The sequence below is a fragment of the Phyllobates terribilis genome, unplaced genomic scaffold (assembly GCF_046119375.1).
Source record: "Phyllobates terribilis strain yellow unplaced genomic scaffold, ASM4611937v1 Scaffold_11__3_contigs__length_659146591, whole genome shotgun sequence".
Taxonomy (NCBI): domain Eukaryota; kingdom Metazoa; phylum Chordata; class Amphibia; order Anura; family Dendrobatidae; genus Phyllobates; species Phyllobates terribilis.
In genome coordinates this window covers 525251386-525323474 of record NW_027362771.1, presented here as the reverse complement: position 1 = coordinate 525323474, position 72089 = coordinate 525251386, and the positions used below count along the sequence as shown (strand labels likewise).

The 72089-nt window shown below is 46.0% G+C and overlaps 1 protein-coding gene across 2 annotated transcripts; it reads left to right on the top strand.

The window, feature by feature from the left end:
• The first annotated feature begins 14987 nt into the window (after positions 1 to 14987).
• Positions 14988 to 50888, top strand: STARD7 (StAR related lipid transfer domain containing 7). 2 transcript variants are annotated; one of them, XR_012251342.1, is made up of 9 exons: positions 14988 to 15325; positions 16388 to 16551; positions 20235 to 20284; positions 20368 to 20478; positions 21741 to 21823; positions 27263 to 27362; positions 30367 to 30451; positions 31385 to 31983; positions 47120 to 47258. XR_012251342.1 is itself a non-coding variant. In XM_073653676.1 (8 exons), the coding sequence occupies exons 1-8, from the start codon at positions 15087 to 15089 to the stop codon at positions 47293 to 47295; spliced, it is 1008 nt and encodes a 335-aa protein (XP_073509777.1). In that variant the 5' UTR covers positions 14988 to 15086; the 3' UTR covers positions 47296 to 50888. The 2 variants fall into 2 exon arrangements, 1 of the variants encoding a protein (XP_073509777.1); XM_073653676.1 differs by lacking the exon at positions 31385 to 31983 and having other exon boundaries at positions 47120 to 50888.
• The last annotated feature ends 21201 nt before the right edge of the window (positions 50889 to 72089 follow it).

Genomic DNA, 72089 nt, shown 5'->3' with positions numbered 1-72089 from the left:
GCATCCAAACTACTGACCACCAGAGACAAAGACAATAAACCACAGGATTCGTCACTAAACCTATGGGTAACAGGAACTAGGAAATACTGGCTTTAGGGCCAGAATCACCAAACCAATGAGAGAGCAAGGGGTTAGAAACAGAAATGGCAGGCACTAGGGAAGGGACAACCAAACCAAAGAGAGAGCAAGGGGTCAGAAACAAGAACAGGAACAGCAGGCACTAGGCAAGGGACAACCAAACCAAAGAGAGAGCAAGGGGTCAGAAACAAGAACAGGAACAGCAGGCACTAGGCAAGGGACAACCAAACCAATGAGAGAGCAAGGGGTCAGAAACAGAAATGGCAGGCACTAGGCAAGGGACAACCAAACCAATGAGAGAGCAAGGGGTCAGAGACAAGAACAGGAACAGCAGGCAGTAGGCAAGGGACAACCAAACCAATGAGAGAGCAAGGGGTCAGAAACAAGAATAGGAACGTCCGGCACTAGGCAAGGGACAACCAAACCAATGAGAGAGCAAGGGGTCAGAAACAGAAATGGCAGGCACTAGGGAAGGGACAACCAAACCAAAGAGAGAGCAAGGGGTCAGAAAGAAGAACAGGAACAGCAGGCACTAGGGAAGTGACAACCAAACCAAAGAGAGAGCAAGGGGTCAGAAACAAGAACAGGAACAGCAGGCACTAGGCAAGGGACAACCAAACCAATGAGAGAGCAAGGGGTCAGAAACAAGAACAGGAACAGCAGGCACTAGGCAAGGGACAACCAAACCAATGAGAGAGCAAGGGGTCAGAAACAAGAACAGGAACAGCAGGCACTAGGCAAGGGACAACCAAACCAATGAGAGAGCAAGGGGTCAGAAACAAGAACAGTAACAGCAGGCACTAGGGAAGGGACAACCAAACCAATGAGAGAGCAAGGGGTCAGAAACAAGAACAGGAGCAGCAGGCACTAGGGAAGGGACAACCAAACCAATGAGAGAGCAAGGGGTCAGAAACAAGAACAGGAACAGCAGGCACTAGGCAAGGGACAACCAAACCAATGAGAGAGCAAGGGGTCAGAAACAGAAATGACAGGCACTAGGGAAGGGACAACCAAACCAAAGAGAGAGCAAGGGGTCAGAAAGAAGAACAGGAACAGCAGGCACTAGGGAAGTGACAACCAAACCAATGAGAGAGCAAGGGGTCAGAAACAAAAACAGGAACAGCAGGCACTAGGGAAGGGACAACCAAACCAATGAGAGAGCAAGGGGTCAGAAACAGAAATGGCAGGCACTAGAGATGTGACAACCAACCAGTGGTCACTGGATACTATGCTTCAAAATCAATGGTATCAATCCAAAAACAGAAAGAATGAACCTGTCTCTTCTTAAAGAGCAACAAAATCTTCTGAGGTTCTCAGTAACACTCAGAAGATCCCTGAATGCGCACAGGTTTCCATGAGCGCGCATACACAGCAGAGTATGGACGCAGTTGAAAGTCTATAGTTCTGATTTATCAAAGCCAATGTTTTGGTGTAAAGAGCTTTCAAAAGATGAAAGTCTTGGCGCAACTAACATTTTGCAACTCTTGGCCTTCTCACTCCATTTTTACCCAGCTCCAACAAATGGACGGAGCTGTGGCGTGGTGACCGCCGCTCGTCAAATTCATAATGAGCAGTGGCATTCACTACGCCACAAATCTTACTCCAGCAGGGACTGGAATGAGATTTGTGGTGAGGCACATACAGAGGTGTATGCCATTCGCCTGACACTCTTGACTCCTGAAGATGCATTTGCCTGTTTATGAATCAGGAGTGACTGACTCCTCATCAAGACCAGTGTGAACAACGGTCTTGGTGAATAGGGCGTTATGACTTTCTATTGCATCCATACGGTCTCCTGAGATCAGCATGTTTCAGTGATCTTTTGAGCGATTGGTGAAGTTCTCTGGACACACTCTCCCTGATATTCATGCAACTAAAGTGGCTGAAAAATATTTTTAAAAAAATGTGTGAAATGTTTACTTACTCTTTTAAAATATTCTTTTATCAGTCATATACAAAGTAAACATAATCGGTACAAGGAAAACCACCACTGGAAACACTATTTGCCTATAGATTGGAAGTACATAAAGACTTGTGCAAATATAATGACAGAGTTAAAAAAAACACATTTATATGTGAGCTAGAAATAGTAACAATACCGGCTATTCACATGGCTAATAATAGTGGAAAAGAGTATTAACAGCATAATACCAGTGAATGAGTCAGAGTTTACCTTGGCACTGAAGAGTCCCTGTGCCCCAACATGCGTTTCTCCCTGCCCTGCTACATATAAATGTATAACCCAAAATTATATGTAGGGAATAAAAAACTATGAACACCTAGTTAAGTGTGATAAGCTTCCTCTGTTTGCAGCATGACAGAGTGCACAGTTCAGGTCGGTGGCTCCACCATGCTGCTAGTCCAAACTGTCAGTCTTCAGGAGAACACCGCCCCCAGTAAGCGGCTGGCAGGGGAATGGTGCGCTCCTGAAGACTGATCTTCAGAAAAACTCCTTTAATAGCTGTGGATAAAAGTATAGCATATATATTTAAAGGGTTATTCTCAACATAGCACTTCACCGCTCCCCTGACTCCCAGGTTAATGGCTTGCTGAGAGGGTGGTGTGATCCGGAAGCGCTATCTTAAAGAAGCACTTCATCAAAGTTTTTATCCTCTTAATATATTGCAGTCATCATATTATATAGCACTGTGCACTTACAATTGCTCATTTTGTCTTTCTACCCAGTTAATTCTTCTGTCTGCTCTATGTAGAAAAAGGAAGTCTCTTCTCCCTGCATTTATCATCCCCCTCTTCAACTCTTGACCCAGCTGCTCCCTCCTCCCCTGCCATTGACTTTTGCAGTGACTCATGACTGGTGCAGGGAAAATTGACCTCCTGTTTCTGCATAGAGCTTAGAAGGATTCAGCTAGTCAGTTTTTAATCACGTGATGTTATAGCCCTAGTGAAAAAGAGAAGAATTAGCTGGGTAGAAAGGCAAAATGAGCAATTGTAAGTACACAGTGCTATATAATATGATGACTGCAATATATTAATAGGATAACAATTTTGATAGGTGGGCTTCTTTAAGAATAACCCTTTAGTGTATTATGCATATCCTAGGTACAATCATGGCCAGAAGGTTCATACATTTGGTCCATAATTGACTTACCCATAAACATACTTTAAATATACAAAATGATACAGGAAAAATATATTTTTGTATCATGCTAGTCATGTCTGATGGAGAGACCTGAGTAGTCTCGAAAGTTTGCTAATTGTTATCATCTTTTCAGTTAGGTTAGTCATTAAAAGGTAAGAACAACTGAGGACTCTCACTTCTTAATATTATTCTATATACGAAAATGGAAACCCATTTAAAATACCATTCAATACTTGAAAAAAACTACTGGACAACTATGAGGCCTAAGAGTCAAACCCAAAAAGTAAAAGGGTACAACTACCACTAACTAACACTAGTCAATACTCACGGATAAGCCATGAGGCTGGGTAGTCAAGAGGTCCGAGGTCAAAAGCCAAGAGAGTACGTCATAGACAAAGGAGCGAGACTAAGTCGTAGTCAGGAAACAGTCCGAGGTCAATATTCCAAGAAGGTAGAGGATCACGACAAAAGGGCTAGGCAAAAGGGTGGTCAAGACAAATCCTAGGTCGGGCAGCAAAGATCAGAATACAAGACAAGGAGCAAAGAGCAAGCACACACCTCATGAGCAAGGCTACAATTGTCAGCAAAGGCAGAGAGCTGACTAAATATCCAGGTAATTACTCTGGACAAGAGACACATGGATGGAGCCACGGCACACGCTAGTCCTGATTGGACTGCTAATCTGTCATTCCAGACACTGACAGTTCAGCATGCCCCACCATCCTATTGGACGGCTGAGCTGTCCATCACAATACTGACAGCTCAGCATGCCCCAGAATCCTATTGGACGGCCGAGCTGTCCATCACCATACTGGCAACTCAGCACGCCCCATTCCTAGATTGGACCGCAGAACTCTCATTCACTGTGTCCAGACACTCAGATAGGAGGAATCGTGACACCAGATACTATTTGAGGAAAAATCTGTGAGCATCCACATGGTATTATCGTCCAGGATGAAAAAAACAGAGAAGTCCAGAGGCATGTTGGTAAGTAGGGACTCCCTGGATGACAAATCCGGTGTTGCGTGTATTAGAAGTAGCCAAGACATTGGATGGACAGACTTCATAAAGCCAATAATTATATCTTCATAGGAAGAAACCCTAACCGCATGAGCAGCAGTTGATATATTTCTTCTGATCCCACTACAAGGGAAAAGATTAGTATGAAAGTATGACAAGTGAATAGTGTGACAAGCCGGGAGACTGGGTAATCAAAAGATCCAAGGTCAGAAGCCAGAAGGGTAAGTCAAAGACAGAGGCGTGATACAAAAGAATAGTTAGGTCATGGTCCAGGAGTCAAAATACCAGGAAGACAGCGTATCAAGCAAAGGGTTAAAGGAAACGGATGGTCAGAAAGAGGTCCAAGGTCAGGCAGCAGTAGATCAGAGCACAGAGCAAAAAGGCTAACATACACCAGGGAGCAAGAAGCTAGAATTGGCACTAATCTGAGGCAGAGAGCTGGCTAAATAACCAAGTAATTATCTGAACAGGAGACACATGAATGAAGCTCAAGCAATACCCTAACTCCGATTGGACGGCTAAACTGTCAATCAAGACACTGACAGCTCAGCACGCCCCAGCATCTGAATGGGCAGCTGAGCTGTTCATCAAATACTGACAACTCAGCATGCCCCTGCTCTTGATTTAACGGCAGACAGTAATTTACTGTATCCAGACACACAGAAAGGTGGATTTGTGATAGTACAGAAGAGGGGGCCACCGGACCCCCAGGTTTCCCAGGAAACCTAAGATGGAAGCCTTGACCAGACGATCAGCCTTTACAGCTCGAGCTGGAACCCAGGATCTCTCCTTCGGTCTGTATCCCTTCCAATGGATGAGATACTGGAGGGAGTTACGGACTTTCCAAGAATCAACAATTTTTTGCACCTCGTACTCTAAATTGTCATTGACAGAAACCGCAGGAGTCGGGGATGAGGGAGACAAAACCGATGGTACAAACTTCTTTAACAGTGATCTATGGAACACATTCGAGATGCGAAAAGATGGAGGGAGATTTAATCTAAAAGCCACCGGATTAACTACCACCAAAATTTCATATGGACCAATAAACTTAGGACCCAACTTTGCTGAAGGCATTTTCAATTTAATATTTTTGGATGACAACCAAACCTTATCACCTATTTTGAATATGGAGCCCGTCGAACGTTTCCTATCGGTCTTCCGTTTTTGGCGAAGCTGAACCACCTCAATATTTTTCTGAACTTCACTCCAGACATCTCCAAGTTTCTGTAAGGCAACCTCTTCTCCAGGACACCCTGAACGCATCCTAGAGAATTCACAAAAATGGGGATGAAAACCATAATTACAAAAAAAAGGGGAGATTCCAGTAGACTGGTTAACTCAACTGTTAAACACAAACTCAGCAAGGGGTAAGAATAAGGACCTGTCCTCCTGCTGAGCCGCAATAAAACACCTAAGAATTTGTTCCAACGATTAATTTGTCTTCTCTGTCTGACCGTTGGTCTCAGGGTGGTAACCAGAGGAAAATGACAAATCTATCCCCAGTTTCTTACAAAAAATCTCTCCAGAATTTGGAGATAAATTGCACCCCCTATCAGATACAACGTTTAAAGGAATTCCATGCAACCTTACCACATGATTGATAAACAACCTGGAAAGTGTTTCAGATTTGGGTAACCCTGATAAAGGAACAAAATGTGCCTGTTTACTGAATCGGTCAACTACCACCCAAATAGCAGTCCCTCCCGACAAAGGCAAATCTGTGATGAAATCCATGGACAAATAAGTACATGGTCTTTCTGGAATTGGCAATGGAACCAATTCACCAGACAGCCGGCTATGACAGACTTTAGCGCGTGCACAAACCTCACAAGCAGATGCAAAATCTGTAATATTATTAAACATGGATGACCGCCAAGAGTCTAGCAATTGCTTTCTGCATAGTAGTGACCCTGGGGTGACCACTCAAGACGGAATCATAAAACTTCTGCAACAGACGTAATCTTAGATATATAGGCACAAATAATATAGATCCTGGAGTAGCAGAATGAGCTAACGACTGGATCTCACGGATCTCTGCTTCCAACTCTGAGGAAACCATAGAAATCACAATACCCTGAGGAAGAATGGAGGATGGAGGTTCTGGAGTAGAAACTGAATCAAGGCTGCGTGACAAAGCGTCAGCCTTAACATTCTTGGACCCCAGCCTGAATGTGATGGAAAGATTGAATCTAAAAAAAAATAAGGACCATCTGGCCTGTCTTGGGGTTAAACGTTTAGCAGATTCAATATAAGCTAAATTTTTATGATCCGTCACAACAGTGACCCGATGAATAGCTCCCTCCAAAAAATGCCTCCATTCTTCAAAAGCTAACTTTACAGCAAGCAGCTCACGATTCCCAACATTATAATTTCTCTCAGCAGACAAAAATTTCCTAGAAAAAAATACAAATGGCTGTAAATTGGTCAGAGTTTTAGGTCCTTGATGTTATGTTCTGCTACCAGAGCTAAGGAAAGAGAGGAAATCTGTCCCTACGATAGAACTCAGCTGAATCCCTACGATGTAACAGGGAACCTGATCCTGCGATCAGACCTGCTAAAGTCCTAAGCTAGTCTGTACGGAGACCTATAGATGTGGGGAAGGAATCCCTACAAGTACTAAGGACTGGGAGGAAAATGGGACACCTTCTAACAGAAATAGTAGCAGACAGACAAACAAACAAAATATATAGAACACTGAGGTCCGTAGACCAAGCAAACTAACAGAGTTAGATACAGAGCACAGGCTAGCTAGAAAGTAGTTATACAATGAAGTCCAGCAAAGCCAGAAGGGCGGAGCAGGATTAAATAGGCCAACGAGGTCATGTGACCAGCAAAGGAAAAAACCTAAGAGCAAGGTTCTAACAGTACCCCCCCTTCTAAGAGGATCCTCCGGATCCCCTAGGACCAGGCTTATCAGGAAATCTCCTGTGAAACGCTCTGATAAGTCTGGACGCGGAAACATCATCTGACCTCACCCAAGAGTTATCCTCGGGTCCGAAACCTTTCAAGGCCACCAGATACTGCAAACTACCTCTATACCGTCTAGAGTTAAGGATGCGAGAAATTTCATATTCCCCGTCCTCCACCACCGGAGGAACAGAGGCAGAGGCGTCACCATCCGACACAACAGCTTTTTTTAACAGAGAGACATGAAATACCGGATTAATTCTCCAGGAGGTAGGAACCTCCAACCTAACAGCAGATTGGTTGACAACCTGAAGCACCTTAAAGGGCCCTACAAACTTGGGACCCAATTTCTTAGAAGGAATCCTCAACCGCAGATTCCTAGAGGACAACCAAACCATGTCACCAACAGCGAACAAAACCTCCTGTCGTTTCCTATCAAAGTAGTCTTTAGATTTTCTGTTGGCCTCCTGAAGATTACCACGCACATCCGTCCAAACTCTCTCCAAATCACCGGAAAAATTCTCCTCCTCAGGCACGGCAGATCCCAACTTGGAGAACGACCCAAACGACGGATGTCTCCCAGAACAACAAAAAAAAGGCGAACAACCAGCAGAAGAAGATGTATGATTGTTCAGAGCAAATTCAGCAAGTGGCAGAAACTCAGACCACCCCTCTTGATTGTCTGCCACAAAACAACGCAAGAACTGCTCAACATCCTGGTTTTTCCTTTCTGTCTGGCCATTAGATTCAGGATAATATCCGGACGAGAACGACAGATGAACTCCCAAACTGTCACAAAAGGCACGCCAAAAACGAGCCACGAACTGAGGACCCCTATCAGAAACAATGTCAGTAGGAACGCCATGAAGTCTGACAATTTCCTTGACAAAGGCCTTAGCGAGAGTTTTAGCGCAGGGCAGTTTGACGAAGGGAACCAAGTGACACATCTTGCTAAAACGGTCCACGACCACCCAGATGACAGTAAAACCCTCAGAGGGGGGAAGGTCAGTTATAAAGTCCATAGCCAAATGTGTCCAAGGAGCATTAGGAACCTCCAAAGGACAAAGCAACCCCGCAGCAGGAGTATGTGAGGACTTAGATCTAGCACATATAGTACATTGACGCACCCACTTAATGACTTCCTTCTGCCATCCAGGCCACCAAAAACTGCGACCCACCAGTCTCTTGGTCTCAGAGATTCCGGGATGACCTGCCAACCGAGATTCGTGACACTCAATAAACAAATCTCTCCTAAAGGTCCCAGGCACAAACAACCTCCCATGAGGAGTGTTAGATGGGGCATTCTCCTGTGCTTTAAGAATCTCGTCTTCCAAAACGGAGTCCAAAGCAGCTATCACAACACCTTCTTGTAAAATGTTCTCCTCTTTCTCAGCACCGACTATGGGAGAAAAACTGCGAGACAAGGCATCCGCCTTAACATTCTTAGTACCAGGGATGTAAGTAACGGAGAAATTAAACCGCGAGAAAAACAGTGCCCACCTAGCCTGACGGGCATTCAGGCGCTTGGCAGCATCAAGATATATCAGATTTTTATGATTCGTAAGAACCTGAACGGGAAATTCCGCACCTTCCAAGAAGTGGCGCCAGTGTTCAAATGCGAGTTTAATAGCCAATAATTCCCGATTACCAATATCGTAATTCAGTTCAGTCTCCGAAAATTTTTTTGAAAAAAAGGCACAGGGATGTAATCCATCCCCGTTATCCTGAGACAATACTGCGCCAACCCCCACCGAAGAAGCATCAACCTCAACCAAAAACGGCTTAGTCACATCAGGCTGCATAAGGATGGGAGCAGAGGTGAACCTCTCCTTGAGATACACAAAAGCTTCAATGGCCTCAGAAGACCACTGAACCGCATCAGCACCTTTCCTGGTGAGATCGGTCAGAGGTTTGACAATACTAGAAAAATTTTTTATGAATTTTCTGTAATAATTGGCGAAACCTAAAAACCTCTGTATCGATTTCAAACCAATAGGCCTAGGCCATTCCTGTACAGCTTGAACTTTAACCGGGTCCATCTCAAAACCTTCGCTGGAGATAATGTAACCCAAAAAACTAATTCTCTGTACAGCGAACTCACATTTCTCCAGCTTAGCAAAAAGCGAATTGTCCATTAACAATTGTAATACCTCACGTACGCTCCGCCAATGAGACTCCAGATCCGGCGAATAAATCAAAATGTCATCCAAATACACAACCACATTTTTGCCGATCAAAGGTCTAAGGATGTCATTAATAAGATTCTGAAAAAATGCAGGAGCATTAGTAAGACCAAAAGGCATAACCAGATTCTCAAAATGACCCACAGGAGTGTTAAAAGCAGTCTTCCATTCGTCACCCTCCTTCATGCGCAACAGATTGTATGCCCCCTTAAGGTCAATTTTAGAGAACCACTTGGCCCCCACTAACTGGTTAAACAGATCAGGAATCAATGGCAGTGGGTAAGGATTGCGTACAGTAATTTTGTTAATCTCACGAAAATCCAGACAAGGACGTAAACCGCCGTCCTTTTTTTTTACAAAAAAAAATCCAACCGCCACAGGAGACTTAGAGGGCCTAATGTGACCGGCGGCCAAACTTGTCTGTATGTATTCCTCCAAAGCCTTCCTCTCAGGAATAGTAAGGTTAAATAAACGACTTTTAGGAAGAGTCGCTCCAGGGACAAATTCAATAGAACAATCATAGTCTCTATGGGGAGGCAAAACCTGCGATTCCTTCTCAGAAAAAACTCTCCAAAAATCCTGAATAGGAACAGGCAATTCTCCCCTATCCAAAGCTGCAATACGCCCGTTACAACACTTGTCATAACATTTATGGCTCCAGGATTTAATTTCATTGGTAGACCAATCCAGTACAGGATTGTGAAATTTTAACCAGGGCAATCCCAATATTACTGGAGAAGGCAAGTTATTCAAAACTACCAAATCCAATTTCTCATGGTGAACACCATTAATAGTGAGAGGAAATTCACAGACCTTGAGAGTAACATTCTTCAAAGGGGAACCATCCACAGAAACCACAGCAATGGGGGATGATAAAGGTTCGGGTTTTAAATTGAGTCTTTCCAAGAATCCCCCATCAATTACATTCAGAGTAGACCCACAATCAACAAACACCCGAAATTCCATTAATTTTTCCTGAGCAATCGTGGAAGCAGCTAAAAATACACCCTTGGAATTTAAACAGGCAATACGGGCATGACTGACCATTTTTTTTTCTTTCTTCATACGAAGCTCACAGCCTTTAATCAAATGACCAGATTTTCCGCAATAGAAACACAAGCCTTCAGAAAATCGACGGTCTTTTCTTGAGAGCGAGGTGCCACCGATCCAATCTCCATCGATTCACCACTGTTAGTACACACATTCTCATAACCAGAAACTGACATAGCAGAGGATTTGCTCTCATTAACCCTTGCACGCAGTCTCCTATCCACCCGTATAGCTAATTGCATAGCCTGTTGCAAATCTTCAGGTGTAGGATAAGCAATTAGCAGGTCTTTAACCCTTTCATTGAGCCCAGCAAGAAATAGACTTTTCAGAGCAGAATCGTTCCACCCTGTTTGAGTAGACCAACGACGGAAATGAGTACAATATTTTTCCACATTACCTGATCCCTGTCTCAAACGTCTTAACTCAGTCTCAGCTGATGCGACACGGTCAGGATCATCATATAATAGTCCCAAAGCAGAAAAAAAACTATCCACTGATCTGAAGCATGTATCACTAGGTTGCAAAGAAAAGGCCCACTCCTGAGGCTCTTTGCGCAAAAGTGACATTATGAACCCTATGCGCTGGGATTCATCCCCAGAGGACTTGGGTCTCAAACGAAAATACAATAAGCAAGCATTTTTAAATGAAAAAAATTCTCGGTGTTCACCAAAAAATAAATCCGGCAAACATACCTTAGGCTCCAAGAAATGTGCTCCAGGACAGTTACTCACGTGCTGACGGAGCTCGGCCACCTCCAGAGAGAGTCCCTGCAGGCGATGAACCAAATCCTGAACCGACACCATGATGGAACAGAAAAATCTTTCCTTAGAGAATTTGCAGGCTGGACTTACTGTTATGTTCTGCTACCAGAGCTAAGGAAAGAGAGGAAATCTGTCCCTACGATAGAACTCAGCTGAATCCCTACGATGTAACAGGGAACCTGATCCTGCGATCAGACCTGCTAAAGTCCTAAGCTAGTCTGTACGGAGACCTATAGATGTGGGGAAGGAATCCCTACAAGTACTAAGGACTGGGAGGAAAATGGGACACCTTCTAACAGAAATAGTAGCAGACAGACAAACAAACAAAATATATAGAACACTGAGGTCCGTAGACCAAGCAAACTAACAGAGTTAGATACAGAGCACAGGCTAGCTAGAAAGTAGTTATACAATGAAGTCCAGCAAAGCCAGAAGGGCGGAGCAGGATTAAATAGGCCAACGAGGTCATGTGACCAGCAAAGGAAAAAACCTAAGAGCAAGGTTCTAACACTTGAGACAAGACTGTCCCCACCCCAATCTCTGAAACATCCACCTCTACGATGAATGGTTTCTGAGATTGGTTTGGATCAAAACTGGAGCAGACATGCTACACTCTTTAAATTTAATAAAGGCCCCCATAGCATCCAGCGACCAAACCTTAAGATCCGCCCCCTTATGTGTGAGGTCAGTAAGGGGTTTAACGATCTGAGAAAAAACCCTTATAAATTTCCTATAGAAATCGGAGAATCCTAGAAAACGTTGCAAAGCTTTAAGGTCCCAAGGTTGAACTCAATCAATAATAGCCTGCACCTTCCCAGGATCCATCTTAAACCCTTTAGCAGATACAATGAACCCCAGGAACAATATTTCTTGAACAGAAAAAGTACATTTTTCCAGTTTCGCAAACAAAGAATTTTCCCTGAGTTTTTGTAAAACAAAGCGAACATGTTCATAGTGCGAATCCAGATCAGGTGAAAAATTAGAATGTCATCAAGGTATACCACAATAAACCTTCCAATAATATCGAAAAAATGTAATTCTTAAAATTTTGAAAGCCTGCGGGTGCATTGGTTAAACCAAAAGGCATAACTAGATCCTCAAATAGACCTTCAGACGGTAAAAGTGTCATCTTCCACCGTTGCCAGCTGGACAAAGTTCTGGAGCCACTTTGTCCTGTCAATGGCGACAATTTGAATGGGTCTTTCTAATCTAACTGTCCCTAATCCTAATTTAAGGACCAGTCCTGAATGAATGAAGTTGGCAGCAGACCCACAGTCAATGACAGCTTGTGTAGATAACCACAGGTTCTGAAAACATAGTTCTACGTGAAGCAGTACTTTATCAGAGGAGTAAAAAGGTACCTGGGTGACCTCCTCTACAATCACCCAGGCTTAGGCGTTTCCCGCCAGCTTGCTTGCTTGAGAGTGTATTATGCAGCGCGGACCACAGTAAAAAAGGTCCGAGATTGCGCCGACGTCTCATTTCAACTGCCCGAGAGCTGGCAGCTCCAACCTCCATCGTTTCCTCCTTAGAGAAGTGGACAGGTTCGGAGGGAATGACCGAATCCCCCAGTCACTCATCATGCCTCTCCCGAATTTGGCGATCCAAACGAATAGCCTGGGTCATGGCCTCCTCCAAGGAACAAGGGGGAGTATGGAGAGGCAGAGGGTCCTTCAGTGTATCTGAAAGGACTCTGCAGAATTGGCACCTGAGGGCTGCATCATTCCACAGCACCTCCATGGACCATTGCCGGAACTCGGTACAGAAATCCTCAGCGGTGCGGCCCCGTGTCAGCGTCATGATCTAAGCCTCTGCGACCTGGACCTTCTCTGGTCCCTCATAAATTAACCCTAACACGTCAAAAAGGGCGTTAACCGTTTTGGAGCTAGTGGGGGCAAAGAGAATGCCCAAGTCTGAGGGCCTCCTCGTAGTTGGAACATCACTATTCCTACCCGCTGGGACTCATCCCCTGAAGACTAGGGTCATAGTGTAAAAAATAACCTACAACTCTCCCTAAACACCCTGAAGTGATCTTTCTACCCAGAAAATGTATCAGGGAGAGCTACTACTGGTTTGAGAGAGACCAACTGTACATCGGAAGGTACAGCCATCATAGTTACTGCTGGCAATGGAGGGTTCTGGATAGCATCCCTCACGCTAGTAAACTGACACTGCAGCTGAGACTATGACGCTTCTAATCTCTGGTGCTCCCTGGCCAGATCCTGAACCACCTGAGTCCTGGGTTCAAATCCCACCGAGGACACCATCTGCAAGGAGTTTGTATGTTCTTCCCGTGTTTGCATGGGTTTCCTCTGGGTTCTCCCATTTCCTCCCACACTCCAAAGACATACTGATAGGGAATGTAGATTGTGAGCCCCAATGGGGACTGCGATGATAATGTATGTAAAGCACTGTGGAATTAATGGCGATATATAAGTGAGTAAAATAAATAATTAAACAGGAGACACATGGGTGAAGCTCAAGCTTCAATTGGACGGCTAAACTGTCAATCAAGACACTGACAGCTCAGCACGCCCCAGCATCTGATTGGGCACCTGATCAGTCCATAAAATACTGACAACTCAGTATGCCCCTGCTCTAGATTCAGCAGCAGACAGTAATTTACTGCATCCAGACACACAGAAAGGTGGAATTGTGACAAATAGCTTATATAATAGAGCTGGTATTCCTGAAAAGAGACAGAATTAATCCTATACAAAATATTATTACATTTCATCGTTCATATAACCTCACGGAAATTGACCTTCCCATGGTTAAAGCGAAAAACTCACATTTTACAGAAAAGGAATAAAGCCACAAAATCACATTACGTCCCCGTAGAACTAATGTCCCTGTAGGACTAATGTCCCCAACTCAAAGATCCATTTGCTCATCATCCATGCGAGTTACTTATCATCATTCCCTCCAAGTCCACTAAATAGATGCTATTGATCCCTTTGATTCGTAGAAGATTGGGACCTCATAGAGATACGTAAAACTGTCACACTTGGTTTGGAAGAGCCGCAGCCAGTCCCTGCATTGCGGGCCGATCTCGGACGTGTGAATGCGCCCTTAGACTTCTTGCAGTCTCCTATGTGACATTATATATGGATGAGCCCGCTGCATGTCCCTCTAGTCACTAGAGTCTAGCCGATAGTGTTGGCTGTGTTCACACCACGCCTTTTGGACTCCAGTACCTGCTGTTTGTTATTTTGGCTATTTACACACATTGGGGTCCTCTTTCCTAATAGGTGAAAACCCATTTTCCAACTTTCCAGAAGTTTATCCAAGATTTGTTTATAAGTGGCTGGAAAGATAAGTCTGCGGCGTTCCCAAGACAAGTACTACTAGTGCCAGCAAGTGCGGCATGTTACCGCCAAGACCACGGATTGGACCGGAGGGTCCGCACCGGATCGCTGTGGGAAGACGTGACGTAGGTTTTTTTTTACCATTTACAGATTAAAAAATGTAAAACGATGAAACATTTTTGTAGTTTTTGTGCATAAAATCTCAGGTCGCGCTATGATTTTTAGACAAATATTGGTGTTTGTCGGGCACCTGTTTTGCCGCCATAGTTCTTTGGGGTGACTCGGGCAGGTGTAGGGGCCCATTGGGGTTCCCTATAGTCGGCCCTGAGCCCACACTGTGTGCAGACACTGGGGAGGACTGTAGGATATATGAAGGGCACATTGGGCAGCACTGCCAGTCTCCAGCACATGTAGGGCTGCCGGCTCCGGCACAGGACAGCAGTAATGGGCGGTGTGCTCCAGCAGGAGGCCGGTACACCAGAACAGATCTGCTCCTCTCATTGCCCTTGAGGCCGGCTGTGCTCTGTGCCAGGGGAAGTCAGCTCATGAGTGACAGAAGTTCTGTCCAATCAGATAACAAGCCTGAAAGCCAGCGACCAGTAGCAGGTGCGGTAGGCGTGGCCCGGCCTCCCGTGTCTGGCGTGCTGCAGGCCGGCGCTGGCCGCTCTGTCCCGGGATGTGGCAGCAGGTCGTGCGCGGTGTGTCGGCGGGGATCGTGGGCTGGCTCCGCACCCGCCTGCCTCCACTCTGCCACTACGGGAGGGCACAGCAGCGCCATGGAGAGCGGAGTGCCAGGGCTCTCATCCGGGGCCTGCGCTACAGGAACAGGCCGGGGAGGACGGGCAGGCTGCTGGCGGCGCTCACCGGGGCCTTTCTATGGGAAGAGGAGCGTGTGCGGGAGGAAGAGATCCTCAGGTGAGGGCAGGCTTCTCTGACAGCCACTGGCACTATAAGTCCCAGCATGCTCTGACAGCTGGAGAGTGACAGGCCGTGCTGGGAGTTGTAGTCCGCTCACTGTTCACATTCAGGATTCAGATCTCATGTCACCAAAATCCAATGAATGGAAACCAGATCTCATGTGTTGACAAAGTATCCCAGAGCTGCATTCACAATCCTGCAGGTGTCAGAGCTGGAATCTCCCAGCATTCATTGCAGGCTCCGCTCTGGCTCTGGGGATGACTTATGTTCTGGGATGTGTGGCCCTATATTGGCCCCAGGGAGACATGGGCCGGCCTGCTGGATTTATACTTGTTCGGTGTGGACCCAGAGCCCGGGGGGCATCAATTTTTCTTGGGAGATCCCAGTGGCGCCAAATGTTCTTGTGTGTAGGGAATTGGGAGACTCTGCTGTATATGGGGGGCCTTAAAGGGGTTGTCCACTTTAAGAAAAGTGTATATGAACACTGTTCTACAGCAGATACTCGCCGGCTTTTCACCTGTGCTCTGGTCTTGGTGTTTGGGCTGCAGCAATGACATCACATCACCACTGCAGTCAATCACTGAGATTAGCGGCGCTGTTGAAAATCAGTGATTGGCTGCAGCGGTGATTGTGCACTCTGGATGTGACGTCATCACTGCAGCCATAAACACTGTGACCGGAGATTAATTGTCCTACAGCATAATAGGACCTTGGCCCCACTGATGCCGTGCTCTTGTAGCCATCAATACCTGTGTCAGCCAGAAGAATTGTGAGTGCAGCTCCGGAGTATTGTGCAGTATTAATGACACATCGTAGTCACTGCCCGCACCCCTTTTATGGAGTTTGTACCCAGCTGTGAAGTTGCCCTCTGATGGGTCTGTTGGCCGATCCCGTTTGTACGGAGACACGTGGAGGGCGGCAGCTGCAGGGTATCTTGTCGCCCAATAGTCACCATGATCAGATGAGGGGGTGATCACTCACCCAGTGTTACTCCATAGATGCCCATGTGTGACTGTAATCTCACCTCTCCGGCTCCTCACTTGTATTGATTGTCCGCAGGCCGGCGGAGGAGATGACGCGGATGCAGCTGGCGTGTCGTGTATCTGCGGACCAGACCCCGGGATCTGACGACAGTGACGAAGGCTGGGAGCTGGTGATGGATAAGAAGGACTTCCGTCTCTGGAGGCGGCCGATCGAGGGCACTCACCTGTACCAGTACAGAGGTGCGGAGCGCCGCTGATCCCTGCTGCTTCATAGTGGTGGAGCGCTGCCACCTGTCTGCAGCAACACAATGAACACCGAATTGTAGGACCGGTTTTAGAAAATCTATAAATAATGGAGCTGCCCCACTTTTATTTATAGGCAGGTGCTCGGTACATCTGTGGCTGAGTGCATAATAATCCCAGTGTCTATGCCAGGGCCGTACTTAATATAAGGCACCTGAGGGCATGTGCCTGGGGCGGCACTCTATTAGAAAATGTCTTAATTTGCTTATTTCCTAGTGCAGATGCTGCAGTCACCGGATAATGTATTGTAAAATCTTGCTACCTCGGGGGGGGGGGAGAGGAGGAGGAGGAGAGGGTGGGGCTCCTTGGCTGGGACTGAGCTTGTAGCTCACAGGTGGATGTTTGAGTTAATCACAGAGCAGGACTATGTCAAACATCAGCAGTCGATGGTCCGCAGAAGTAACAGCCGCCATCTTGAAGCCTTTAAAGGGAACCTGTCAGCAGAAAAAAAGAATAATATGGGAATAATCTGAAGGTTAATAGTGTTGTGAACCTGCCCGGCGCCTGCACTTAGCCAAATGCTGCTTGGAGAAAATTACCTTTATTCCCCTCGGCAGCATCCCAGGTTCAGTCACTGCTCTGAGTATACAGAGCGCCGGCTGTAACAGCACCCCCGGCCCTGACTGACACTGGCTCTGCATTGGGGTCGGCTGTTAAGTCAGTATGGGGGGCATGATTACAGCCGCCGCTTTGTATGAAGGGTTACACTAAAAAAGCAAGTTGTCCCCTTTCCATGCAGTAGGGGAGAATGCGCCGATTGCTGAGGATCCGTCCACTGGGGCTCTAAGGAATCCTCTCCTGTATAGAGCTGAACTCTGAATTCATCGTCTATGGGACTGGCAAGTGCAGTGTTCGCTGTCCGTCCCATAGACAGTGAATGGAGCGGAGGCAGAGGAAACACTGCAGCATGGCTGAGAATAACAGTTCCAAGTGCAGCCGGGGATGAGGTGACAGGTGCCCGCTGGCTTCTCCCTGGCCGCTTGGCTAGCTGGCCGGGCTCTTCTCATCTGTCTGTGTCAGTCTAGCTGACCGCCAGCATTCCTAGTTTTCCATTGAGGAATTCCATTAGTTCAAAAGACAAGAATAGCCCAGTCTATAAATCTACCTGGTGATAATATCACCGGACCGCCGACAGGAGTAAACACAAAGCCTCTAAAAACAAGTTTATTAATATACTATTAAAAAACACCAAATAATCCCACGTGATAAGGAAAATCCAATTCTGTCACAAATTGTGACTAGACAAGATAGAAAGATATTATAAAAAACCAGCAACTCAACGGGATTCAAATTTGCCCAAATGGGGCAAGTTATGGACAATATACTTAGAATTGCCCTAATTATAGCCTAAATAAATCCTGGCTGGTGTGAGGGTTGGCACCATAGATATGATTTTGGCGCCCCCTCATCGGCGGCGGTCCCTCACTTGCCCTGTTATGCCCTATGGAGTGAGCTATACACAGGAAATGAGTGACTGTTCTAATACATTGTACAAACTATTTATAATGGAAGAACAGAGAAGTAAGACATGATGAGCAAGCTGCCTCAACGCGTTTCCCTGTCCTGCCGGTTCATCAGGAGGCAAGATGTTGGGAGTGTCCAGAAAGGATCAAAGATGCTGTGGATGGTGGCAGGCTGCCAGATATATATATATGATGCTTAATAAAGCGATATATGAGCTTGGTGCTGGGGTCGCAGCCGGGGAGATGACAGCTCTTGTATTTATAAGGGGTGTCATCCATGGTGAATCTGCAGCAACATGTGGATTTTGCCTGCTATCACCATGCATCTGTAGTAAGTTCGATGACGGAAATATTCCACTGCAGCTGGACTTACCGTAAGGTCTCATTCAGACTTCCCATTTTTAAATTTTTATTGTATATGAAATAAAAAGGACAGATTTCCATGAGTGCATCCATTTTTGTTACCTGCTGGCGTTGGGAATAATGATTTGCTCTGCTCTGTTTCATCGCCCAGATCCCCGTGGACCTGGGTGGTCTTCACTCCTGTTGCCGGCATCCTTGGGCAGGAACGTGAGCACATTTGGTGTTGGGCCTAGAAAGCACCAGAGGTGTCATGGATTCCGGGCACAGGAATGAGACCGTGGTCCGGCTGCCATCAGACTGGATGTCTGACAAGGGCAGAACAAATATTTTTTCTCAGCTCTACAATCAGTGTTTCATCCATTTTTTTCAGCAGTTTGGACCCTGGACACCCAGCATTGGCAGAGGGCTGCCGTACAACACAGTCCTAATATTAATTGTTACCATCTCCTTTTATTCGTACCCGTCTCTCCTTATTATATGCGGCTACCCGGCCAACATTCACAGCACAGATTAGGCCGGAGACATAATGCTACTTATAGTGACATAAGCGAGGTAATCCGATGTTAATCACCATGATTGTAATCCAGGGCTCATCTCAAGAATCAGAAAGCCAGTGTGAGTAAGGCTGCATTCACACATGCCTGTGACGCGTGTGTGTGCCGTCCTTTTTCCTTTCGGGCGGCACTCGGACTCATTCAGTGTCATTGATCCATACACACATCATTTTTAAAAAACGGTTTGTGTCTTCGGTCCGCATGAGTCTCTGCCATTAAAGTCTCTGGAGATCCTTGGTTTGATCGGTTGATGGTCATTTCTATTATTACCCAGTATAAAAGGCTAAAAGGGATTGTCCATGTGGAATAAAAACCCCTTATACTTCCAATCGAGCAATGTCTGCATTGGAGCTTGCGTGATGTTATGTCACACCTGCTCTGCAGCCAGTTGGACGGACGTAGTTCTTGCTTCTTCCTGATGACAGCTTTGTGTGAAGGAAGTGAGAGGGAAGCGGGCTCATTGGCAGCATCTGATTGGCTGCAGCGTTCACATAACATCACCAGAGATCCAACGCCAACGTCGCTGGAACGGCAATTGCTACTTTTAGTGCCAACACTATCCTCAGCATGGTGTCACGGCTCCAGCTGACTAAGACTAATGTTACACAGCACGGTTGTGGTGGGCAACTTACCGTAGAGGTCACTGACGGCCCCATTTCTTGTGCGATGGCGCCGAGCACCGTAGTCGGTATCACAAGGTCATGTAACTCCGACCTGATCGGAGCGGGTTTGGCAGTGGTCTGGATTGTTGGATTGACATAGAATAGTGTATGCCTGTAGGACGCCATCCGATCTGTACTCCGCCGCCTCCCTGACACTACTGCATACCAGGCTTCTCTTGTGCTTCCCCTCTCTTCTGGATCGTCTACACTCATTACATCCAATGCCCAGTGAAAAATAACAAATACATCGCCTGGGTCACACGTCTGTGTCTTGGTCCACAATGCATGGACTGACTGCCGGTATGACCCAAAGTCCACAGGCTCATTTATGCCTATAAGGCCATCAAATTTTGGGTCAGACGATCCAGGGTCGTTCCGTGCATCATGGTCCGCGCTCAGACCGCGAAACCTGGGTGTGAGTCCATGCGGCTTTTATGTGGCAGATCTAATGCTGTTTTCTTCGCCCGCATGGGCAGGGCGCCTACTTAATATTTTTAATGAACAATGATCCAGAATACTTGCAGTTTGTGGTTTTCTTGTTTTATTAATTACCTCTGTATTTTTATTTTTGCCCGCAGTGTTTGGCTCGTACCGGGATGTGACGCCTCGTCAGTTCTTTAATGTACAGGTAGGACTTCCTTCCTTCTTACGTGTCGTGTTCCTGAACACTTTCTATGGTCCACAGCTCAGTGTTGTGTGTTTTTTCCACAGCTGGACACGGAGTATCGCAAGAAGTGGGACGCGCTGGTCATCAAACTGGAAGTGGTTGAGAGAGATGTGCTCTCTGGATCTGAAGTCATTCACTGGGTCACTCATTTTCCTGTAAGTCCAATTAGTCTTTTATTTAAAGGGAATCTGTTATCAGGTTTTTGCTATAAGATCTGAGAGCAGCATGATGTAGGGGCAGAGACCCTGATTCCAACAATGTGTTACTGGTCTACTTGCTGTCATTTTGACACAATCCCTATTTTCCTTGCTGAAGATCTAGCTAAGCTCAAATGCTGAGCCCTGTATAATCCCGCCCACACCACTGATTGTCAGCTTTCTGTGTACACTGTGCATAGGCAGAAAGATGCTGATCTGTGATGGGGTCGGGGTTACACAGAGAAGTTGACTGTGACATCTAGTCCTGTAGTGATGATCTCCTGCTGATAAAACACTGATTATTTTTTTTTAAACTACATTACGCAGCCTATTAACTAGCACATTCCTGTAATCAGGGTCTCTGCCCCTACATCATGCTGTTCTCAGATTACATTGCAAAAAATCTGCTGATAGATTCCCTTTAATGTCTGGGGATTGGTTGTTCCCTGGACCTTCAGTGATTAGCACTACAAAGGTTCTAATTTCTCTGCAGCACCCCCAGAGGGGAAATGAAGTATTACATGATGCCCATTGAAATGAATAAACAACCTGTGTAATGGATACATGTGAGAGTATTTGAGATGCTCTTTTTGCTCTGGTTATTTCATCTAGTTCCTAGAGAAGTATAAAATTCTTTAAAAAAAAAAGCAAAAAACTTTTGTGTTTTCTAAAAAAAATTGAGACAATAGACTTCAGTATTCTTCTCTACCCAGCTTTTCTGAGACCCCTACATTAGGGGGGAGTACAGTGGTCCTTTGCCTTGGTGAAGAAGCAGAGAAGAGTGGCGCGTACATGCTGTTCGAGCACCGATAGGAGACACGGGGTTCTTGTTCTTCCAGCAGTGGGACCCCCACATTTATGCTGTGCATCACAAAAACATATTATAAGACTAAACGTCAGAACAATCATTGCTAATTAAGAAAAATATTCCTGTGTAGTCCCTAAAAAAAACTAAACACAAAGCTGTAGATTGGATTAAGCTTTTGGTAATCTTGTTACGGTGCTCGGGGGGAAATGTCTACACTGTAATGAAAGCTCCTCTCGCCATCTGGTGCTAAGACCTGACAGCTGAAGACACCCAGGGCACTATACATAGGTACATGGAGGGATGCCAGCAGTGGAGCCACATTAAGCCATGCCACTACACCAGGCACAGCTTTCTTTTTTCCCCCTGCCACCTCTACCATTTTTTACAGGTTTGCTCTCCTATGTCTTTACAGTATCCAATGTATTCCCGGGATTATGTCTACGTCAGGAAGTATCATGTTGACCTGGAGAACAACATCATGGTTTTGGTTTCTCGGTAATTATGTCACTATTGCATTTGCCATCATTAATACTGAGAATGCATTTAAAGGGTAGTCCTGCAATAAACATGTTCATTCCTTTTTCTGCACAATTTTTCACACCAGGGGGTTGTGGCGTGTCTGTGCACCGGGAGGGGGCTTGTGGCGTGTCTGTGCACCGGGAGGGGGCTTGTGGCGTGTCTGTGCACCGGGAGGGGGCTTGTGGCGTGTCTGTGCACCGGGAGGGGGCTTGTGGCGTGTCTGTGCACCGGGAGGAGGCTTGTGGCGTGTCTGTGCTCCTGGAGGGCGCTTGTGGCGTGTCTGTGCTCCTGGAGGGCGCTTGTGGCGTGTCTGTGCACCGGGAGGGGGCTTGTGGCGTGTCTGTGCTCCGGGAGGGGGCTTGTGGCGTGTCTGTGCTCCTGGAGGGGGCTTGTGGCGTGTCTGTGCACCGGGAGAGAGCTTGTGGCATGTCTGTGCACCGGAAGGGGGCGTGAGCTGCTAAGTGGTGTGAACACTCCTGTATCCAGCTTTTTGGCAGTCTCAATCCGCCCAAGAACAATCAAAGAACCACATGTGGGCCGCACTTTGCCCATGTCTGTTTAAACCCATACAACCCAATATAATAATCTTTTTTAATAATAATCTTTTTATTTATAGAGCACCAACATATTCCGCAGCGCTTTACAATTCAGACAATTTACAGACATTATCATCGCTGTCCCCATTGGGGCTCACAATCTAAATTCCCTATAAGTATGTCTTTGGAGTGTGGGAGGAAAAAGTAGAACCCAGAGGAAACCCACGCAAACACGGGGAGAACAAACAAACTCCTTGCAGATGCTGTCCTTGGTGGGATTTGTACCCAGGACCCCAGTGCAGCAAGGCTACAGTGCTAACCACTGAGCCAACGTGCTGTCAATATAATTCTGATGGTGAATAGTTTTTTGGTGATGTTTCTGGGTTATGTACTTTGTTAGAGAAAGCAAAGAAAGGTTTCCAGCCATTTGGATATAAAACTTCACCAATATATTAGAACAGCTTAAAAGGTTGCAGGTACATTTAAAAATATTACGTTGAGGCAAAAACTGTGTACTTTGTTACCTTGTCAGATTGCTTGTTATCTGATGCAGGAGATAAGACCTCTGGAGGAGACTTTTCCCACTTTACAAACTCTTTAACCCATTTTACACCTGCAGTAGATATATTCTCTTGGACTTTACTTTCTTCATTCTTTGATCTTTTTTATTTGTTCTCCTGTTTCAGCTGTTCAGTCACAAAGTGTGCCAGACTCGGTGGGGTGGATTTGATAAAACTAGTTTGTAGACTGAAGGCCCCGTCACACATAACGAGATCGCTAGCGAGATCGTTGATACGTCACGGGTTTTGTGATTCAATAGCGATCTTGCTAGCGATCTCGTTATGTCTGACAGGTAGCAACGATCAGGCCCCTGCTGTGAGATCGCTGATCGTTACAAAGCTTCCTGGACCATTCCTGGGTCGTTGCGCTCCCTCTGGGCAGTGTGCATCGCTGTATTTGACACCTTATCAACGACCTCGTCAGCGATTCAGAACTGAGACACGTAGGCGTGCATAAATTGGACTTTTCCGCGCCCCTCGTCCCCGATTGGTGGTCGCTACAGCGCTCTCATTTTCCGCCGTGCATAAAGAAGGCAACAGAATAGCGATTCCATCCTTTGTTTCTGACCTCGTGCTGGATTGCAGATCCTAGCAGAATTCTCCGGGCTGTTGATATCCGTTCATTCGACTGAGTCCTGATTTTGCGTAATTTTATGCACGCCTTTGTGACACAGTACAGTCCCTATCAAGGTGTGGATCGTTGAAATAGCTGCTGTGTGAAAGCTTCCCAACAACCGCCGAGATCGTTAGTTAGATCGCTGGGGCGGCCGAAATCGTTGGGAAGTTCTGCATGTTTGACAGCTCCCCAGCGATCACGAAACGACTCTCCAGCGATTCCAAAACCGTGACGTAATAACGAACTCGCTAGCGATCTCGTTATGTGTGACGGGGCCTTTAGACCCATTTTTTACAAAATGCCAAATTTCTCAGTTGGTGCTGTGTGATACATGTGGTTCACTTTCAAACTGTCTAGTTGGACTTTACACCTCTTATTATTCGGCTCGCTTTTCTCCAGAATTTTGCACCGTAGGGAGAGAGTGGTCACTCAGTGAAGGGATCAGCCTCGGACTAGTCACCTGAGACACATGGTTCCCAGCCTGCTTTTCAAAGTTGTTTTTTCTGAAACGCAGCAGCATTTCGGAGTAAAACTGATCTGGCTGCAGTCGCACAGTGGGCGTCTGTTTTGTGCTGTCTGTGGCTCAGGCAACATGAATCTGATCACAGGTTCTCCTTAAAGCGGTATTCCCATCTCCAAGATCCTATCCCAATATGTAGTAGGTGTAATAATAATAATATTAGCAAATATCTTCAATTAGAAATGTAGTATAGTTCTCCTGATAACCTATGTCGCTTACCCCATGTGCAGGGCATTGCACTAGCTTAGGTATCCATGGTTACAACCACTCATACAGTGACAGTTAGTTAGTTGCTAGTGGTCATAACCATGGATACCTAAGCTGCTGCAATGCCCTGCACATGAGGTAAGCAACATAGGTTATCAGAAGAACTATACTACATTTCTAATCGTAGGTATTTGCTAATATTATTATTATTATTATTACACCTACTACATATTGGGATAGGATCTTGGAGATGGCAATACCCCTTAAAGCTCTTTCTGATACAGGCTCCCTTTGGCTTATGCTGGTGCTCCTCAGTTATATTATCAAGGCCATCGCAGGCCTGGAGAGGACTATGGCTAATCTGCTGGGCAAGCATGTATTTGTATTTTTGCCTTATGTGACAATTGGACCATGCTTGTGGTGGCCACATTGGCTCATACGCATATACAATTTATGTATAAGGAAATGAAGGGTCGGAAAACAGCAGCAGAGCGAGATCGCACCCTCCTGACCCTACTGCGAGCACTAAGCCGCTTTTGGCATGGAGACCAGGTTACATTAGGTAACCTAAAGCTTCATCAGCCTCCTGTCGGATTTGCTATAAAAAGCGGCTATCAGTCAGATTTTCCAGAGAGCTCTGCCCATAGCAGATCTTAGGGAAACAAAAAATCGCAACACATCTGATATGCGCAAGAATCATATGTCGTTATGGCAGTGAGGCTGCCATTTTTGTAATTTTTTGGTAGAGCAACCCCCCTATACCCAATTACTCACTTGCTGCTTCTGTGCTGCCTGCCGGTCTCTGTTTTCTTCCCTGCAGCTGATCACCTGCTGTCCATCTGGATGACTCTGCAGTAGTGCCAGTATGTTTGGCACCAGACGCTGACACCAGTGATTGGGTAGATGGCACAAGTTCAGCTCTTCGGAAATGAATGGAGTCTTGAATCGCCGTTCTTATCTTAAATGAGACTTAAAGGGGTATTCCCATCTCCAAGATCCCATCCCAATGTGTAGTAGGTGTAATAATAATAATATTAGCAAATACCTCCAATTAGAAATCTAGTATAGATCTTCTGATTAGCTATGTTGTTTACCCCATGTGCAGAGCATTGCAGTAGCTTAGATATTCATGGTTACGACCACCAACAGCTAACTGTCACTAAATAAATGGTGATAACATCGATACCTAAGCTACTGCTATGCCCTGCCCATGGGGTAAGCGACATAGCGAATCAGAAGAACTGTACTACATTTCTAATTGGAGGTATTTACTAATATTATTATTATTATTATTGGGATAGGATCTTGGGAATACTCCTCAATAGCAGGCACAGGCCATGGTCAAAAGGGGCCCAATTTTCAGGTCAAATATACAGGTGCTTCTCAAAAAATAAGAATATCATCAAAAAGTTAATTTATTTCAGTTCTTCAATACAAAAAGTGAAACTCCTATATTATATAGAGTCATTACAAACAGAGTGATCTATTTCAAGTGTTTATTTCTGTTAATGTTGATGATTATGGCTTACAGCCTATGAAAACACAAAAGTCATTATCTCAGTAAATTAGAATACTTTATAACAGCTTGAAAAATTATTTTAAAATCCAAAATGTACTACTGAAATGTATGTTCAGTAAATGCCCTCAATACTTGGTCGGGGCTCCTGTTGTATCAATTGCTGCATCAATGCGGCAATGTGGCATGGAGGCGATCAGCCTGTGGCACTGCTGAGGTGTTATGGAAGCCCAGGTTGCTTTGATAGCAGCCTTCAGCTCGTCTGCATTGTTGGGTCTGGTGTCTCTCATCTTCCTCTTGACAATACCCCATAGATTCTCTATAATAGATTCTCTATGGGGTTCTGGCCAATCAAGCACAGTGATACTGTTGTGTGTAAACCAGGTATTGGTACTTTTGGCAGTGTGGACAGGGGCCAAGTCCTGCTGGAGAATGAAATTTCCATCTCCACAAAGCTTGTCGGCAGAGGGAAGCATGAAGTGCTCTAAAATGTCCTGGTAGACGGCTGCGCTGACTTTGGTGTTGATAAAACACAGTGGACCTACACCAGCAGATGACATGACTCCCCAAACCATCCCTGATTGTGGAAACTTCACACTAGACCTCCAGCAGCTTGGATTGTGGCCTCTCCACTCTTCCTCCAGACTCTGGGACTTTGATTTCCAAATGAAATGCAAAATTTACTTTCATCTGAAAACAACACCTTGGACCACTGAGCAACAGTCCAGGTCTTTTCTCCTTGGCCCAGGTAAGACGCTTCTGGCGTTGTCTATTGGTGATGAGTGGCTTGACACAAGGAATGTGACACTTGTAGCCCATGTCCTGGATATATTTGTGTGGGGTGGCTCTTGAAGCAATGACTCCAGCAGCAGTCCACTCCTTGTGAATCTCCCCCAAATGTTTGAATGGCCTTTTCTTAACAATCCTTTCAAGGCTGCGGTTATCCCGGTTGCTTGTGCACCTTTTTCTACCACACTTTTTCCTTCCACTCAACTTTCCATTAATATGCTTGGATACAGCACTCTGAACAGCCAGCTTCTTTAGCAATGACCTTTTGTGGCTTACCCTCCTTGTGGAGTGTGTCAATGACTGCCTTCTGGACATCTGTCAAGTCAGCAGTCTTCCCCATGATTGTGGAGCCTACTGAAACAGACTAAGGGACCTTTTTTAATGCTTAGGAAGCCTTTGCAGGTGTTTTTTGTTAAATATTCTAATTTACTGAGATAATGACTTTTGTGTTTTCATAATCATCAACATTAACAGAAATAAACACTTGAAATAGATAACTCTGTTTGTAATGACTCTATATAATATAGGAGTTTCACTTTTTGGACTGAAGAACTGTAATAAATTAACTTTTTGATGATATTCTAATTTAGTGAGAAGCACCTGTATATAAATACACATTTTTCTACTTTAATACAACATCTTTTAAAATATTTTTTCATTTAATCCCATAGGGCGGTGGAACATCCCGAGGTGCCAGAATCTCCTAACTATGTACGAGTCCGTAATTATCAGTCACAGATGGTGATCAAGCCGCACACCACGTTTGATGAGGTTCGTCTACCATGTTTCCTCTGTAGATCAGCCACGTTCCTATGGATTGGTCACTTGTAATACAGTTGGTCGCTTTTCCCATCCCACAAATAGAGGGGTTTTGTTTTTCAGTAGTCGTGAGTCTGATGACACATGCTACAGTTTTTTATTTTTTTGCTGTCATATGTCAGAAGCCAACACCGAAATGAAGACCCCCATATGTCTCTGCAGGACACTGGGGGCATTCAGAGGCACAGGAGGGCCTCATAGACGTATGCATGCTATACTGCACCTCTACAAAGTGGGATATGGATGTTGTAGGGAGCTATAATATACTCCTCTTAAAGGATATGGACACTTGTAGCATTTTTTGTATCCGTATTGCATGTAATTTTTGGATAAAAAGCATTTTTGCAACAGGGTTTCATAAAAAATAGACTGGTTTGACCTCTGCAGCCTCTATTTGTTCCTGTACATTGCAGAATGAGTTAACCGGGAATATATCAGTAAGCTCCTCTGATGGCCGAGTCTGTAATCCTTATCTCTCTTCTCCTGAATTGTCTTTTGGAGCTGATTTATGACCAAAAGAATGGTGAACGTTGAAAGATAAGGATGACCGACCCTGGAATCAGACCGGCTCGTTCTGCAGGTTGCTGTGTACTGTTATACATAGAGGCTGTAGAAGGCAAACATTTTTTAAAGGTGTTGTTCACTCTATATGACTACAGGCAGATCATGACAGTGCGTGCTGTGCGCCAGCTGTATTACCCGTGCAGGTGGGTGGTTACGTGACTGTATATATGTGATTTACATTCAAATGCCGACTAGATTAAGCTAATTAACTTGTATTGAGAGATGTAAAATGCATCCAGTCAGCACGGGACCCCAAATTATGCAAATTACATACGCGTGGTCTCGTGACTGCCTGATCACATGAGGAATACTGCAAAATTGAGACGGCATACACATTGGACACTGTCACGATTTAGCAGTCTAGTCATACTGAATGACAGCAGACTTCTGTCCCAAGCCTGGACAATCTCTTTAATGAATCCCTATTGCCAAAAATACACGCATTAACGCTATAAAAATAAAAAAAATCCATACCCCTTTTAAAGGTTATCCACACGTGTATGTTCATTAATTTAAAGGGAATTAGTCAGCCCAAATCCACCCCTCAAATTACTTGTATGGTCATGTTGCTCGCTGATAGATATATTTCATACTTTTATTTATTCCGTGTGTTGCTCCCTAATTGATAAGTTACTGTTTAAATTCCTATGCAAATGAGAAGTGCTCTGGGTGCAATCGAAGCACTTCCAAAGCATCTCCTTTTCTGGCAATATTGCCTGCCCAGCTCTACCTTCCTCTGGGTGACTGATGGCTCCCTGGCGCGACTGATGGCTCCCTGGCGCGACTGATGGCTCCCTGGCGCGACTGATGGCTCCCTGGCGCGACTGATGGCTCCCTGGCGCGACTGATGGCTCCCTGGCGCGACTGATGGCTCCCTGGCGCGACTGATGGCTCCCTGGCGCGACTGATGGCTCCCTGGCGCGACTGATGGCTCCCTGGCGCGACTGAAGGCTCCCTGGCGTGACTGATGGCTCACTGGCTTGACTGTGCTGCTACCGAGCTGTCAGTCAAGAAGAGGATGGTGGTGGTAGGCGAAGAATAGAGAGAGAGAGGCTTGGGAAGTGCTGCCCTCACACCCAGAGCACTTAAGCCTTATATGCATATGAATTAAAACATAGATTTTTTTTTTAAGTCAGGGAGCAACAGATGGTTTCAGTAACTGTATGGATGGCCTCGTCTTTCAGAGAGCCACACTACCATTTGAACAGTTTGTAGGGGCGTAATGCTGAGATTCTCTTTAAGGAACTCGATGTAATTGGACTAAAGTAGAGTAATTTTGGCCAATGTTGTATCCATGACTTGCAGCAATGCACAATGCAGTCCATTATTGGTGTCAGTGACGGATGGGACACACAAGTGCAGCATGCTCTGGTATCGTGTTTTGAAGATGTGACGATGCAAGTGCACGGAGCTGCTCATGGGCGCAGTCACGTCCATAATTCACCCCACAATACACTTGGAGCAGCCTATTCGGCATGTTGCACCCGTTTCATTAGAGAGGGATTCTCTTTACTCCCTATGCAGTCTACATGTGGTGGCCAAAATTGCAGAAACCACTAAGCGGACGCAGCCTATAGCAGTGATCCTGTAATTTCCAATGCAGTGGGTGTAGTGCCGCCCCCTTGGCTGTTTCCATAATCCTTGGTCACGAATGTAGACTGCAAGTCTTCTCTCGGCCATTAATGGGGAGATGGGAATACCTTTATATAGTATTCTGCATGTGCTCAGGTTACATGGAAAACCATAAGTTTGTGCATTCTAGGTAAACGGTGTAGAATAACTTGGAAGGGTGTAGTTAAAGGGAATCAGTCACCAGATTTTTTCACCTAATCTGAGAGCAGCATAATACAGAGACCCTAATTCCAGCTATGTGTCACTTACTGGGCTGCTTGCTGTAGTTTTGATAAAATTGCAACAGGAGATTATCACTAGAGAACTAGTAAACCTGCTGCCATGTAGTCCTCTTTATTTATGAGCACTCACTCCCACCACTGATTAGCAGCTTTCTGTGTACACTGTGCATAGGCAGAAAGCTGCCAATCAGTGGTGTGGGTGGGGTTATACAGAGTTCAGCATTCAGAGAACTGCTAGATTTGCAGCAGATAAGATAGTGATTTTATCAAAATTGCATCCAGAAGCCCAGTAAGTGACTTATCGCTGGAGTCGGGGTCTCTCTTATGGGGTAGCAAAATCCTGTTTTTTAGATTAGGATACTTTGCTGTTTGTAGTTTGCTCTGCACACAGCTATTACAGATCTGGGGCCCATATTGTATCCTGTGTGCGTCTCATTTTATCCTAACACATGGAGGCGTTTCCTTCACTGTGTGTGAATGAGCCCTTATACACAGTATGAAAAGCAGTCTTTCCGCTAACAGTGTCCTCTCCTCTATAGAACGGCTTTGATTACCTGCTGGTCTACAGCGACAACCCGCAGACCGTGTTTCCTCGCTACTGTGTGAATTGGATGGTTTCCAGCGGTAAGTTTATTACAGGTTAATATCTCGGCGGGTGCAGAAGTGGCACCGTATGATCACCTCTAATCACAATGAGATCTGAGTGCCAATCTCTGCCACTGCAATAATGAGTGGGGCACAGTGTTCTCCTGCAGGGATGCGTTTTTTATTAAGTTTATTGAAGGTAAATTTTTTAAGCTTTCAAAATAGAGTTGTGACCTCCTGACATAAAAGTGCGACCATCCAAGCTGCCATACCTGACACGGCCACTGAAAAGAAGTGGTGCTGCTGTTTCTAGGGGTTAAAAGACTTTTTTTTTTTTTTATTATTATTATTATAATTTTTTTAAACTACAGTATTTTTAGGACTATAGGACACACCCCAAGTGTAGAGAGCTAAAAAAAAAATAGGAAAATATATTTCATACTGGTTAAAACTTCACTGGCGGTGTCAAGAAGTGGAGGTGTCAATACCACCTATATTTAATGCAGTAGGGTAGAATAGAGAGGCAATAATTCTATTGCTAGTATTTCTCTGCAGCAATATCTGTGTATACATGTTCGTGTGTGTGTGTGTATATATATATATATATATATATTAGCATAATATATATTAATTATACATATACACACACCCTTTTACATGCTTTTTATGTACACTCTCTGCAGTGCACACATACTCAACACCGCTGCATGTACACTCAGCTTTGCTGTATATACCGTATTTTTTCGGACTATAAGACACTGGACCATAAGACACACCCCAAATTTTGGGGTGGAATATAGAAAAAATATCTTTATTTGGGGGTCCGTCTTATAGTCTTAATAGGTACACTATCTTACCTGGGGGTCGGTGGAGCGAGGGTCACAGGAGGCAGGGTCCTTCAGGAATCCGGTGCTCTAGCAGTGGGGAGTTACGGTGAAGCAGGATTGCATGACCCTCCGTTCCCTCCCTCAGGAACCTGGCTGCTGCAGCAGAAGAGATGGCTGGAGCCCGATGCCAGGCTGGGGCCCGGGGCCTGGCTTGGGCCCGGTGCATGGCTGGGGGCCTGGCTTGGGCCCGGTGCATGGCTGGGGGCCTGGCTTGGGCCCGGTGCATGGCTGGGGGCCTGGCTTGGGCCCGGTGCATGGCTGGGGGCCTGGCTTGGGCCCGGTGCATGGCTGGGGGCCTGGCTTGGGCCCGGTGCATGGCTGGGGGCCTGGCTTGGGCCCGGTGCATGGCTGGGGGCCTGGCTTGGGCCCGGTGCATGGCTGGGGGCCTGGCTTGGGCCCGGTGCATGGCTGGGGGCCTGGCTTGGGCCCGGTGCATGGCTGGGGGCCTGGCTTGGGCCCGGTGCATGGCTGGGGGCCTGGCTTGGGCCCGGTGCATGGCTGGGGGCCTGGCTGATGCCCGGTGCATGGCTGGGGGCCTGGCTGATGCCCGGTGCATGGCTGGGGGCCGGGTCCTGGGCCTGGCTGAGGGCCGGGGCCAGTGTTTGGAGATAGGGGCCTGCCTGCATGCCGCCGAGGCCTGCCTGGGGACCGGTGGTGGCGGAAGAGGCAACAGCAAAGGAGGAGGTGAGGTGCTGGGGGCTGCGGGTGTCTGGCTGGGGTTAGACTGGATGCGGGCAGTGTCTGACTGTGGGCCGGGGCGGTGAGCGGAGGAGGAGGTGAGATGCTGTGGGTGTCTGGCTGGGGTCCAGCACGGGTTGAACTGAATGCGGGCAGTATCTGGCTGCGGGCCGGGGCGGTGAGCGGCGCAGGTTTCCGGTGTCGCGGCCATCTTCCTGAAGCTGTGATCTACAGGAAAATGGCCGCCCGAGCTACAAGTCAGCGCATGCGCCGGCTCGGGCGGCCTTTTTCCTGTGGCTCACAGCTTCAGGAAGATGGCCGCGACACCGGAAACCTGCGCCGCTCACTGCCCCGGCCCGCAGCCAGATACTGCCCGCATTCATACGACTTTGAAAAGTCCTTCAGCTACTTAGGATTTGCAGCATCCATGCAGGTGCCAGTAGCTTCCTCTCCTGTCCTACACAAATCAAACAGATCAGTGTTGGGCAGGAGGAGAGCAGTTCTCGGTGATCGGAAGAGTGCGGTGTTCTCCGCGATCAGATGAAGCTGCCTCTTAACACGCACACACTTTTTAGCAAGATTTTTTTTTCTTGCTAAAAAGTATGTCTTATAGCCCAAAAATATGGTAATTTTGCTCAATCTTTTTAAAGGGGGTATTCACACAACATAGATCATGGTTTAATGAATAATAATAATCCCAAAATATCATTTGTATTTATTTTACAAATTGTATAGTTTGTAAGAAAAATTTACCCCAAGTAACCCAAATCGTGCCACTGTAGTTCATATTGATACAGGTCATGCATGTGCAGATTTTTCCTGTGCATCAGTGTACGCACTGCAAGTCTAGGCAATGGTGCATGCGTGAGGGGTGCAGGGTAGTAGTAGTGGCGAGGGACTGTTGTTGTGTTCCTACACACTGGCTCCCTGACAAAGACAAATGTCCCAATTCTCCTGTGCTGTGCGTGTGGTGCAGAACACTCACGTTTTGGTCGCAGATCTCTGCTGTCTTCGGTTTTTCCACTTTAGGAAACGCCGCACACACAATAGGGGACATACACTCCATTTTTATAAAAAAGAACTTTACTTAAGGGAATGTCGTTTTTCGGTCGCCCTCTTACATTCCTCCCTCCTAAAACATGGTCGTCCCGACCATGACAACGCCTGTAAAAACATAAATGCACATTTAAAACATTTAACACACATGTTTATATCAAAATGCACAACAGATGAATATAATCTTTTGCCACTGTTTTTTTCTGGTCATCCTTGACCTCGGTCCCACTTGGTTGGGACCCTGGAACACAGAGTTCAAGTCTATTCTTTAAGACCGGCCATTTTGGCCCACTTTAGTAGTTGCCCAAACGCATAGGGGCAAATTCCTTCAACCCTGCATGCACATCGGGTCATCTGAACAACTAAAAGGGCCCGACTGACCCTTGTTCCCTTGCTCCTAGGACCCACAAAAGAGTCCATTTTAACCCCTTAAGGACTGCGCCAGTTTGTAGGTTAATGACTGGGTCAATTTTTTCAATTCTGACCACTGTCACTTTATGAGGTAATTATACTGGAACGCTTCAACTGATCCCCCTGATTCTGAGATTGTTTTTTCGTGACATATTGTACTTCATGATAGTGGTAAAATGTCTTCAATAGCTCTTGCGTTTATTTGTGAAAAAAATGGAAATTTGGCGAAAATGTTGAAAATTTAGCAATTTTCAAAATTAGAATTGTTATGCCCTGAAATCAGAGAGATATGTCACACAAAATAGTTAATAAATAACATTTCCCACATGTCTACTTTACATCAGCACAATTTTGGAACCAAAATTTTTTTTCGTTAGGAAGTTATAAGGGTTAAAAGTTGACCAGCGATTTCTCATTTTTCCAACAAAATATACAAAACCATTTTTTTTAGCGACCACATCACATTTGAAGTGACTTTGAGGTGTCTATATGACAGAAAATACCCAAAAGTGACACCACTCTAAAAACTGCACCCCTCAAGGTGCTCAAAACCACATTCAAGAAGTTTATTAACCCTTCAGGTGCTTCACAGGAACTGAAGCAATGAGGAAGAAAAAAATTAACATTCAACTTTTTTTCACAAAATTATTACATTTAGACCAATTTTTTTTTTAGTTTCACAAGGGTAACAGATAAAAAATGGACCCCAAAATTTATTGTGCAATTTCTCCTGAGCATGCGGATACTAAATATGTGGCGGAAAACTACTGTTTGGGCACACGGCAGGGCTTGGACGGAAAGGAGCGCCATTTGACTTTTTGAATTCAAAATTTGCAGGAATATTCAGCAAAAGCCATGTCGCAATTGGAGAGCCCCTGATGTGCCTAAACAGCGGAAACCCCTAACAAGTGACCACATTTTGGAAACTAGAACCCTCAATGAACTTATCTAGATGTGTGATGAGCACTTTGAACCCCCAGGTGCTTCACAGAAGTTTATAACATAAAGACGTGAAAAAAAAATCCCCAAAATTTTTTTTAGCCCCCAATTTTTTATTTTCACAAGGGTAACAGGAGAAAATGGTCCCCAAAAGTTGTTGTGCAATTTCTCCTGAGCACGCCGATACCCTATATGTGGGTGGAAACCACTATTTGGGCGCACGGAAGGGAAGGAGCCATTTGACTTTTTGAATTCAAAATTTGCAGGAATAATCAGTGAACGCCATGTCGCAATTGGAGAGCCCCTGATGTGCCTAAACAGCAGAAACCCCTAACAAGTGTCCACATTTTGGAAACTAGACCCCTCAATGAACTTATCTAGATGTGTGGTGAGCACTTTGAACCCCCAGGTGCTTCACAGAAGTTTATAACATAGAGACGTGAAAATAAAAAAAAATAACAAAAATTTTCTTTTACCCCCAAATTTTTTATTTTCACAAGGGTAACAAGGGAAAATTGACCTCTCATTTTGTTATGCAATTTCTCCTGAGTACGCCAATACCCTACATGTAATTGGCAACTACTTTTGAGGCATAGTGCAAAGGTCAGAAAGTAAGGAGCACCATATTATAGTACAGATTTTACTGTTATGGTTTGAGGGTGCCTGGAGATCCCCTGAGGTGCCAGAACAGCGGATTCCCCCTTAAATGACCCCATTTTACAAACTACACCTCTCAATGAACTCATCTAGGGGTGCAGTGATCATACTGACACTACGGGTGTGTCACAGAATTTTATTCCATTGGGCGGTGAGGAAAAAATAATTACATTTTTACCGCAAAAATTTTGTTTTAGCCCCAGATTTTACATTTTCACACTGGAATAATGGATAAAAATAGCACCAAAATTTGTCCCATAATTTTTGCTGAATGTGGCAATACCCCATATGTGGCTGTACAGTACTGCTTGGCCACACAGCGACACTCGGGAGGGACGGAGCGCTATTTGCCTCCTGGAGCGCAGATTTTCCTAGAATAGTTTGCTGACTCCATATACAGAGCCCCTAAGTGCTAGAAGACCCGAATCCCCCCTCAAGTGACCTCATTTTGGAAATAATACCCCTGCCAAACATGTGGACACTAAATGTGGTTTAGACACACTGCGGTGCTCAGAAGGGAGGGGGGATTTGGATTTGGGAGCGCAGAATTTGCTGAATTTCTTTTGGGGGGGCGAGGAGCCATTTAGCTTTTCCAGAGCCTATGTACTACCCGTAACGTGGAAGCCACCTATATTTCCATTAACGCATGACAGACCTGAGGGGGGCTTTTATGTGAAGCTTTTATTGGGAACATTTTACATAACATTTTAGATCACATTTATCCGGCGCTCTACGCTGAGCACTTACTTTGGGGTTTCCATCTAAATCTCCGAATGACGTGATTCAGATGAAACCCTGGAGGGATCCATTCACTATAATGAGATGAGGCAGCAGAGTTACTCTGGACTCCATCTGGCCTCTGTTCAGCGTTATCCTTCTTTTCAGAGGTGGACAAAACTATGGCCGACCGCGCTTTTATCTATGCCTAAAAAGATGGACACCGCCGGATCATAGGTCAGACAGCGTCTACAGTACCTCCATCTGTCTAATTACAGGGAATCTTCCGCCGCGGGTTTCCGTCTGAATCACTTATTTCAGAGATGTACATGGAAACCTCGGTGTAAGTGCTCAGCGCAGAGCGCAGGATAAATGTGCGCCGAGCCTTACTGCGATCTTTGGGAGGCGGAATAAACAAATCTGCAGCAGGTGAAAAAATGGTTTTATTTATCTTTTACGCCGTTCCTCGTACAGTATAAAAGTGATTAGGCGACTTTATTCTTCGGGTCGGTGCGATTACAGCGATGCCAGATTCATATGGGGTTTTTATGATTGACAGCTGTCACTCACTAAAAGACGCGTTTTTTTTTTGCAAAAACTAATGTTTGCATCGCCATATTTAGAGAGCTATAATTTTTCCATGTTTCGGCCAACAGTCATGTGACAGCTTGTTTTTTTGCGGGACAAGATGACGTTTTCAGTGGTACCATTTTTATTTTCATCCGTCTTTTTGATCGCGTTTTATTTCACCTTTTTCCAGCACTATGATGAAAACTAATTTCTCGTGTGTGTTTTTTTGTGTTTTTTACACTGTTCACTGAAAGCGTTAACTAGTGTGACACGTTTATAGATCGGGTCGTTCCGGACGCGGCGATACCAAATAGGTGTACTTTTTTGTTTATTTTTTTTTTTACCTAAAAATCTGTATTTATTAGTGTAATTAATATATATATACAGTACAGACCAAAAGTTTGGACACACCTTCTCATTTAAAGATTTTTCTGTATTTTCATGACTATGAAAATTGTACATTCACACTGAAGGCATCAAAACTATGAATTAACACCTGTGGAATTATATACTTAACAAAAAAGTGTTAAACAACTGAAAATATGTCTTATATTCTAGGTTCTTCAAAGTAGCCACTTTTTGCTTTGATGACTGCTTTGCACACTCTTGGCATTCTCTTGATGAGCTTCAAGAGGAAGTCACTGGAAATGGTCTTCCAACAATCTTGAAGGAGTTCCCAGAGATGCTTAGCACTTGTTGCCCCTTTTGCCTTCACTCTGCGGTCCAGCTCACCCCAAACCATCTCGATTGGGTTCAGGTCTGGTGACTGTGGAGGCCAGGACATCTGGCGTAGCACCCCATCACTCTCCTCCTTGGTCAAATAGCCCTTACACAGCCTGGAGGTGTGTTTGGGGTCATTGTCCTGTTGAAAAATAAATGATGGTCCAACTAAACGCAAACCGGATGGAATAGCATGCCGCTGCAAGATGATGTGGTAGCCATGCTGGTTCAGTATGCCTTCAATTTTGAATAAATCCCCAACAGTGTCGCCAGCAAAGCACCCCCACACCATCACACCTCCTCCTCCATGCTTCACGGTGGGAACCAGGCATGTAGAGTCCATCCGTTCACATTTTCTGAGTCGCACAAAGACACGGTGGTTGGAACCAAAGATCTCAAATTTGGACTCATCAGACCAAAGCACAGATTTCCACTGGTCTAATGTCCACTCCTTGTGTTCTTTAGTCCAAACAAGTCTCTTCTGCTTGCTGCCTGTCCTTAGCAGTGGTTTCCTAGCAGCTATTTTACCATGAAGGCCTACTGCACAAAGTCTCCTTAAAACAGTTGTTGAAGAGATGTCTGCTGCTAGAACTCTGTGTGGCATTGACCTGGTCTCTAATCTGAGCTGCTGTTAACCTGCGATTTCTGAGGCTGGTGACTCGAATAAACTTATCCTCAGAAGCAGAGGTGACTCTTGGTCTTCCTTTCCTGGGGCGGTCCTCATGTGAGCCAGTTTATTGTAGCACTTGATGGTTTTTGCAACTGCACTTGGGGATACTTTCAAAGTTTGCCCAATTTTTCGGACTGACTGACCTTCATTTCTTAAAGTAATGATGGCCACTCGTTTTTCTTTACTTAGCTGCTTTTTTCTTGCCATAATACAAATTCTAACAGTCTATTCAGTAGGACTATCAGCTGTGTATCCACCTGACTTCTGCACAACACAACTGATGGTCCCAACCCCATTTATAAGGCAAGAAATCCCACTTATTAAACCTGACAAGGCACACCTGTGAAGTGAAAACCATTTCCGGTGACTACCTCTTGAAGCTCATCAAGAGAATGCCAAGAGTGTGCAAAGCAGTCATCAAAGCAAAAGGTGGCTACTTTGAAGAACCTAGAATATAAGATATATGTTCAATTGTTTCACACTTTTTTGTTAAGTATATAATTCCACATGTGTTAATTCATTGTTTTGATGCCTTTAGTGTGAATGTACAATTTTCAAAGTCATGAAAATACAGAAAAATCTTTAAATGAGAAGGTGTGTCCAAACTTTTGGTCTGTACTGTATATATTACAATTTTTTTTTTTTTTTTACTTTTTTACTTGGTCCCACTATGGGACTTTCACTTTTTCCACAGATATAATATATTGCGATGCCCTAGCATTGCAATACATTATACCAATATTGAAAGCTCCTGAGACCATGCTGTGCATTGGTCTCAGGAGCTTTCCGTAACTTGGTGACCTGGGGGTCGTCATGTCGACCCCTGGTCACCATGGCAACGGTCGGGCCCCCGCGATGACATCACGGGGGCGCCGACATGAAGGCAGAGGGAGCTCCCAGCCCTCTGCCTGCCTCCTGAACACTGCGCTTTATCGCAGTATTCAGAGGGTTAACAGCCAGAGCACTGACACCGCTCCTGGCTGTTTAGTGCCGGAGCTCAGCCACTGGCAGCGCTGAGCTCCGGCACTGATAGAGCAGCAGACGCTAAAATTTCAGCGTCTCCTGCTTCATCATGCTGTGATAGGTCAGTCAGGTTGACTGACTAATTTCTGCGATCTGGGTGCAGGGACCGACGGCATGGAGCCCTGCACCCCTTCTTGTGCCGCTCAGCTGTTTACACGCTGTGCCAATTCAAAGCTATGACAGACACGGCACGGCAAGGAGCAGTAACTTACACCCGCTCATGCTGTTCAGTGTCCGTCATTGAGCGCTATGGGGTTAAAACACAATAGGCCCGTTGGCCAGCAAATCCTGCTCTGGGTTTACCAAACACAGGAAGTCCTTTTGTTTTAAAATACAATGGCCCACTGGCCAACTTATATTCGCTCCGACAGTCCTGGAGCAGTGACCCGGCACAATCCTTGGGTCATCCTGACAGTGTCCCCCCTCCCTCCTTTTTGCTGGGTAAGGTCCCTTTAAGACCTAAGTGTTGCTCAGTAGCTCCTATTCCAAACTAAAACAAAGGCACAGTCCATTAGAGCAGTTGCCCACGGTCCATTTAGTGATGGATGTTTAACCCCATCAGGGTTCAGTCCCGTAATCCAGCAGGAGAATGCGCAACAGGCGCAAGAACTTGGAGGGGAGGGAAAACAAACAGAAAGATTTTTCTCTTTCAACTGGGGCTGGCTTGGCCAATACCGGAGGTTCCTGGTTTTCACTCAGGGCTCCTGCCCACAGAGAAGTTGAATAGTCTCATTTTCCTGGTGCAACTAACACAACAAGACACACATTTTTTTTTAAAGTGATCGCTTCACTTAGCAGCCTTAATCTCTCTAGTCACTTTGGACTGCTCCATGACTTGATGCTCCTTCCCCATCATTCTCACCAGCAATGTCGCCAGCTCGCTCTGCTTTAAGCATACTCTTCTGGGGTGGGTATTCATCCTTCTCACCTGCTTGTTTCTTGGGAGTCTCCTCCCTTTCTCCATTGACTCGCAGCAATCGGTGGGATTTCTTTCTCTTCCGTTGCGCCCACCTTGGGTGGGTACCACTCACGATGGGTGATCTTCTGGGCCCAGGCCAGACACATTTTTGTGCCATTTTGCTGTTAGCCCCGTCCATCATGGGCATTGTATCATCAGTCCTGGCATCACCATTCACCATTTTAAAATCCACAACGGCCGCTATTTTGGGATTACTGACGGCCACCATTTTAACTGTTTCAGGGCTTCCTCCGCTTTCTATATGCTAGGACTCTGCATCCTGCCGACTATGCCAATTTTGTGAGGTGTGCAGGGTGGTAGTTGTGGCGAGACACTGTTGTTGTGTTCCTACACCCTGGCTCCCTGACAAAGACAAATGTCCCAATTCTCCTGTGCTGTGTGTGTGTGGTGTGTAACACTCACGATTTGGTCGCAGATCTCTGCTGGCTTCGGTTCTTCCACTTCATGAACCGCCGCACACACATTAGGCGACTTCCACTCCATTTTATAAAAAAGAACTTTACTTGAAGGTCCAACTTCAACATGGTGGAACATGCAGTATTGGGTACATCCTTTTCCAGGTTCACAGCCCATTGCACAGCACATTTTGATATTCACCATCCATTTGTCCTGAGCTATCCCTTCCATAGTTGACCTCTTTGGCCTCTGAGACGCTCGCAGGTTTAAGAGTCCCGTACTGTCCTCTCTGTACTATTCCCCGTCCGACTTCCCCTTCTGGGAAGATTTTGAGACGAGATTCTCTGATGGCTCCTGTGGACCGTAGGCCCCGAACGTTAAGGGAAAGTCTGTTTTATAGTTCCTGACTAACGCTCCTCTGCTGCTGGTCAGACCATGCTACTGGTGCCCCCTGGACCTCCTACTACTGCTCTTCACATCTCTCCCTCAGACTCTATCTGATTGACAGGAAAAACCATTGCTCTGCCCTGGCCCAAACTCCTCCCCCTTTTGACTGGACCAATCACCAATCCTCCTTTGGTTGCTGGGCAGACTTCCCCGTTACTACCCCGGCTCCTCCTGCACTGGAGCTATTACTAAACGTATTAACTGCTTCTATCCTAAACTCTTGTGCCCATCACTGCACTGTACCCAATTCCTAATCTAATACTCTAACTATATCTAACCTACACTGACCCTGTAACTAAGGCTGCGTGCCCACTATGCGTTTTTCAAGCGTTTTTGCCTCTGAACGTCCGCAGCAAAAACGCTTAAAAACAGCTTAGTAATACGTGCCCCATGTCCCCCAATGATAATCCGTATCTGCTGTGCACATGCTGCTGAAATTTCCACTGCGGATTATCATTGCGGAAAAATCCGCAGCATGGCCATTAATTTTGCGGACACGCAGCTTAATCGCCGCCATTGATTTGCATTGAGTATTATTATTAATAATAATAATTTTTTATTTTTATAGCGCCAACATATTCCGCAGCACTTTACAAATTTTAGGGGGGACTTATACAGACAATACAGAATAAGCATATCTCATATCGAAAGGAGTGAGGGCCCTGCTCGCAAGCTTACAGTCTATGAGGAAATGGGGGAGACACAAAAGGTAGAATGTACATATATTGTATAATGCAGCCTTGATATACTAAATAGGATAAATAATAATACATGGACTGGTCACCAGCCAGTATGTGTACAGTCCTGACAGAGGCTATTAAGTGCATGGTTGGTATGAACCTGAAATTGAAGAAGATTTTAATATGGGGGAAAACTGGAACGGACAACTGGGATGGACAGATAGTGTGTGGAGGCGATACGCCAGTCTAAAGAAATGGGTTTTTAGGGTCCGCTTGAAACTGTGGGTATTGGGAATTAATCGAACTGTCCTGGGTAATGCATTCCAAAGAATTGGCGCAGCATGCGAGAAATCTTGGAGACGGGAGTGGGAAGTTCGGATTATGGAGGATTTTAGTTTTAAGTCACTGGCAGAACGGAGGGCACGTGTAGGGTGGTAGACTGAGACAAGGGAGGAGATGTAGGTGGGTACTAAAGCATGGAGCGCTTTGTGGGTAAGCTTAATAAGTTTAAATTGAACTCTATATTGGATGGGCAACCAATGCAATGACTGGCACAGGGAAGAGGCATCGGAGTAGCGGTTGGCGAGGAATATGATCCTGGCGGCTGCGTTAAGGACGGATTGGAGAGGGGAGAGTTTAGCAAGAGGGAGAGCCATTAGTAGAGAGTTGCAGTAGTCCAGACAGGAATGAATAAGAGCTACGGTAAGGGTTTTTGCCGAGTCAAAGGTGATAAAAGTCCTGATTCTTGAGATGTTTTTGAGGTGTAGATGACATGAACGAGCGAGTGATTTGATGTGAGGAGTGAAGGAAAGATCTGAGTCAAAAATGACCCCAAGACAGCGGGCTTGTTGCTGGGGAGTAATGGTTGAGCATTGAATCGTTTAACCCCTTAACGACCTTGGGTCTTTCTGTTTTTGTGTTTTCATTTTTTGCCCCCCTTCTTCCCAGAGCCAGAACTTTATTAATTTTCGGTTAATATGGCCATGTGAGGGCTTATATTTTACGGGACGAGTTGTACTGTTAAACGCCATCACTGGTTTTACCATATCGTGTGCTGGAAAACGGGGAAAAAAATTAGTACGGTGAAATTGCAAATAAAATGCAATTCCACAGTTGTTTTTTGCATCCTTTTTTTTTTTTACCACGTTCCCGGATTGCTAAAACTGACCTGCCATCATTATTCTTACGAGTTTGTAGACACCAAATATGTATAGGTTCTTTTTTATTTAAGTGGTGAAAAAAAATCCAAAGTTTGCTAAAAAAAAAAAATGACTCAATTTTTCGGGATCTGGGGCCGGGTGAGGGCTTATTTTTTGCGCGCCGGGCTGTCGTTTTTATTGATACCATTTTGGGGTAGATCCGATGTTTTAATCGCCAGTTATTGCATTTATTGCAATGTTGCAGCGACCAAAAAAACTTAATTCTGGCGTTTATAATTTTTTTCTCGTTACCCCGTTTACCGATCGGATTAAGTCTTCTTTTATATTGATAGATCGGGCGATTCTGAACGCGGCGATACCAAATATGTCTATGTAGGGTTTTTTTTTATTATTTTATTTTGAATGGGGCGAAAGGGGGGTGATTTAAACTTTTATATTTTTTTAATATTTTTAAAAATATTTTTTTTACACTTTCTGCATGCTTCAATAGTCTCCATAGGAGACTAGAATCCGCAGTTGTCTGATTGCGTCTACTGCATACAGACGATGATCAGATCGCTTGTATGCAGCAGAATTGCTCACTTGCTATGAGTGCTGACCACTAGGTGGCGCTCATAGCAATTGAGACATGACAACCTCAGACGTCTGCTGCAGACCCTGGGTTGTCATGCCCACCCATTGGTGACCCGCAATCACGTGACGGGGTCACCGATGGGTGTGGCTTAGGATGCGCTTCCCGAAAGGGCAAGTTAAATGCCGCTGTCAGAGATTGACAGCGGCATTTAACTGGTTAACAGCCGCGGGTGGATCGCGATTCCACCCGCGGCTGTTGCGGGCACATGTCAGCTGTAATGATCAGCTGACATGTGCCCGGTTCAGTGCGGGCTCACCGCTGGAGCCTCCGCTAAACCGGCCTTTCCGACCTGGTGCGTACTATTACTGACCAGGTCTTAAGGGGGTTAATATCCGCATGACTACATGTGCACATGCGGATATTAAGCAGTTAAGTGTGCGGATGGTCCCCGGGTCTGGAGAAGAGGAGACTCTCCTCCAGACCCGGGTACCATAGTACCTGTTATAAAAAGACTTTAAAATAAAAAATATACATTATACTCACCTTCTGATGGCCCCCGGTCTCCATAGTGATGCGTCCTGGCTCCCCGGTGGCTCGTGATGGTGAAAAAGGACCTTTCATGACGTCATTTAGTCATGACTAAATGACGTCATGAAAGGTCCTTTTTCACCACCACAAGCTGCCCAAGACACCGGACGCATCGGAGAGAAGACCGGGGGCCATCAGAAGGTGAGTATAATGGGTTTTTTTTGTTTTTTTTTTACCATTTAACTATTAACTTGGTTACACTATATAAATCCATGCTGGTTGCATGAATTTATATAGTGTGACCAAATTGTCAAGCACTTTTACAAGTGATGCTAAAATCACTTGGAAAAGCGCTTGATAACCCGCATGCAGAAATGCAGGAAAAACGCTTGACAAACGCTTCTACCTGGCAGGAAAAAATCTGCAGCATTTCTGCATCGTGGGCACTTAGCCTAACACATCAGACATTAGATCATATACATACTCATATATAAACACAGAGTACCGCAATATGTGCAGTAAGACAGAAGAGGCGTAGGACCGTCCCGGTCACCCTCTTACACATGCTCTCTTGCTCTTTCCTGACAGTAGAGGGCGTGCATGAGCAATACTGTTTTAGCATAAAACAACTCAATGCCTGCTTCTGCCACTATTCACACATACAGGATGACAGGGTGATCGTACCCAGCTGTAGTACTTGGCATCATGCCGTACACAGTAGATTGCTGTCGGACAATCGTTTGTCCAGGAGCGATCTCTCCCGATTCCTTCGTACGCAGGAGTGCTCGCCTTGTCGCTCCTGTGTTCTCTATGAGCGAGTCACTGACAGAGGTCTCTGGCGGTGGCTTATCTCGTCGAAAACAAAATGATCTGCAGTCCGAAATCAGACATGCCAGATCCTTCTCTCCCCTGACATTATGTATCTTGATTGAGTCGTAAAGTCCCCTACACATTATACTTTCAACCGAGTCCTCCAACAGCAAGCATTAGTTTGTGTTTTCGGGCCATTAGTGTGCATTAACAGCGGCTAGTTATCAGGAACTGGCTTTTGTAAGAACACTCGTTCCTGATAATCGGCTTAAACAGTCTTAAGGCCCCGTCACACTTAGCGACGCTACAGCGATCCCGACAACGATACAACCTGTCAGGGATCTTTGCTGCGTCGCTATGTGATCGCTGGTGAGCTGTCAAACAGGCAGGCTCACCAACGATCAGGGGAGCAGCGACATCGTGGAAAGAATCTTTCCACGATGTCCTGCTCCTGGTTACCAGCCTGCTGAAGCAGGAGCTGGCTGGTAATCATGGTTACCAGCCTGATCTCTGGTCCCGCTGGTCACACACAGCGATGTGTGCTGACCAGCGGGAAGGCAAAGAATGGTCCAGGACATTTCGCAGCGATCAGCGACCTCACAGCAGGGGCCTGATCGCTGCAAAGTGTCACACATAGCGACATCGCTGGTGAGGTCGCTGTTGCGTCACCAAAACCGTGACACAGCAGCGATCTCGCTATGTGAGACGGGGGCTTTAAGATCGCAAGTAAAACGCTTGTTCCTCAGGTGAAGCTTAAAAATCATCATTCTCAGCAGCTAATCGTCATGGGTAAACATGTACTGCCGAGAACAAGGCCAGACTATGTGCACAGAACAATCTTATTAACGATCGTTCTGTATGTATAAAAGAGTAGTCAGCCTGTTTAAACAGGCTATCAAACGACCTCTCATCACCAAACATCCGATCTCCGGTCGTTTAACAAGCCAGTGTATATCTAGCAGTACAGTTTTTTTTTGTAAGAGGCTGGAAATTCTTCTTTTAGAGATACTTCGCAGTTATTCACTTGGGGTTGTTAGACTATATGGGCACAGGACCTCCGATTTCAGGCTTTACACAGGAAAAAGAAACTAGAGTCGAGTCAGCAAACAAGAAAGGATAAAAGTTGAAAGCGTGGACCATAGCATCCTTAGTAATCCATATTAAAGTTGTGGGAGTTTGGGAAACATGTTTGAAAGTGGAGAAACCCCATTAGTCATGTGGGCATGGAGTAATGTTACACGTTTTATATGATATTCGCAAGTACTTAATGGCAACTCATTACTGCTGTAGTAGCTACATAGGTTAGGGTTGAAGCAGTTTATTACTACCTTGGTTAATCATCCTCCTTGCATTGCGACCAAAAGTCCCAGTTCCACTTCTTTTCACAACTTACAAATCAGATCAAATATCATTAAACACACTATTAAATAATGAATGTATCCATCATTACTTCATAGATATGTACTTTAAGCCATGTATAAAGAACACCTAAAACCCACATGATAATATAAAGTAAAATCCTAAAAACCACAGCAGAAAGCCCAATCCTGCTTATATACAATATACAGCCCACATTGTGATCCACAGTACAAGGGATAAAACTAAAAAGTAGAATAAGCAGGATTACTATTCCCAGTGCTTCAAGCTAATAATTTTATTCTACATAATTATTCAGTAATTACCTTTAGATATGGCGAATCAAAAATAGCGCTGGCTGCACAAACACACGTTTCGCCTCTTCATCATAGGATATTTTCACACACCAGGTGGGCGGGTCACCTTTGTGCCCTGTGGGCAGGTTTCTTTGCACCCGGTGGGTGCGTCCCCCTTTTGCTCCCTTTGCACCTGGTGGGCGAGTCCCCTTTGTGTCCTGTGTCCAGTGGGCAGGTCCCTTTGCATCCGGTGGGCGGGTCCCTTTGCGCCCCGTGTCCGGTGGGCAGCTCCCTTTGTGCCCCGTGTCCAGTGGGCGGGTCCCCTTTGCACCTCGTGTCCGGTGGGCAGGTCCCTTTGCGCCCTGTGGGCGGGTCCCCGTTTTGCTCTGTGGGCGGCTCCCTTTGCGCCCGGTACAGTGGGCGGGTCCCCCTTGCATCCCATGGGGGGGGGGGGTCCCTTTGCGCCCTGTGTCTGGTGGGCAGGTCTCTTTGCGCCCTGTGTCCGGTGGGGGGTCCCTTTTTTTCTCTGTGGGTGGCTCCCTTTGGGTCCAGTGGGCGGGTCCCCTTGAGCCTGGTGGGCGAGTCCCCTTTGCGCCCTGTGTCTGGTTGTCGGGTCCTTTTGCTCCCCATGACACAGGCTCACTGCATTGACCGCTCCCTAGCCCCTTCTCTTTGCTCTTGAGTGATGCCTGTAGCGTCCACAAGTGCCATCATTCACAGGAAGGTCTATGGGAGCATTCACTGCAGAGGGCCAAGGACGCTGTATATCAGTGTTCCCCAACTCCAGTCCTCAAGGCCCACCACCAACAGGTCATGTTTTCAGGATTTCCTTAGTATTGCACTGGTGATGGAATTATTGCCTGTGCAGATGATGGAATTCTCACCTGAGCAATACTAAGGAAATCCTGAAAACATGGCCTGTTGGTGGTGGACCTTGAGGACTGGAGTTGAGGAGCCCTGCTGTATATGACGAGACCACCCACAGGACACTTGCAATCACAGCACACAAGGGAGTAAAACATTCCTCAGACATATAAGTAGCATGGTTATCAACCATATTTAATATGCTTTGCCCCTCACCTATCTGGCGCTCCCCAGCAGTTTTAAGGGGGAGAAATGCTGACAGACTTGAACTCTTTGTCTTCTTCTTCAGGGATGCCAGATTTTCTAGAGAAGCTACACATAGCAACACTCCGCGCCAGGAACATGGAGATCAAAGTGAGGGATTACATATCCTCCCGACCTCAGGACTGCGGCAGTGAAGCCAGAGCCAGTCCAGAGCGAAAGCCTGCAGCAGCACACACCGCCCCGCAGATGGACTATGCATAACCGGCGAGCCTATGCCCTGCCTTACCTCCACAAGCTAGGCTTGGTGACCACAGCTGCCGGCCAATATCAGGCTTCATGCCAACTAAGCAGCTGCATCTCAACTGGGTATTACTGCCAAGCAAAAATGATACTACTTAATATCCCTGCAAGGCCGTCTGTGCCTTTTTACAACATCTCTGATGCCCTGCTTGTGCCAGGCGCTGCCTCCACCGCTGCAGGGTAATGTTATATGGACAACCTCAAGGAAACATGAATGTGAGCATCGCCAACAGGAATGAAAACTTATTTATGTCTGTAGTGAAGTGTCTTTTGCAGCAATGGTTACTGATACTTCCCTGTAAGAACATGGTAGCTTTCTATAATATTAATTAGGGATCAGTTGCATGGAAGATAGAAGCATTTTGGCATTCAACAATGATTTTTTTTTCTTTCCTATTTCGACCTGGACTGTTTTACTGGATTACAAGAATCAGTGATGGATTTTGATGCCCATTTTCAGAATTGTGGTAAAACTGACTTTTGAGAAGTTCGACTTCTATTTTGGCTTTGTACCTTGTGAGAATGTCTGCTTACCCGTCCCTTGCTCATATGAAGGAATCTCCCCAGGAGCTGTCCGCACTTCATAGTCGTTCTTCAGTTTAATAGCATAATAATATCGAGATGATGTCCAGGATCTACTCCAAACACAAAATGTTGAAGGGGTTGTTCGGCGCTGCTCATTTCTACATACCGATGACTGATGTTGCGTCCCCATTAACCTGCCGGGAAGTGTGCGAGCATGTGGCGTCATCAGCTCTGATCACCTCTTGATGGAGAAGTGAGTGGCAGCGAAAAAAAAACCTTAAATGCTATAGATCAGGGTTTCTCTACTCATGTCCTTATATAACCCACCAGATCAGATGGTGACAAACTCCCATGGCCATTCCTAATGTGATCACAAAAGTAAGGTTATCTGTTTAATACTTTTGGATATTTTGACAACATGATTTGTCATGGGTAGCTTGAGTTAAAGGGGTTCTCAAAGAATGTGATAAAATGGCCCCTTCACGTAATTAAAACAGAAGCCCGTCCTAGTGATATGTTAGGATGGGCTGCAGTCTGATGAAACACCGCCCCCGAGATCTGTGTCTCAACTGACAGAGGAGCTGTATCGTAAGCGCAAATACCTTTGTAAGCTGAGGACAAGAAATAAATCTTCTCGGTTAACTGAGCACAGAGGATTTTTTTTCTCCTGCCCTGCCTCAGTCTTCTGTTGAGCAGGGCTGTGGAGTCGGTAAGCCAAACCAGCGACTCCTACTCTTCAATTTCCCTGTCTTCCAACTCTACAACTCCGACTCCACCGCACGGCCTCACTACTGAGCATGTACATAAAGTGCAGCACAGATTCATCTCAACTAAAAGCTTAGATCCTGAATAGCACAAACTGCATTGTACTACTGTATCCAATTTATTTTATATTTTAGTAGTTGGTCCATTTTATACCGACTCCAAGTCCACCAAAATGAACACAGACTCCAACTCCACAAACCTGCTGTTGAGGAGAAGATATATTTCTTCTCCTGTCACAGCCCTTTATCGGCAGCTCACCAGTATGTTTGCTTACGATCTAGCGGCCAAGTCATTTGAGACAGAGGTCTTGGGAGCTGCATTTCTTCAGACTGCAGCTCGTTCTGACACGTGACTAGGACAGGTTACCGTTTTAATTCCGCCTCGAGGGCCATTTTATTACAATCTTGGAGACCCTCTTTAAAGATTACTGCTGTAGATTACCCAAAGAGCGAAGTTTCTTATTTATTTACAGATCGTTCTGAAACTTCCACATAACTTGTAATGTCTTCTCTGATTCTTTGTACCAGGTGGGGATTTATATATTGCTTCTATGTTGTGACTGTTCATGTAGCAAAACAGTGCTGGTCTACACATGTGCATGGATGACCTTTTGTTGCCTACAGCAAGTTCGGGCAGAACAAAAAAACAGAATGTAAATTTTTTGGGGGACTATTTGTCGAACTGGACACTGAACCCAAAGCGTGTCTCGCCTTCACTTTCTATGCATTCTATTACCTATAGCCATTGTGTCCTGGAGTCGGGCTATTTGGAGTATCTTCCAATCGGATTACTAACAGAGTCCATAAATGTCTCCATGTTACACATCTCCTGTTCTGCGGACCGCGGTACTATTACATGTATTCCCGCTCTGCTTACTTCCATAGCGAGAGGTTAGCACTGGTGATGCCTGCCAGACCCCTTGGGTATCTGTTCCCGATGGTGGAAGTGAACTGAGCCACAATACCCCTTAAAGGAATTTGACCGCAGCTCTGCTAAACCTAGATCACTATTTGGTTTTATGGTGACCTAGCTTTGGTTCATTGGGTGTCCATGTGTTCCAGATCTGTAACATCGATGCTGAGATATGACCTATGAAAGTCCTCTGAAGCCAGCCAAGGATGGCAGAAGCTTGGTGCTCACCATAAAGTGATGACAGTTTTCTCTGGGCGGAGGTCATATCTAGAGGGGCCACTTGCGTTCAGGTATTACAAACATGACTAAGGCCATTTTTCATGGTGGAACGTTGGTCATTATTTTATATCTGTTTTTATAAGCCAAAACCAGGAGGAGAACTCGCACGAGGTACGTAAAACGGGAACCTTTGCACCTCTCCTGGTTTTGGACCCACTCCTGATACAGAAGGCTGCTGTGTGAAAGTGGCCTAAATCATGCTGAGGCTGCCATACAAAAGGGCTTTTTCTTCTATGCCTTGTCTCCTCCTGTTCATTTTTATACATGTGGGTGGATCCTTACATGGCACTCATGTCTCATGCATAGAAGTAATGATGCAAAGGGGGGAGGCGGGTTACCCCTACACCATCAGAGCGGCACCTCCGAAGCTTTCTAATAGCCTCGTTTGTAGCAGTGGAGGTGTTGCTCCCTACGGGAAAACCTACCTAGATGTTAAAATCACTCCACGACTTGAGAATTTCTCCTGAATCTCTACTGAAACTTGGTACTTTTACAAGCCAAAGTTTTCAGGAAACAGGGGAGCATCATTTTTAATCCAATGAATAAAACATTTTTACTTAAAGGTGCAATTTCCTTCCCCCAAAAAGCATTTTGCAAAGAACATAATAAACAGGCATTTAAAATCACAGCACTTACAATCAGGCTTTTAGCTCTCCGTCTCCTAGTTCAGCATTGTTAAATGTGCATTACCAGACAGGTAAACCAATTACTTCCTACATAGCCAGTAATAAATTGTAAAGGACCAACTTACTGGAAAATGCAATTGTGTGAGCGGATATGGAACAAGTAGTATTCTCTGTCACGGGCTGCGGAGTGGTCGGGGGATGGCTATGCTCCCTTGGACTTTTATTTCCGCAGGCTTGCATACATAGAGGGTTAATGATATGCTGGTTGTTGGGTCTTCTGTTCTCTCCAGTGCTGATAATTGTGAACAGCATTTGAATCCTAATCCTCTTGTAGTGTAAGCGTTTGCACTGCTCCCCCAACCTCCGAGCTCCCACCGATGTGATGTTACATTTCTTTTTTTTTTTATCTAAATATGTCTAATAAAAAGTGCAAGTTGGTACTAAAAATGAAGTATTTTATGTTTGGCAGCTGCATGCAACATTCTGAATGTTTCCTATTCTCCAGAATACAGATTTTTTTTGTAATTTTAATCCACACGAATTTGGCAAACTCACGGTCGCCATTTTGATGAGCCATAGAGTCCGCAAAAGGTTACAAAAAAAAAATCAAATACCCATCTTATTGCTCACCTTTTTGCCCGCCCTCGCTGCTCGTCTTGCAGTCCCCCGTGGTGCTTCTTTCCATTGTCGTGTGCCGCATCTCTGGCCTCTTGATTCTAGACCAGGACTTCTGTGTCCAACTAGACCTTTGGAGGTCACAACAGCATGTAAGGTCGCAACATCACAATGTGGGCCACGTTGGATGGCACACGGACGTCTAAGGCCTGGACGTACCTTGACATTCCGGCCGAAAGAAGATCTGCAAAGGATCAGACAGTGAGCTGCAGCAGCGGCTCGAAAGGTGAGTGGTGCGGTGAGATTTTTGTAATAAAGCCATTCTGCTGAGACCGCAGAGCATAATAAGGAGACAAACTTTGTTATTGCAGGAAACTTTTTGAAGCTTAAAAGGTCAAGCCCTGTCTACATGCCATAAAGAGGCAAAAGGCCCCAAACAAACCTTAGAAAAGGGTGTTTTGCCTTTTAGAATCTCTGTTCTTTCTATTTACCAGAGTTGTAAGTCAATCTGATTAAAAATAAAAAGTTAAAGGGGTTCATCAACTGTAATAGTAAGGCCCCCTTCTGTGTTTCCGGTACGTTTGACGTAATTTTTCACACATCTTGGAGACATGTACGCCCCAATATAAACTATGGGGCTGCGCACATGTTCGTGTTTTCACACAGACCCACACGTAGAAATGTCCATCATTTTTTTCCGGCAGCACGGATGACATGTCATCCGGGTGCGGTATTATAAGTGTGACATCCGTGTGACACGTACCAAAATAGAAATTAAGTATTTTAATGTGTTAAAGATGTGCAAAGATAGAGATAGATAGTTAGATATGAGGTAGATAGATGATATAGATATCCGTGAGATTTATAATTATTGCCTTGCGTGTGTAGCTTACTATACATGGATTAACCAAATAAATGAAAAAAATGGTGTGGGGTCCGCCCCATTTTTGGTAACCAGTAAAGGTAAAGCAGACAGCTGTGAGCTGATATTATCAGGCTGGGAAGGCCCTGGTTATTGGGCCCTTACCAGCCTAAACATACAAGCCCGAGACCAATAAAGAGGAGAAAAGGGGTGGAGGTACAAAAAACCATAGCAGAAATTAATATTAAAATGACTGGGTCTGTGACCCCGTGTGTCCCCCTAGCTAAGCACTTCGGGGGGCCTTGCCATGGAGGCACAAGGCCCAATTCAATAAATATATGAGTATATAACTTGTAAACTAAAATAAAGACACCGACAAATTCTTTGGATAAAATAGGCCGCAATATTTATTACCAATACCAATTAATATAATAATAATTAATCAAATAATTTCTATGACCTTTAAAAAGTACCAAGTCCACCCAACATTAGCTGGACAAATCTACCATGTAACACACATTGCGACAGAAGCTTTTTGGGGAGGGAGGGGCACTTTTCTTTCTTGCTGTACGCGGACTGCCCGGAGTGCGCAGAAGGAGGGCCTTATAAACCTTTGATCTTCATGCACTTTTTAATCCTGCTTCGATCAGATAAGGTTCCTTCCTGCTCAAACCAACTGCCCCTTCTTCTGAATTTTCTCCATGCAGTGTACTGTGACCTGTAGATGACCTCAAAATTCGGTAAGTACCATTCAAATTTAATACAAAAGAGGGGGGGGAGTGGGAGAGACCAATAAAGAGGAGAAAAGGAGTGAAGGTACAAAAAAAACATACATTAATATTAAAATGACTGGGCGTGAGCCCCCGTGTGTCCCTAGTAAGCACTTCGGGGGACCCTGCCACGGAGGCACAAGGCCCAATTCAATATATATATATATAAAGACACCGACAAATTCTTTGGATAAAATAGGCCGCAATGTTTATTAAGGGTTACCAATACCAATTAATTTAATAATAATTAAAACCATTAAGAATTCATCAATAAATAAATAATGAATCAAATAATTTATATGACCTATAAAAAGAACCAAGTCCACCCAGCATTAGCTGGATGACTATACCCAAACGCCATGACTCATTATAGGCATGGCCCCCCCAAAGAAACATCGCAGCTAAATATCCACAGCATTTTGTAGCCCTACGTTAAAAATATCTATACCTACATCAGATAAATGAACTTGATCTGCCCTATACAGACCTGAAACAAAGCCTTGCAGTTCTGTATGCCTATAAGAAAAAGCTCCCAGAAGAGGGAGACATTTTTCCATGGTCCTATTGACCCGTCTCCTTATCCTGTCCATAAAAACAAGGTCAGGGCCGGACCAAACCAATCTGGGAGCCATTTCTGAAAAAAACAAAATCAGACCTAGGAAAATAATTTTTAAGGAGAGAAAAACGTTCTTCATTTTCCAAACCAATTCTAAAGTCTTCACTTTACCAATGTCGTTGCCCCCTGTGTGAATAATAATTAAATCTGAATTAAGCAATTCTACACTTAAATTCTTTAATTCCTGAACAATAGAAAACCACTTTAGGCCTCTCACGCCTGATCAGCAAACCTCACTAGGTTCTCAGAATAAATCCTTCTTGAAGCCCTCTTCTGGGCCCAGAAGATGTGTCCCAGAATCCAAAAGACTAAAGGACACACGGAAAATAATATATTAGTTAATTAAATCAATAAACTTGGTCTAACATATATTTTGAACCTATTAGATTCCCAATGGCCCAGTTTTTTTATGTTGAACTCATCCAAACCCATTCTCGCTGCTTCAGTTGCTGCCCCGATCCTAAACGAGTGAGACAAAATATTGACATTGCCTAAATATAACAAACGCAGACATTTCTTCAGCACCAAATTATATTGAAATTTTGTTACAGGTGACAGATCCTTATGAATTGAAAATGGCTCTTGTACTACTGTACTCAATGAAAGCCAACTCCTGACATTAGATACTGGACACAATACCAATCCATGAAAAGGATTCAATTTTCTCTATCGCTTCATTGGGGGACAGAGAAAACCATGGGTGTATGCTGCTGCTGCTGCTGCCACTGGGAGGCTGACACTATGCAAAAAAAAAAAAGTTAGCACCTCCCAAGCAGTGTACACCCCACCAACTGGCATTAAGTTAATCAGTTTAGCTTAGTGTCCGTAGGAGGTGGACACGGGTCTTTTACTAGACCCAGATCTACCTCTGTTTTTGGTGTATTCTTGTGATGTCTCCCTCTTCTCTTTTTCAGAAGGTGCTTCTCCTGAATTACCTCTGGAGGGATACAGTGTGCGATGGTCACACTGTACTTCCCACGTAGAGGCTATGAGTACAGCGTGCACTGCTACCCCGTATCCTCATATGCCTATCGGTCAGGACCCACAGCCCCTAACATATCAAGAGTGTTCTGGTGATTCGATCGTCTGTCCTTGCCCCCTTCTCTTGCCTGCTCGCCTACCAGAGCCTGACTGTTTCAGGAGGGAAGGACATCCATCATCGAAAGAGGCCCAGACGTCTTCTGACCCATTACATCTTCCGGGATGGAGAGGTACTGCTTCTATTCTCTCCCATCAGGTTCCAGTCCAGAGGCATCGAGGAGAAGACGAAGATACAGAGGAAGATGAAGATAGAAAATTCCGTTTTCGTCTGTCTCTGTGCATTTTTTTCTCTCTGCAGGGGCCCCATTTTCTCCCCTGTAGCAGGACTGCCTCCAGGCCCGCCTGGACATGTGCTTCGATACAGCAGACTTCCCTGCGACAGTACCCCCCCGGTCTTGTTGGCTGAGCCCCTTCCGAACCTCCTCTCCTTTAGCCTCTGTGCTGCACCCCACAGGAACCCCCGACTCAGCCTACCAAGATTGGCCGTAAGAGATCTAGAGAGGAAGACCATTCCAGGTCCTCTCGCTCCCTCACCTCTCCCGGTCCTTCGTGGCAGGCAGCTTCTTCTTCTCGGTCCTCATCCGCTGGCTTACCCGCTGAGTCAGTCTCTGATTCGGCTACCGATCCTGACTCTGACATGGACTCCGACCAGGCCTCTAACATGCAGGACATGGTTCAGAGTCTTAATGCAGCAGACAACAAGACATTTAACATTAAGGATTCTGCTACCGAACCCACAGAACAGGCGGTTTTGTTTAGACGGTCCAGACCAACCCCCAAGTATTCGCTACCCATAAGGAATTTGAAGAGGTCCTTTTCAGGGAGCGAGAATACCCAACCAGACGCTTTCAAAGAGGAAAACGTCTCAGCATCCTGTATCCCTTTGCTTCTGACTTTATTGAGAACTGGACTGCATCCCCTACATGGGCTAAGCAACTCCATCAAGGCATCCTCACTGGAGCTCGGTCTGAGGAGTTAGCTGATTTGGCGGACCAGATATCTCACACGGGAAAGTACGTGATGTCGGCCTCCTTAGATGCTGCTTCATGTGCCGCCCAAGCGGCCAGTAATATGGTGGCCATACACAGAACCATCTGGTGGCAGGCTTACCTGTCCTCCAAAAAGTTCCTCACTACCCTGCCTTTCCAGGGATCAAGGCTCTTTGCTACCAAGCTGGACTAGATTATTCAGGATTCCACGGGAGATACAAACTCTCTCCTTCCACAGGCGAAACGTCGTCGCCTTCCCCCAAAGAGTAGGTTTCGTTCCTTTCAGCGTTTTTCACCCGTGGATGATCCCTCACGCTGAGAGAGGCCGCAGCCACGCGAAGTCCGAAAAGGGCTTCCTTTAAGCCAACTCCTTCATGGCGTTCCCGCAATGCGCAAGGCAGATCCTCCAGTCCCTGTTCTGGTATGTTCTCTTCCGCATGACTCACTCCCTCCCAGGTTTTCCTTCAAGCTGGGCGGTCGTCTTCTGTATTTCAAGGACGTCTGACTGGCTTCCGCCAAGGATGCCTGGGTCAGAGCAGTATGTGCAGAATACAAAACAGATTTTGTTTCACGGCCCCAAGACCGCTTCTTAGAATCCTGCCCTCCGAAGGGATCCTTCGCTGGTCCCAAGTTTTTTCACGGCCATTGCCGCTCTTCTCAAATCAGGCTTCATCGTTCCTGTTCCCCCACAGGAGCATTTCACAGGCTTCTGTTTGAACCTCCTTGTGGTCCCAAAGAAGGACGGGTCAATTCGATCCATCCTGAATTTAAAGTTACTAAACAAAAAGGTTTGTCTTCGCCATTTCAGAATGGAATCCCTTCGTTCAGTAATCGCTTCCATGGAGTTGCAAGATTTCCTGTGCTCCATAAACATCCAAGTTGCCTACCTTCACGTCCCAGGGCACTAATGGTATATGGTATCTGCACTTTGCAGTACATTTAGTTCACTTCCAGTGAAACAGATCTGTTTTTTCTCTGGATCGTTCACTTCGGCTCTCACACCAGGTCAGGGCGTCCCTGACCTGGTGACCGTCTTCCCCTCTCACCCTTCAGGGTCGATCCTTTCTTCCAGTTCACTGGCAGGTGGTGACAACAGATGCCAGCCTCCTTGACTGGGGAGCGGTGTTTCACAACTTTACAGTCCAGAGAGTCGACGTGCTGGCGATACCCTGGTCACAGTTCACTCTACCCTACCTGTTCCCACCCCTTCACCTTGTTCCCCGATTGCTGAAGAAGATAAAAGCAGAAAGGGTGCCGGTCATCCTGATCACCCCGGATTGGCCACCGAGGTCTTGGTATGCAGCGGTATTCAATCTTCTCGCAGACGCCCCTTGGAAGCTTCCAGACAGACCAGATCTGCCTTCCCAGGGCCCCATCTTCCACCGGAATTCTCAGTCTCTCGATTTGATGGTGTGGCTGTTGAAGCCGGCGGTACTAAGAGCGTCGGGTTTTTCAGAACGTGCAGTTCAGACGATGATCCGGGCTCGAAAACCTTCATCGTCTCGAGTATACTATCGGACCTGGAAGGCTTTTTCCATTGTCGTGAGATTATTCACACTGCACCTATGAGATTCTTCCTTCCGGTGATTTTGGCCTTTCTTCAGGCTGGCCTTGATGCGGGACTTTCTTCAGGGAGTGGCACACGCAGTCCCTCCATACCAAACACCAACCGAGCCCTTGGATCTCAACCTGTTCCCCTTTTTAACCTCTGCAAGAAGTCTCTCTCTCCTCTCTTGGAAGGTGGCTTTCTTTGTCACAATCACTTCCATCCGGCGCGAGTCGGAGTTGGCGGCTCTCTCCTGATGATCCCCTTTTCTGATTCTCCACCAAGACAAGGTTGTCTTGAGACCGGTACCTTCCTTTCTCCCCAAGGTGGTCTCCATCTTTCACCTCAATGAGGACATCGTCCTCCCTTCCTTTTGTCCGACTCACCCTCTGGAACGTTCTCTGAATAGGTTGGACCGTGTCAGAGCAATTCGGGTTTACCTGGCTAGGACCGCTCCATTCCGGAGGACGGATTACCTCTTTGTCAGCCCTGAGGGAGCGCAAAGAGGCCTACCGGCTTCCAAGGCTACAGTTGCTCGCTGGATCCGGACGGCAATCCTGCAGGCGTACCGGAGTAAGCACAGGATTGCTCCCCCCGGGATTAAGGCCCACTCTACTAGAGCGGTGGGTGCCTCCTGGGCGGTTCGTCATGGGGCATCAGCCCTACAGCTTTGCAAAGCGGCAACCTTGTCTTCTATCCACACATTTGACAAATTTTACTGGGTTCATACCTACACTTCAGCAGACGCCAGCCTAGGTAGGAGAATCCTGCAGGCTGCAGTGGTTAGTTCATCAACCTGAATGGAGTTCTTTACTGCTGTTTCCCTCCCCATGAACTGCTTTGGGACGTCACATGGTTTCCTGTGTCCCCCAATGAAGTGATAGAGAAAACAGGATTTTTGGTTACTCACTGTAAAATGTGTTTCTCAGAGCCCTCATTGGGGGACACAGCATCCTCCCAATTGGACAGTATTACTAACTGTTGTTGTGTTACAGTTTTAATTTTGATATTTCTCTCTGTTTAATGTTGCGTCTCCTACTACTTGTACATTAACCGATTAACTTAATGTCAGTCCGTGGGGTGTACACTGCTGGGGAGAAGCTAACTTTTTTTGTGCATAGTGTCAGCCTCCTAATGACAGCACCATACACCCATGATTTCCTGTGTCCCCAATGAAGGCTCCGAGAAACAGATTTTACGGTGAGTAACCAAAAATCCTGTTTTACTCAACACCCTTTACCTAACTGATTAGTTTTGGATCTTTTTAAAGGGAATCTGTCACCCCCTGGCACTTATCTGACCTCTAATATGAGGCATACAGGTGATAGAAATGTAAATCTATACCTACCTGTATGTCTCATATTAGAGGTCTTGTTGCAGTGAAATGTATTTTTATTCCTACAAGTTTGATGCTTGCAGGCTCAGGGCTGGGAAGAAATCCCCGCTGACTGTGTGAATTACAATGTTTCTCCCCTCCCCTGCACGTCACAGTTCCCCAATTTGGCTGCTGCAACTGCACTTCACAGGGCAGGGGAGGGGGGAAACATTGTAATTCACACAGGAGGTGGGGATTTCTTCCTGGCCCTGGGCCTGCAAGCATCAGAAACTTGATTAAATAAAAAGACATTTCACAGCAACAAGACCTCTAATATGAGGCATTAAGGTATGTATAGATTTACATTTCTATCACCTGTATGCTCATATTAGAGGTCAGATAAGTGCCAAGGGGTGACAGATTCCCTTTAATAAAATCTCTACCGATTCCTGGTTTAATAGAACATCCTCATAAAATAAACCGGAAGGTTTGGTTTTCTTTTCTGACACTAACTTGCTTATCCGAAAGGCAGCAAAGAAAGCAAGAAAAATTGCCCATAGATTAGCTAAGAAGCTCATAGAAATCTGTCTGTTATCCAAATTACTTCCGATAGCCTTTAAGCATCTGTTTTACTGTAAAAAAAAATTACTAATTGCTTGGCAACCAAACAATTTCAGGAAAAATGATATACCTGCCAAAATCCTGGTCACAGAAGAATATGCTAACTGCTTCTGCATTAAATCCGAAATGAATAATAAAACCACACTTACATCACTACCACAGTAATCTGCATTAATTGAGCTAAAGAATATTATCCAATCCCACCATGCAGCTGAGTAACCAGCTCATGTTTTAGGGGCTACAAATTTTCTGATGTTTTCTGAAATTAGCTCAATGCCAAATCCCATAAATGATTCGGACTCCCAAAATCTTCCCCGCTGACAATGAGAAAGTGTTTTTACACTGACCATTTCCCATAGAAAAAGGCTCCATAGCCACAACTACCTGCTGCGTCGGTAAATAAATTCAAAGAATCTGCCTCAATAAAATTCTGTTGCCTACAGCTACACCCATTAAATTTTGCTAAAAATTGCGACCACATCATCAAATCATCTCTTAGCTGTTTGTTCAGCCTTATATGAGAAAAATGAGACTTTAATCCTCTAATCAAGAAGTAAAGTCTTCTGGAGAAAACCCTACCCATGGGCATAACTTTTTGTGCAAAATTCAGAAGGCCTAATAAAGATTGCATTTCCTTTTAGCGTTGTCTTTTTCCTGGCCAACATACATTTTGCAGAAAACCTTATTTTAAACAGTTTTGAGTCCGGCAATCTAAATTCCATTTTTTCCGTGTCTATAATGATGCCTAAAGAACAAGGGTTTTTTCCTCGGCTAAAGAAATACCGAAGGAAGCACACATATCAATAAATGTTTGCACAAGGCGATAGCATAAATCAGATTCAGCATTATCCACAAATAAAAAGTCGTCAAGATAATTAAGAATACCTCCTTCCGGAATAATCTGCTGCAAGACCCAATGTAAAAAACTAGAAAACGCTTCAAAATAAAAACATGATAAAGAAAAACCCATTGGGAAGCATCTGTCAAAAATGAATTTCCCATCAAATTGAAATCCAAAAGACCTAAAACCATCTGGGTGAATCGGAAGGAGCCTAAAAGCAGTTTTTATATTGGCTTTTGCCAACAATGCACCATTGCCAAAAGTCCGTAACAATGCCAACGCTTCAGCAAAGGAAGAATAAACAACTGAATCATTAGATTTATCCACCTCATCATTCAAAGACAACGCCAAAGGAAATGACAAATGATGGATCAATCTAAGCGAACCTGGTTTCTTCTAAGCCTGTGTGTCCACGATGCGGATTCAATGCGTTTCTGCGGCGCCATTTCCGTCGCAAAAATGCATTAAAAATGCTTGTTAAGTTATCTGCCATGTTTCCCAATGATAATCTGCATGTGCTGTGCACATTTTGCTGAAATTTCCGCTGCGGATAAATCCACAGCACAACCATTTCTTGTGAGTAAACGCAGCGAAATTGCCGGCTGCCACAAGATGCCGGCGGAGCCCCTGCACCACCGGACACCTCCAGCGCTGAACTTAGGAGACAGCATGGGGCCCGCAGCCACCTCCGAACACTCCGTCCGCATGTCCGGCACCTCCCAGAGGCAACCCTGGGACCCCTCTCTACCACGCCGCCCCCCAGGTAAGCTGATTATAATACGCACTAGTTTATTAAAAAACATTTTTTCCTATTTTCCTCCCCAAAATTTGGGGTGCGTCTTATAAACCGGTGCGTCTTATAATCCGCAAAATACGGTATTCATTTCTCCAAATATGCTCTTTTATATTAGCGCTAAGATGAAAACCAAAAGGAGACAACTCACAGGGAAGCGCTTCTTTAACACAGGTTTCCACTACACCAGAACCCATTTCTAACAATAAAGGGTTAACCATTTGACTATCATTAACCGTAACGGCATTAGGGGCGACATTATCTGAACTGGTTGGATTAAGCCAGACACCAGCAGCAGAATTATTCACAGAACATTTAGCTAACATTTCATTAGCAAAGCCAGCTAATGTGTCAGCACTGCTAGAAGGGTTAACACAAGGGGAAGACTGGGGGATATAGATGTTCTCACCCACTGCTGGCTTCTGTACAGCTGGACCACTATCCTCTTCAGCGCTACAAGCCTCAGAAAGAGGCGATGTCACGGGTGTGACAGACAATCCCTCTGCATCCGGTTGTAGAAGGTCACTGTGCTTGGCATTGCAGACGCCTTCTTGATCTTCTCATCTCTATAGTATAGTGATATCCTTCTCTCTTTAGGACCCACCAGCGACCCCACCTGCTGCTGATTGACACACCCTGGCTTGGTAGTTAAAAACTGTTAGAGGCGCCGGTGATAGTTCTATGTACTTCTGTGCAGGCTTGGAGTACTGTCAGTCGGCTAGACTCGTCTTTGGTGCCCTTGGAGGAGAGATAGTGTTATCTCTCTGGTGTCTGCTCAAGCTAAGTGTATCACCTTTGTTTACCTTGTTGTCTTTAGTTTGTAGAGGGGCCTGACTAGTGCTCACCCCATCCCCTCCCTATCCAGGGCCTATCTCTAGGGACATTCAAGGTTAAGGTTTCTGCTCGGCGATAGGTGCAGAACTTATATAGGGATGGTAGGGTAGGCAGGTTGATATTAGATCTGCCCAGGGGTCTCCACTCCCCCTTTCCCTAGTTGTTGGGCTCCCTTCCCCTTCTTCTCATCATTGTACACTTATCCCTTCTTTCACCTTGCTTTACAGGCGAGCACCGGTGCTGCCCAGCCACTCCATGGCTCTTCTTAACGAAGGGTTAATTCTGTCTTTATCACCAGGGTCCAGCGTTTCTGATGCTTCCTTATCCTCTGATAGGATCCTCTGATAAGCGTGGCTCCTCTGTAGAGGGTTACTCAGGTTTACAGCTTCATAGTCCAGCACACGTGAAGCAGTCAGTTTCCTGTGTGACATGAAGCCTCCTTAGCTAGAGGTTTCTCCTCACATCAGCATTATTCTCCAGTGCTGCTGAAGCATCCTGAGTTCCAGTGCGGTGAAGTCTCCTCTGTGACACCGCCGCCATCTCCAGGCTGCTTCCTCGGCTCTCATGTGACCGGCCGTGACCTGACACACCCATCGCCAGTCTTCTTCCTGTGGCATTCCTTCTTCTGGAGCTGTGTGCGGTAGCAGTGAATAGATCTTGCGGCTCCTCCTCTTCCTCTTGGGCGGCCGCACCTCCTCTTCTCCTCTTTCAACCGCCAGAACATTGGAGTCTTCATGCTGATCTTCCTGTGACGCCTCTTTCGCCCGTGCTTCTTAGGCCGAATAACTCTTTCAAGCACCGGCTTCATCAGCTGTCAGCTCTGGGATCTCCAGGCATCTTCTGAGCCAGTCTTCACCTCTGGCTGCTCCCGCTCTCTGCAACAGTTTCTTGAGGAGGTTCTCCATTGGCACTTTTCTTTCTTGCTGTACCCGGACTGCGCGGAAAAATGGCCTTATAAACCTTTGATCTTCCAGCACTTTTTAGTCCTGCTCCAATCAGATAAAAGGTTCCTTCCTGCTCAAACCAACTGCCCTTCCTCCCCCATTTTCTCCTGGTAGTTATTGGTGACCTGTAGATGACCTCAAAATTTGGTAAGTACCATTCAAATTTTAATAGAAAAGAGGGGGGCGTGAGAGAGACCAATAAATAGGAGAAAAGAGGTGAAGGTACAAAAAACCATAACAAATTAATATTAAAATGACTGGGCCTGTGCCCCCATGTGTCCCCCTAGCTAAGCACTTCGGGGGCCTTGCCACGGAGGCACAAGGCCTAATTCAATATATAGAAGTATACACCCATTATAATCTATAGGGCTGTGCACATGACCGTGTGACCCACACGTAGACATGTCCGTTTTTTTCCGGCAGCACAGATGACAGTACGTACCGCACACGGATGACATAAGTGTGACGTCCGTGTGACATGTACCAGAATAGAAATGAAATATTTTATTGTGTTTAAAGATGTGCAACGATAGAGATAGAAGATATAGATATCCGTGAGATTTATAATTATTGCCTTGCGTATGTAACTTACTGTGCATGGATTAACCAAATAAATGAAAAAAATGATGTGGGGTCCGCCCCATTTTTGGTAACCAGTAAATGTAAAGCAGACAGCTGTGAGCTGATATTATCAGGCTGGGAAGGCCCTGATTGTTGGGCCCTTCCCAGCCTAAAAATACGGCCCCTTCTTCCCGCATTTTCTCCTGGCAGTTACTGGTGACCTGTAGATGACCTCAAAATTCGGTAAGTACCATTCAAATTTAATACAAAAGAGGGGGGAATGGGAGAGACCAATAGAGGAGAAAAAGGGTGAAGGTACAAAAAAACAATAACAAAAATTAATATTAAAATGACTGGGCTTGTGCCCCTGGGTGTCCCCCTAGCTAAGCACGTTGGGGGGCTTTGCCATTAGATGCCTCAGTTCTGGTGCTTTGCCTACACTTTTCCCAATTGCCCTGGCGCGTTGGCAATCAGGGTAATTGTAGTGGTTGATGTCGGCTATGAATTGACCAAAAACACAGCTGGCATCAAACCCTAAGGTTAATGATGGAGAGGTGTCTTGCCAGACACCCCCATTACTAACTCAGTAGTAAAAAGAAAAAAAACACACACAAAAATACTTTCTTTTAAAAAAAACACTCCCCAACGCTTTCCCTGGCTCACCAATTTATTAAAAAAAAAAATACCATGCTGGTCCGTTGTAGTCCACAAATAGAAACCTAAAAAACATTGCTAACCCCAGGGTTGATGGCAGATGTGATTTTGGACAACTCACAGCTCACATCAAACCCAACTACCCTTACCCCGATTGCCACCGCACCAGGGCAATTGGGAACAGCCCTGTCAATCACCTAGAGCAACACTAGACTAGTCTTCTCTCCCGTCGGATCTTGAGGCCATGTTCACACGATCAATATTTGGTCAGTATTTTACATCAGTATTCATAAGCCAAAACTAGGAACAATCAGAGGAAAAGTATAATAAAAACACATGCACCGCTTCTGCATTTATCACCCACTCCGGGTTTTGGCTTACAAATACTTATGTAAAAAACTGACCAAATACTGAATGTGTAAACTTGGCTTTAAAGTATATGTGGCGCCCCTGAGTGTTCGGTCGCCACAGCGGTACTGCACCTCACCCAGAGGTGTGGCATCTCCTTCTCTCAGGTAAGGATGGAGTGCTGCCCGGGACCCCAACACCTGCACTCAACACTACACTACTCCAGACGGGCTGGAAGGGCATTATGCGCTGCTTTCTGCTGCCCCGCCCCTGGCTGGAGTGGGGGGAACTAAAAGTGAGGGGGAACCATGCAGTGGGTGTGGGTGGAGGACATAGACCAGGGGAGCACTTAAAGAAGATACATATATATACGGAAGCCATCTTTAGAAAAAAAAAAGAAGAGAGAGAGCGGAGGCTCTTCAGGAGCTCCGCTCGGGAGGCAGGCTTGGCCTGTCATGCCCAAGACTGAGAGAGGAGTGGGAGTAAGGGAGGAATGCTCCAGGAACTGAAGGGATCCCAGGGGGTACGGTGAGTGCAGGACGGCACCCGTACGCCCGAATCTGCCAGGCGGTGGAGGGATCAGGCCGCAAGAAGGAAACCGGTCCTTGGACTAGCCGAGTTACTTTAATAAGTCTCCGCTAGAAAACCGGAGTCTTGTGCACTTTCAGGGTGCAGTTGCCACATCCGCACCTAAGCCGCCGAAAGGGGCACCAAGCAAGATCTGGGAACTCTAAGTTGCCCACAGGGGTCTCAAGGTACCTGATCGGGACATTGTGTGGTGGGGCGCAGGGCAGGAGGGAGAGTCCCAGCGCGGGAAGTCGGCTAAGAAAGGAACATACAGAAAGGAGGTCCCGCTAAGTGCTCTTGAGATACTTGAGGGAGTGCTGAACCCCTACCTGGTACACACAGCGCGACGTGGGAGGCTGTCACCTGTACAGGCAACCTGAGGAATAACTGTGAGTAAACTGGGACGACTGCACCCCACTGTCTGTCGGTTATTGCTGCTACATTACCGCTTCTGCACTACAACGCCCAGTATCACCATCTGCACCTACACTGCCCTGAAGCTGAGCTCTGCCTGTGGAGAGCCGCACCAACCCAGCTGCCCTAACATCTGCTCCAGAGGTCTGCAGCAGCGCTGGTACTCATTACCAGGAACCACAGGTGGCGTCACGAGACAAAACTATTATTTATCCCTTCAAGCAACAACCCCCCTTTTTAAGAGTGACCCCAGGGTACGGGCCCGGGAGCCGATCGCCGTGACATCCCAAGAAGGTAAAGGCCCGGGTACAGAGTCCCCCATATCCCCCTGGGCGAGTCATACTCTTCCTGGCATCACGAACAGGATTCGGGAAAACCCGTTATCACCGGGTATTGTGCGCCTAGAGACTGTTTTTCTTCACTGAATGTGGCACCCGCCCCAGAAGAACGGGCGCCATTATGTGCGTTCTCAAGGACAACAAGGAATCACCTCCCATCGTGGGCCGGGTCCCAGAGTGGCGCCAAAAGCGAGGCCCACCCCGAGCAACAGTGACCATGTATGTAGATGTGTCTATCAAAGTGAGGGGGCAGCCCCTAGGAGTGATCGACAACAGGCTGCCATGGAACCGCCCCCGAAAGGGGAGATGAGGAGGAGAGAAGCAGTGGAGACAGGGTGTGGTCTCAACCAGTCTAGACGGACCGCACCCAGCAGCCAGCATGGATGGAAGCCAGGACCAAGCCTCCGTCCCTGGCCTGCAGCGACAAGGGACCCCCCCTCACCCTGGAGGGAGTGATATCCAAACTGTCCCTGGAGGACACCGAGTTCCTCCAAGCAGAGGTGCAGGAGCTGAGCCGCAAAGTGGAGGAGACCCAGCAGGCAGCCTTTGCGAAGTGGAAAGAGGAGCTGCTAGAGAAGATTTCAGCCCGGCGACAGCAAGCGATACGTGTCGCCAGCAGCGTCCCAGCCCCGGCGGAGCCTGATGAGCGCCAGGAGGCAGCATGCAGCACAGGAGCAGGTAGGAGAAGTTCCCCTGTCCCGAGCACTGAAAGCGCTGACCTGCTCCTGGAACTCCTGCAGAACCCTCCGTCCCCGGGCACGCACGTCCTAGAGCAGCTTCTGAGCCCGGAAACTCTAACCCCGGGCGCCGACTCTGTGGACCGGACCTGCTGCTCGGCCCCCTTCCGGAACCGCCAGCCCCCGCACCCGAGTGGGTGTACGGGACCCCCTCCTATGACTGGTCCGCCAGATTCGAGGACCAGCAGGGACCCCCTCTAGCGCCTATATCAGCACCCCAGGTTGCCTGCCAGGAAGGAGAAGAATTTAGGTGGGATAACCGGGGAAGGGGGACCTCATGGGGTTCCCACAGGAGACCCAGGCCCAAGCCCTCCAGAGGGAGGAATACTGCAAGCAAGAACTCCTGCAGAGGAGAGAGAGCGGCGTACCCGGCGGGTGCGCTGGGAACAGATGAAGTCCCGGAACAAGTCCGCCAAGGCTAAAGTCCGCCAGGCCGAGTCCGTCAAGCCCAGTCCCCCGGTGGAAGGGCTCATAGTTAAATTCGGCCTGGAAGCCGGATGGGGCTTTATCCAGGATCCACAATTTGCACAGGATATCTTCGTCAATCGGCGGGATGTCGAGCCCCACCTTCAACAGGGCCATCCCGACAGAAACCTGTATCCCGGTGACAGTGTCACTTACACCAGACACCACGGGGAGCGCGGGTGGTATGCCCTCCAAGTACATCGCGTGGTCGAGGAGGAAGAGGACATGCCCCTGCAGCCTGAGGCTGATGACCCGGCTGGGTCAGTAGGCAAAAAAACAGGAACAATGTAAGAGTAGGTGGACTGAACAATGTAAATAGTTTCCCCTAAGGGAACAGAGGAAAATTTGTGTGTGAACTGAAAAAGTTATATGTGTGCATTTAGTTACCCGTAAGGGGTATAAAGACTTGCAGGCTGAGGCATGAAAATGATCTTGCTGCGGAATGCACGGTTCTTCTTCTTGAACCATGGAAGGAAGTGCTGTTTGAGAAACTCAACATACATTATCTTAGTTCAGAGAGAAGAGAGGAGAGAGGAGAGAAGTGCAGTCTGTGAGGAGGAAGTGAGAGTGGAGGAGGAGGGGAGCAGAGGCTCCGCTGGAGTTCTGCTCCAGAGCCAGGCCTAGGGACACGGGCCGGGCGGGAAGGAGAGAAGGAAAGGAACGGAACAGAAAGAGAAAGGAACCGAAGAGAAAGGCCCAGGAACACTGTTTGAAAAAAAAATTCATGCATCAGTGACGCGCTATACTGATCACAGCACAGCAGCAGGTGCATACAGAGATGGTATGGAAAAAATGAGAAGAAATGTAAAATAAAAAAAAAGCATGGATGCCGATCAGTGATGTGAATCACTGATCAGTGCTGAGACTGCAGGATGCATACATGGAGGTGATGTGAAGGAAAAAATAAAAAACTGACATTTAATATTGAGTACAAATGCGATCAACGATTTATGATCAGTGGTCGGTGGTCAGTGATAGCTGGATGTGGGGGATTAGTATTGGGGAAGATTGATAAGGTATTGGAAGTTACAGTGGGTACGGAAAGTATTCAGACCCCTTTAAATTTTTCACTCTTTGTTTCATTGCAGCCATTTGGTATATTCTAAAAAGTTCATTTTTTTCTCATTAAAGTACACTCTGCACCTCATTTTGACTGAAAAAAAAACAGAAATGTAGAAATTATTGCTAATTTTTTTCAAAAAGAAAAACTGAAATATCACATGGTCATAAGTATTCAGACCCTTTGCTCAGACACTCATATTTAAGTCACATGCTGTCCATTTCCTTGTGATCCTCCTTGAGATGGTTCTACTCCTTCATTGGAGTCCAGCTGTGTTTAATTAAACTGATAGGACTTGATTTGGAAAGGCACACACCTGTCTATATAAGACCTCACAGCTCACAGTGCATGTCAGACCAAATGAGAATCATGGGCTCAGAGGAACTGCCTAAGGAGCTCAGAGACAGAATTGTGGCAAGGCACAGATCTGGCCAAGCTTACAAAATAATTTCTGCATTACTCAAGGTTTCTAAGAGCACAGTGGCCTCCATAATCCTTAAATGGAAGAAGTTTGGGACTACCAGAAGTCTTCCTAGACCTGGCCGTCCAGCCAAACTGAGCAATCGTGGGAGAAGAGCATTGGTGAGAGAGGTGAAGAAGAACCCCAAGATCGCTGTGGCTGAGCTCCAGAGATGCAGTAGGGAGATGGGAGGAGGTTCCACAAAGTCAACTATCACTGCAGCCCTCCACCAGTTGGGTCTTTACGGCAGAGTGGCCCAACGGAAGCCTCTCCTCAGTGCTAGACATATAAAAGCCCGCATAGAGTTTGCTCAAAAACACATGAAGGACTCCCAGACTATGAGAAATAAGATTCTCTGGTCTGATGAGACGAAGATAGAACTTTTTGGTGATTATTCTAAGCGGTATGTGTGGAGAAAACCAGGCACTGCTCATCACCTGCCCAATACAATCCCAACAGTGAAACATGGTGGTGGCAGCATCATGCTATGGGGGTCTTTTTCAGATGCAGGGAGAGGACGACTGGTTATGATTGAAGGAAACATGAATGCGGCCAAGTACAGAGATATCCTGGATGAAAACCTCTTCCAGAGTGCTCTCGACCTCAGACTTGGCTGAAGGTTCACCTTCCAACAAGACAATGATCCTAAGCACACAGCTAAAATAACAAAGGAGTGGCTTCAGAACAACTCTGTGACCATTCTTGACTGGCCCAGTCAGAGCCCTGACCTAAACCCAATTGAGCATCTCTGGAGAGATCTGAAAATGTCTGTCCACCAACATTCACCATCCAACCTGACGGAGCTGGAGATGCTCTGCAAGGAAGAATGGCAGAGGATCCCCAAATCCAGGTGTGAAAAACTTGTTGCATTATTCCCAAGAAGACTCATGGCTGTACTAGCTCAAAAGGGTGCTTCTACTCAATACTGAGCAAAGGGTCTGAATACTTATGACTAGAGATGAGCGTTGTTCTACTCGAACTGTTTGCCAATCTCAAATTCGAGCTGTTTTGGGCGGTGTTCGAGCCGGTCGGCGAACACGAACAATTTGAGAAAAATTCGGCTGTTCGAGGTTATGTTCGATAACTGTTCGTGCACCAAAATCATAACTGGATTTTTTCTCAGTAATGATGAAAATTAATGTTAATACGCAGTTTGAGTGTACAGCGGGGCGGGGGGAGGGGCAGGGGATGGATCTCTGCAGGAACAATGAAGATCTCCATTTTTTTTTCTCTTTCCCGCATTTGCAGTGGGGAGGTGCAATCTGTCAGCCTATCAGCAGCGCACACACGGAGCGAAGTGCTTTTTTTCACACAAGCAAGGGCATGTGTGATTGGCAGTGTATGTCACATGTCCTTGCCCTATAAGACCAAGCCATTTTCCCCGTCGCCACCATTTTCTCACTGCTGCAGCTGCGTGTTAGACGGCACCGCTGTTGCTGTGTGCGCTATACCTTGTTAATTTCAAGCCAATTTTCGCACAAATATACAGATAGCTTGGGAGTAGGGAATAGTTGTGATTGCAGTCCTTTTAAGGACTAGGTTACAGCATTTCCTACGACTTTTATCAGGCAGGTCTGTGCTCTTAAATAGATAGATTGTGGGAGTAAAGACTAATTGTAATTGGAGTCCTTTTCAGGACTAGGTTACATCAGTTCCTATCAGTTTTTGCCAGGCAGGTCTGTGCCAGTGCTGTGCAAGTTTTTTTCACAGCATTTGGCTGAATCTAGCAAAGCTAATCCTTTTTGGCCTATTGCAGAGTGTGTTAGTCAGTGGAGTAGCCTATCTGTGTTGCAAGATATACCACCTGTGTATAGAATACCAATTTTTTTACTGCACCTAGTGAAGTAAAATCTTTTGGGCATAGCATCATTCTATTAGTCCATCTATACTGACCTCCATCAGGTTGCAAACTGAATATAATTTTTTTCTGCATCTAGCTCTGAAAAAATATTTGGGCTTCTAGCAGTGTGTGGGACTTGGTCTATTAGTCCATCTATACTGACCTCCATCAGGTTGCAAATTAAAAATAATTTTTTTCTTCATTTAGCTCTGAAAAAATATTTGGGCTTCTAGCAGCGTGTGGGACTTGTTCTATTAGTCCATCTATACTGACCTCCATCAGGTTGCAAATTAAAAATAATTTTTTTCTGCATCTAGCTCTGAAAAAATATTTGGGCTTCTAGCAGTGTGTGGGACTTGGTCTATTAGTCCATCTATACTGACCTCCATCAGGTTGCAAATTAAAAATAATTTTTTTCTGCATCTAGCTCTGAAAAAATATTTGGGCTTCTAGCAGTGTGTGGGACTTGGTCTATTAGTCCATCTATACTGACCTCCATCAGGTTGCAAATTGAATAAAAAAAATTTCTGCATCTAGCTCTGAAAAAATATTTGGGCTTCTAGCGGTGTGTGGGACTTGGTCTATTAGTCCATCTATACTGACCTCCATCAGGTTGCAAATTAAAAATTATTTTTTTCTTCATTTAGCTCTGAAAAAATATTTGGGCTTCTAGCAGTGTGTGGGACTTGGTCTATTATTCCATCTATACTGACCTCCATCAGGTTGCAAATTAAAAATAATTTTTTTCTGCATCTAACCCAGCCAATAGTTTTGACCTAATACCACAGTTTGGCCACTCAGCTCTGCTCGGTTACCATCCATTGTTTTTTTGTGCAAACAACTCCAGAGTTGTGAATTAGTTAACCACCAAAATGAGTGGAAAAAGGCCTGCTGCTGGTGGAAAGGGGAATAGGCGTGTTGGGAAGGGGAAAAAAGGTTGTGTCCGTGGGGTAGGTGCAGAAGAAAGACCATCTTCCAGCCAAACTAAAATGTCTACTTCTTTTAGCGGACAATGTGATAAGATCCCTTTCTTACGGCCACGCCAATCGCTACAAATTCCAGATGAGGCACAAAAACAGCAGGTGCTTCAACGGATATCAAGTGCTCCTTTAAGTGGGCTCTCCTCCACATCAACTTCAACATCACAAATACTCCAGTCCTCAAAGGTGTCACCCAAATCGCACTTGCTTCCTCACAGCTCCCAAATCTCCAGCTGCCCGTCTGATTATGAGGTAGAACAGACGGTTGAGTCTGCAGAGCTGTTTACTCATACTATAGCCTGGGAATCAGAGGTCGACTCCAGCGCTTCTGTGAATCCAGACGAGGAAATGATCTGCACTGATGCCCAGAATCTTTATGAGTCGGATCCAGGACCAGACGCAGAAGGTTCTGACCATAATGTAGACCCTCATTCCCAAACTGTAACTCCTGTTGGTGGAGACAATGAGGAAGACGATGATAAGACTCAAATACCTGATTGGAGCGACAACTTTAGTTTTTTGTCAGGGCAGGAACAGGTTGGCTCTGAGGACGACGGGTGTGATAACGCACAGGGTGATGATGATGAGGTCGGAGATTCCACTTACTGTCAACCCACAGTCAGCCAAGAGATGAGGTCAGCAGAGGAGGTGGAGGAAGATGCTAGTGACGACGAGGTCAGGTTGCGCCTTCCTGGACAGAGACGTAGTACTGGAAGCACGTCAACAACTGCATCCTCAAACACAACTCTGCCTCTCACCACAAGTCGTGGTGGCTCTTCAGGTCGCATGGGTGCTAAGCCTTGCATAGCCTGGGCATTTTTTCAGATCGATAAAGATGACCCAACTCGTGTTATCTGTAACATTTGTCAGCAAAAGCTAAGTAGAGGCCAAAAAATACATAGTTTGAGTACTTCATGCATGAACCGGCACATGGACATGAAGCATAAGTTGCAGTGGGAAGCTCAGTGTGCTACAATGCGGTCTAGCCGGCCGGGCCAACCACCGTCTGCCATATCTTGTGCATCCGCGGCCTCTTCATCCTCTGTGACTGGGGGGACAGCAGTCACACCTGTTTTGGGGCGCAGACCTGCCACCTCTTTACCCGCAACAGCCAGCGTGATTGGCAGGTCATCATTTTCTTTGGAGGTGGTAACACCAGCTGGTCTTGAGCGCTGTCCGACATCGATAGCACCACCTTTGGATCAAGGCAACCTAACATGTCCGCCTGCATCTTCCTCACAGACCGGCAGTTTGCCGGGGACACCCTTATCAACCCCGTCTAAGCACAATAGCCAGCCCTCGGTCCCTCAGATGTGGACAAGTAAAAGACCATTTCCTCCTAGCCATGAGAAAGCTAAGAGGTTGAATTTCACCATCTGCAAGCTCTTGGCTACAGAAATGCTGCCTTTCCGCCTGGTGGACACAGAGGATTTTCGA

Coding starts and splice junctions, on each gene's coding strand:
- STARD7 (XM_073653676.1), top strand. CDS start 15,087: ATGTGGCAGCAGGTCGTGCGCGGTGTGTCGGCGGGGATCGTGGGCTGG. Junction 20,479..21,740: donor ACTGGGTCACTCATTTTCCT/GTAAGTCCAATT, acceptor ATGTCTTTACAG/TATCCAATGTATTCCCGGGA. Junction 30,452..47,119: donor GAATTGGATGGTTTCCAGCG/GTAAGTTTATTA, acceptor CTTCTTCTTCAG/GGATGCCAGATTTTCTAGAG.